The sequence below is a fragment of the Pleurodeles waltl genome, chromosome 6 (genome assembly GCF_031143425.1).
Source record: "Pleurodeles waltl isolate 20211129_DDA chromosome 6, aPleWal1.hap1.20221129, whole genome shotgun sequence".
NCBI lineage: Eukaryota > Metazoa > Chordata > Amphibia > Caudata > Salamandridae > Pleurodeles > Pleurodeles waltl.
Genome location: NC_090445.1, coordinates 194,455,232 through 194,527,320, shown reverse-complemented (window position 1 = coordinate 194,527,320; position 72,089 = coordinate 194,455,232).

The following is a 72,089-nucleotide window of genomic DNA, read 5'->3' as shown; positions in this document are numbered from 1 at the left end:
CTACAACTACCTAGTGGCGACTGCCACAGACTGCCTTTTCGTGTTGTACTACATGTAGACATAATATAGGCAGTATCTGTAACAATAGATATGGTTGTGTGGCTCTTTGGAATGCTTTGACATACATTCCTTTTATTATTAAACTTGTTATCAATATGTCTGGCGCACCCTGGATGTTAATTATTCTGAAAGCTGAATTGCTTCTTAAATATATATTTTTCATGAGGTTTGACTTTGTTCATTAAAATATGCAAAGCTTCCCCATTGGATCCCTATTCTCCTCTGAATCCCTATGTTGTAATTTTGTTTTGTCCACCCTGCCACAAGTCCTTGACAAGCTTTTGGCAATAACACCCCTCGCAAAGTGCTTCCTTTCTTCTTAGACATGGTTGCACTGTCGAAATCTAAGAACATATATTCTACAGTGAGACTTAAATCATTGAAAGCACAAAATGTGGTCTATGATAAAGACCTACATGTTAAATAAAACAAATTTTACTTTCAGACCAGGAGGTAGAGCATCCTACCACAAGGAGTCCACACAGATGAATTAAGCATCACTGAGCACAAAGATTAGACCAATGGGAAGCAAGTAGCGAGGAAAAAAACGGATGCGAAAACCAAGACAAGACTCCACCTCGGGCTTTGAAAGAGTAAATGGTGCAAAGCGTGGCTGGGGGGGGCGATGGTAGCATGGGCTTATCAATGCATATCACCTCAAGAGCATGGCTCCAGTCCTTAGCAGCCTCAGCATCTGTGAGCTGTAGTGAAGATTTATACCTAAACCTCTGTCTACCCACAATTAATAGGCTACAGTGTTTAATTAAACGAACTCTGGTAACTTGAAAACTGATGTTTTACTGCTATATAGTTGTGTGGTCACTCGAGGAAAGGCTAGAGCGTCACACACACTGACCTATCAACGCACCCATTGGTTTATAATGCCTTAACTGACTTAGCTGCCTACTTCAGCCAAATAAAATAATATGTAATTGAATATTTTCCCATGCTTTAATTTAAGAGACATGCCCCGGCGCCGCGGTGGCAGCGGGGCATATGACACTACAGCACGCTTTTAAGTAGTATCATGTCATTCAAAACCAGTCGCACATTTCAGACACAACTTACATCCTCTTTCCCATAGTTATATATGTAAATTGGTAAATGGCAACCATATGGCCTGTGAGATAAATCAGTGCTCTGAGCGCCTGGTGCAGGGATCAGTGTCTAGCCTAAAAGGTCAAATGCTGAATCCCAGGCAGTCCGACTCAGGTTTTCATCCTTCTCAATTTGTAAAAATGAGTACTATTTAATGGGTTAGTAATAACGCCTATTATTTAATCACCAAGAGATGTGTTCAGTGTAATGCGTAATATTATAAATGATAACATTTACAATTATGATATAATGTTATGGTTTGTCATGTCACGTCATGTTATGCAATGTGATGTTACGGGAAGGATGTGATATAGCATATACCATTGTCAAGGCCTTGGTGGAGTTCTATCTGTACCAGTCTCCTGTTGGATTAGGAAGGTGGTTTGTATTTGTGATCAGGTGTTTGTTGTTGGAGGGAGTTAAGCAGAGTAGAATGGAATTACAGAGGGCCTCTATGTACGAGGTGCAAAATGCAAAAAATGCGACGGCATTGACATTGTCCAGCAGTGACTTTCATGGCGAGTTGGCTAATACTGGGAGTGTGTTTAATGATCAGACAATGGACTGCACAGTATACAATACACAAATATGAGAGAAAATAAGGGTCTGACTGAGAGTACACGGGATGGACTTTACTCTGTCAGGGTGATGGAACAGACTATTTTTTTTACCTTGACGGAGAACACGCTGACCATATTTAGGGATATTTGCAGGCCTAGCAGGCCTACCAGACATTTTTTATATTAGTACGAACCGCTGTCACAGTGGCTCCTGTCAATACATTGAAAGTCTGATGTATAATTCCATCGAATTCTTTCCTTGTTTTCCCCAAAATCCCACTGTGTGATATATTTTTTTTAATATAAAAAAAAAACAGTGATCTCTTCACCAGGGGAGTTTTCTCCTGTCACGGGGGTCATTTAGAACGGCTTGATTTAGAGTGTGGTGGAGAGGGTACTCTGTTGCAACTGTTCACCTCGTTTAGAGTCGGGCGGACCTTCAGTATGTCAGCAGCAGAGATTACTCCATCTGCACCGCTGACATACACCTCCAATGTCCCGATGGAGTAAGGGCTATCAGAGGTTTGGCCATTTGATTGCACAAGCGATTTAGAGTAGTTGGTCAAATGGCCGGTTTTCACTGTCCGTCACTGCCAGCTAAAACCTGGAGGTAAGGGGCAGTGAAAAGAAAACTTAGGGCCTCTGGTTTGCAGATGTCGGTCGGACCGCTGACAATGCAGCGGTCCGAACACCATATTACGACCATGGCATTCGTGCTGCGGTCGGACCACGGGCACCGCCAGGATTAGAGATCCCGACGGTCTTGCGGTTGTGGCGATCCTAATCCGCCAGGATTACAACCATGTTCTCCGCCAGCAATTTCATGGCGGTAGCACCGACATGAAAAGGCTGGCAGAGAACGGGTGCAGGGGGCCCCACTGCCCATGCACTTGTCTGCAATGACAGTGAACATTGCGAGGGTGCTAGTGCACCCTGCAACTTACAGCACTGCCGCTGGCTCAATTACGAACTGGAGACAATGCTGTAGGCAGTTTCCCGCTAGGCAAGCGGGCGGAAACTCAGGTTTCCACCTGCTGACCTAGCAGGAAACTTGTAATGGGCCCGGCGGGGAGGTGGCTACAATGGCTGCAACGTCCCTGTCGGAACTCATAATGAGGCCCTTTGTGTCTGATTTAAAGTACACGGGACGGACTTTGCTGCATCAAGGTGATGAAATAAAGTATTCCTTCATCCTGGCGTGCAAGTGCACGGTAACAATGGTAACGACCAGAACACAAGCACCTGCTGTCTGCACCCTTGTGTTTTTATGCTGTTTTTTAGAGCAAACTGCATCCTCGCGTTCAAAAATATGCACAAAGATACATTTTATGTTACAATATAGCACTAAGTGGCAGTTTTGCATTTCGCAATAAAGAGTAATTTTGCTTCATTTTTCTGAAATTTTGAGTAATAACTTAAAAACTGATTGTATGAATTTTGCACACTACATAAAAGGAATAACTAGCAAACGGCCAGACAAATCAAAAGAATTTCAGAAGCGCTCCATCTATAATTTGATCACAGGTCTTCTTTCACAGAAGAATACCACAGGAGCTACAGTTCTGAGGGCACTGGTCGCGCGACTGGAATCAGGGAGGTAGCTTTTTCCGAAAGCCCTGACTCTTGGGATACCAGCTCACAAGCAATTCAAGTCCAAATGCTAGCACCAAGGTCAGAAGGCATTACTTTCACAAAAGCTACTCATAGCTTTTTCGGTTGGGATGCCCTGGACTTCACCTGGAAGTGTGCTAACTTCCAACATGTAAAGGAAGCATCGCCAGGATATTAACATTAATTAGGATTTGGATACTGGGTTGCAATAAGAAAAAGTTACTGCCACTAACATTTACAAAGTGACACGCCAGTAAATTATATACTGGGCCAGATGAGAAAAACTGCATATCTTTCCTACTGCAGACAGTCTTTGAAGACTGTTGCAGTACACATCATTTATTTAAACCAAAGGTCAGCACTCCCCGAAGTACAGTAGACACAAAACGAAAAAGATTTTGAAGGAACACAGTTGAGGATCAAAACCCTTCAGTTTCATGTCATGTTTGTGTATACATGTATATTGTTGTTGGCTGCTTAATGATCTCTGTAGTTATAGGTAAGTCAGAGTTTCCATAAGAAGACTTTTTTTGTTTTGCTAATACCTTTGGCGCCGTTTGAATCTTCACAAAAGTTTCCAAACAAAAAGTTAATCCAACTCAGCTCCTTCCTGGAACATTTCAGGGTGATCTATCAAGCGGTGCTGAGAAAAAGGGGTTGTCCCAAAACACTGCAATTTCCATAGGGAATTTTAGACAACGATATATTGTAAACGGTTGAATAGAATTACATCAAATTTGGCAGAAAGATAGATCTGTACCCAGAAAGTGTGCTTTTTGTGATTTGCTGTAAATCTGTTCAGCTGTTTTTTGAGAAAATAAGGTTAAATAAAATAAAGATATCTGGATGATTGGTCCAGTGGGACCCCTGCTAGCCACAAAATATTTTTTTTGGTGCACCAGTCCAGCAGTACTCTTCCAGGAATCTTTGACACTTCCCCCTCTCCATGTGGCCTACAGTTAAAAAAAAAAAAACTGAAATTCACCAGTTATATGTAACCAACCTAAGTATAACTTACACTGCTATGATGCATGTTTATGACCTCAGATATTACTTCAAAGATGACATTTGAAATCTATGGCAGTGCTATTTTTTTGTTTTTAAACATTAGTGTTTTTTATTATTAGAAGATCAACTTATAACTTCCCTTAACACTTGAATCTTTGTTTTTTTCAGTGAATTTGTAAGGTTTCTTAACACAATTAAATTCTTGCAACCTTACTATATTTAACTCTACTTTAACCTTCGTTTTCATTTTTTCAGTGGAAAAACTATATATATATATATAGTTCTAGTTAGGTCGCTCCTTTTCCATTGGAAGAGCGTTTTTTTGGTTTGCTAGTAACTTTGCCGCCATTTGACGAAACTTCACAAAACTTTTTAAAAAAAAGTGAATCCACGTCAACTCCTTCCTGGAAAGTTTTGGGCGGGGTCAAGAAAAAACACATTTCCCCATGCATTTTCACTAGAATTGTTTAAGCACCACTACCGCAAAAACTGATGAACAGAATTATACCACATTTGGTTGGAAGGTGTATTTTGGTCCAGAAAGTGTGTTTTTGTGATATGGTGCAAATTGGTTCAGTAATTTAGAGATAATAAAGAGCATAAATATTACTGTATCTGGATTGTTGCGTTCAAGGGACTCTCGCAAGAGTCCCTCAATTAAAAAAAATAGAGTGTTCTGATTTGCCCAAGGGGCTTTTTTCCTCTTGGGCCAATTCACTCTCATGTGAGTCAGGCTCCGGCGGAGCAGGAGCTCTGATTGGCTGCCTGAAACATCAAGATAAATGTTGCATGGAGCCGTTAAAGGACAATGTGGCAAAGTCCCCTGACCTGAACTTAAAAACAAAAAAATAGAAGAGGGCAGGGTTAGGATACTCTGCCCCTCTAGCCCGTATGGTGTGGTCCTATAGGAACCCTTCCCGGGACCAAATTATTATTATTATTATTTTTTTAAAGTTGCGATCCCAGGGGACTCCCACAAGATCGTGACTTTTAAAGTTTAAGAAAAAAAAAACAACAACCGGCTTTTCTCATAAATCATTTATTAAGTATGGAGAGGGGGTGTGGTGAGGCCTTTCACCCCAAGCCGCGCTGGCCCCCGCAACCCCATCACGGAGGCCAACTATAAATATAAAGGGAGGGGGCATGCGCCCCCCTCCATGAGCCACTTATGGGCCCAGGGAAAACATCCCCCAGAGCCAACTACACTACGATCAGGAGGGAGCATGTGCCCTCCCCCTTCCCGGGCCTCAGCTGTGCCCCGGAGACACTATTCCCAAGGACCAAAACAACTAGAAAATGGTGGTACTGCCCTGGGGACTACAGTCCCCGGAGCGTGATACAACACTGTGGGTCCCTGTCAGGGTAAGTGTGTAAGTAAGTCACGCTTCCAGACAGGGAACTCCATTTTGCTCTTGCCCAGTGAGAACAGTTAAAAAATGTTGCTCCAGTCTGGGTGGGAGCCAAGCAAAGGTGCCAGCACCTGCCAGCACATAATATGGTGCTAGCTGAAGAGCTAGCTTGGGCTTTTCAGGTACTGGGGCTCCCCCTGCAGCCTCTAACATTCTGCTTTTTGGGTGCCCCAATTGGGCACAGGGGTACCCACGAGAGGCCCCAGGGGATGGGGTGCCCTGTGCTCTGTGTCCCTAAGGCTTAGGGAGGAGGGCTATGTGCACCCTTCCCTTAATTTAAAAGCAGTGTCCTGGAGGAAGGAGTCCCTTGCTGGCTCGAGGAGGGGTGCGGTCCCTGTAGCCACTAGTGGCTCAGGGAGACCAGCCTTTCCCCTCCTCCCCTTATTAAAAAAATATACGGCCCCCGGGGATGCAGTACCCGGGCCCTGGAAAGGTTTTCGATGGAGGCCTCATGCCCCTCCTCTCTTTTAAAAATAATATATGAGCGCCCAAGGTGGGCACCAGGACCCCAACAGCAAATTCCTTTTTTAAAGAAAAGTGAATAATAAACGAGTGGCAGTAGCTGCTCATTTATTATTAATTTCTCCTTTAAAAGAGCGCCTCATGATTCCCAGCAAGAGCTTTCTTTTTTATATTTATTTTAGCTTCGTGGTGTCCTGACAATAGTGAGGGACACCAACAAGCCTTTATATTTAATGTTGTTGGGGGGCTGCAGGGAGTCCAGAAGCCTCCAGCACCACTAACCAGGGGCCCACCATGCACAATCACTGATGTCATTATAAATATTGAAGTGATGTTATCAATAGTGTTATAGAGCATGTCATGAGTGATGTAATATGTGGGTTAATTAGCTGTGTATGGCGAGGATGTGAGTTATAGTTACATTAGAGCACAAGTTATAGTTACTAGAGATAACTATAAATGGTGAATTGCAATGGTTTTCAAAGTTTAAAACATTATATTGTCAGTGAACTTTAGCCTGTGTGTTTTTTCAGAACCTTTCTAGGGTTTTAAATGTAAAATACATGAAGCGGGGGTGATAAAGGAACATGCATTGGCAAAGCCAATAGGTTTGGTCATAGCAAGCCTGCAACAAGTTTTATTTTTGCTTTCAATTGTAGACAATGGGCTCATAAGTAAGAAAAAGTAAAAACACTGGCATGCATGTTTGAACAAAAAAAGTGAAAAATTACCCATTAAATGTTTTTTTAAAAAGCCATAAATTTAACACAGAAATGAACTATGCATACAACTTTTTAGGAGAATGTGTACATGTGCTCAAGAAAAGTGCTGTCCCTCACAATGAAGACAGCCAGTGACTGAAGTGGGTTACTTCACTGCTGTAGGTTGTGATGGGCAGAAGCAAAATAGTCACTGTGTCTATTTTTATTTCCTCTAACCTTAGTATCTTTCAACCAACAAAAATATCTGTCATATCGCTTTTCACCTGTACTACTCATTGTCTTCACCTCTATTGATTTAAACACTAGTGACTTTTCATCTCTTTACCACTCAGCACTACTTACAGCCGACTTCTCTTCCTGACACCAAGCACTCCTTACGGTTGCATGACGAAACCCCACATGCCTTTGCCATGCATTCATTTACCCTGCAGTCATTACAGCAAGTGCAACATTACCACACATTTATGTACATCGAAAATGTTTACCACAAATATGCCTTTACCATGCATGCCTTTACAATGAAAATTTCATTGTAAAGGCATGATTGGTAAAGGAACATGCATGGTAAAACTTTAAGTCGTAAGTATAATGTGTATATATATTCATTGAAAAAAACAAAGGTTACAGGGACGTTATAGTTAGGAGATAGAGTTAGAAAAACCATAGAAATTCACTTAAAAAAATAATTGTTACAGGGACGTCACAGTTAGGCTCATGTTTTAAATGTACAAAACCATAGAAATTCACCTGTTATAGTTAGAGTTTTTTCAAGTAATTGTAAACTTGTGCCATAAGGTAACTATAACTCGCACCGCTGTCATGCACAGTTTTTTCGTCAAACATTTTATTGTAAATATTTCATTGCTATTATCAATGATTTTATCAAAGATGCCTTGAGTGTCATGAGACCCTTACTCACCCACTGAGACACTCATGCACCCACTCACAGACCCACTCAGACCCTCCTGCAACCGCTCACAGCTCCACTCAGACCCTCACACCTACTCACAGACCCACCGAGACACTCACACACCCACTGAAATCCTCACGGGCCCAATCACAGACCCACACAGACACGGGTACAACCTCTAAGCCACTGATGCACCCACTCTCACACCCAGAAAGACACTCTCCAAGCCACTCTCACCCTCAGATACACCCTCTCACACCCAGAGAGACAGGCCGCAGCCAACTCCTGACACGCTCTGCCAAAGGGCCGTGTGCAGGGTGGGGTGGATGGTTAGGGGGATGGTCTCAGGGTCTGGCCCCAGGCCAGGCTTTGCTGGCAACGTCCACCGGGCACATCCGAATGCTGTGCCTGGCGCAAGGTTGGGTGCTTATAGGGGCTTGTCCTCAGGGCCTGGCTGCATGGCCAAAGGGTGGTTGGATTAACGTATAGTAATAAGAATTACTATACGTTACACAAACCATAGAAATTCACTGAAAAACACAAAGGTTACAGGGATGTTGTAGTTTGGTTCACGTTTTAAATGTACAAATTCACCAGTCATAGTTTGTGTTATCTCAAGTAAATACAACTCATGCCCTAAGGTAACTATAACTCGCGCCCTTGCCATGCACTGCTAATTACTCCACAAATTACGGCACTCATGACATCTTTGATAACATCATTGATAATATCAGTGTAATAATTGCAGTAACATTTTTATTTAAAAAAACTGTGCATGGTGGGAGCGCGAGTTATAGTTACTTAAGGGCACGAGTTATTGTTACTTGCGATAACAATAACTATAACTGGCGAATTTCTATGGTTTTGTACATTTAAAAGGTGAGCCTAATCATATACCTAACACATACCTGTAAAACATTTACGACGAATATACCTTTACCATTCATGCCTTTACAACTAAATGTGTTGTAATGTCATACGTGGTAAAGGCACATTAGTTGTAAATGCATGCGTAGTAATGTTGCATGTGTTGTTAAGCCTTCGCTGTAAAGGCATGCAGGGTTTGCACTTTGTTGTAATGGCTGTTTCCCACTCCTCACTGTCTGTTTCTTCCACCTATCACTACTCATTCTATCCCTCTCTCGTTTCCATCAAGCACTGTTCAGCACTGTTCACTGACTCATCTATCCGGACCACTCACCACCTAAATCTCCTACATTCATCCAGCCCGTCAATCTGCCTATAGACCTCTCTTCCTACCAGCACTATCAACAGTTCCATCTGCATTTGCACTCAGAAGCATTAGTTATCTACATTTTCACTTCCTACCAGCACTACTGATATGTTCTTATTCCTTTCTCCCTTCCAACTCTGTTCACAGTCTGTTTCCTTTTCTACTCTACTGTATATTACCCATAGTCTCTGTCAATTCTTCCCACCATTGTCTCAATTTCTTCCAGCCTACATTATTAACTGTCCACATCTCTCACACACCCAGTACCACTTCCATTCCCCACCTCCCATTTCACCCAAGACTAGTCACTGTTTCTATCATTCACTGTCTTCCAGCACAGCTCATGTCACTATCTCTTCTACCTAGCACTACTTGTTGTCTCTTCTTCTCATTTCCAAGTACCACTCACTGTCTCCATTTCTTTCCTCCAGCATTACTCACCATCCCCATCTTTTACTACGACCCAGCATTTTTCACTGTACCCATCTCTCACTTCCAGTCAGCATTCTCTACATCTTTGACTTCACCCAGCACTTTCACTTTCTCAATCCCTCATGACTCCCCAGCATTCCTCACTGTTGCTTTGCTTACTTCTTCACCACCATTACTGTCACCACCTTTAATTTGCATCCAATATTACTCATTCTCTCCAGCTACATTTCAACTCGGAATAATAAACTCTTTAATTGCTTTCTAACTAAGATTTCTCACTCTTGCAATCTCTCTTATTGAGATGTTCATGCAGCACACGTCTGCAGACTCCTTTCTCCTTTTCTACTCTGTTTGTTTCCTGGAATGCACTCACTCTCTAATTCTGTGGTCTCTGTGCTCCCTGTAACTTACAGCACCCAGACCCCTGATCTCTTTCATCCAGAGGTTGAAGTTTAGGGATCGGTCTCTGGACGTTATTGATTTATGGAAAACCATTTCCCTACATTTCCTTAAAAGACAACTGTCCCGAGATGGTTAATTCTTATAGTTTAAATGCTTCAGCTGAAGTGTCATTCAATGAGTCTCCTGTGCCTTGCAACTGAAGCTGGGCAGACAGCTAAACAAGTTTTCCTGCCAGGGTGCCTGCTTGCCTGAAAGAAATGCAAATGTGCATGCCGTGATCTGCAAACGTAAAGGGTAATCTGCAAATGTAAAGGATGCTTGGCAGACTCTACCGGCTTTAATTGATCGAATCGCTCAGAGCTTTGAGATAACAAAAATTTATTCTTTTTGGGTGGTAGTGCAAAGAGTTTACAACTGAGCTGTGGAGAGAGTGCTTTTAATTGTAATTGTATTAATATAGTGCTTACTACCCCTGGAGGTGTTGAAGGGACTGTAATCTAAAACAATTGCATTACCTACAGTTTGGGTATTACTGCAATTTATATTTTGGAAGCATAATTTATCTTTTTGCGCATTTTGTAACAGTCTATCTTTTATTCTGGGTAATGTAAGCTTAAAATATTGACGTACATATTCACAACGCTTTCTGTCACAGGCTGTGACCTCGCAGCACAAAAAATATACGTCAGTACTCCCCACTGCACCAACCAAGATTTAATTCCGTGGTTTTCTGGTTACATATAATCCTCTGTGGTGCATTAACTAAGAGAGATTTCATAATGTACTACAGTGCATTTCTCACTGAGTAACAACTTTTGTATTTATTTCCATTTAAGCTGTGAGCTATTTTAAAGCTAGCTACCTGACGGTAAAAGACAAAAACAACGTACAGAATAATTTGTTATTTTTAGCCACACCTTTAATCCAGCCCTCACCCTCATTGACCTGCCCCCACGCTCACTGACCCGCCCCCACTGCATGCAGCATCACGGTTCCCACACTTTCTTTAATTAAATAATTTATTTATAGTATTTGTGGAGCGTAACTATCACTAAACTGGTACCCTGGCGCTAGCGGACATGTAAAGCTGACCTATTGAGAAAGATGCACAGTATGCAGTCATGGCCAGGTTACTTCCGGAAGAGTCAGGTCTTCAAAGCCTTTCTAAATTGTAGTAACTCTGTTGATGCCCTAAGTGAGTGGGGTAGTTCATGCCACATCTGAGCTGCCTTAACTGAGAAGCCCTGTCCCTATTGTCTAGACCTCAGGTAAGAATAGATTCAGACAAGGTTTGACGTACTAAAGTGAAGGTGTCTGCTGCAAGACCTTAAATCAATGCACATAGCTTTGAACGTGATCCTCTGCTTTATAGGTAGCCAGTGCAATTCCTTCAAGGCGTCCTGTGCTGAGGACCTACGGAATCTGTGTAGTGCTAGCTTTGCCGCTGCAATTTGTACTCTGTACAGTCGCTTAATCAGATAGGCAGTTGATCTGACTATTACCGCATTATATGAGTCTAGCCTACTAAGTATGACTCTCCACACCACTAGAGATTAGGAGTGGGAAGGTAGTATTGGGAGCACTTTCCTTAGCCCACAAAGTAGTGCAAAGCATGTGCCTGCTACTTTTGTCACGTGGCTTTCCAGAGCCAATTTATTGTCGGCTATAACTCTGAGATTATGAACAGTATCTAGTGGCTGTGGCACCTCAATTGAGAGGGGCCAAAAACTTTGAGGAAGAGCCATGGTGATCCTGCCTGTTGAACAGCATAAGAACTCAATTTTGTCTTTGTTTAGTTTAGAGTTAAAATTCATCCACTCACGGATTTCTAACATAGCTCTCTGAAAAGCTGTGAGTGTCTTATCCTGGTTGTTAGCAAGGGACAGTATAAGTTGTGTGCTGTCCACATAATTAACCAACTTCAGGCCATGTTCCTTTATGAGTGTGCGGGACTCCCTGACGCAGGTGCTTATATTCAGATCTGTAAGGCAATTAAAGCAATGGCCTGACTCTGTTCCTCCAGGTATGACTCGATCCATTTCAGCACTAAGGCCCCTACTCCAGTTGCCACTAATCTATCCAGGAGGACTGAATGGCTGACTGTATTAAAAGCAGTTGACAAGTCTAGCATAATCAAGACTGTCGACTGACCTCCGTCCACCTCATTCGCAGCTCAACCAGTGCACTGACTAGGTCTGACTCTGTGCGGAGTCCTGGTCAGAACCCAAACTGTATGTCCTCCACGTGAGAGTGGGTCTCTAGGTAGTGAGATTGTCACAGGCTACTTGCTGTTTATGTCTCCGGCCAACTGGAACTGAAGAGTGGTCTTGATCTTTGTAGGTTCTGTCTTGACCAAGGTAAGGGCGGCCCTTTCTGGTAGCTACAGTGCTGCTGATGATGGAACGCCAAAAGGCTGTCCTCACCCTCCAGAAGAGTCCAAGAGGAAAAAAAAACCAAGGGGAAAAACCTCTATAGCAGGAACTCCCTGGAACAAAAATAAGCAAAAAGGTAAGTCTTCCAACAAGAAAACAGCAATGGACGAAACTGGAACAAGCGAGGGAAAAAATTTGAGAAAAACTAACAGGAGTGAAGATCACCACCAAAGGAAGTGTTGTAGCGCAAGGAGAACAAGAATCACACTCCTTATATACCCTAAAACAGGAAGAAGAAAGAAACCATATTGGATTAGGAAAAAATCAGAGGAGAATATAGAGAAAGGCACAATTTTGGAAAAGGGTCCTAAGGCATGCAGGAAAAAAGAAAGGCATGCGGGGATAAAGAAGAACATGGCAGCTGAGTGTAAAAAATAAGGAAAGAAGAAAAGGAGAAAGAAGAGAAAAAGAAGAAAGGAACATGCTGCACCAGGTAAGTGAGGGGCCTAGGTGCCCATGCCTAATATCGAGGGCACGCCAGAAGTCTCAAAGGCCACATGCCCAATTTGGGCTCTCGTGTGAGGAAATATAGAACAGAAGGGGCGCGGCACGCCCGGCTGCCAGAAACAGGAACCGCGGCTGCACCCTGAGCTGAATGCTTAGCTTGTGCTGCAGCGCGACAGAGATAGCTTTCTGCTCACGTATCGCTCTAAGATTTTCACCGGGAAAAGAAGGAGCGATATGGGTCTATAACTACTCAGGATCAAAGGATCTGCTGAAGGTTTCTGTAACAGAGGAGTAACTATTGCCTTCTTCCAGAGAGATGGTACAATCCCTGACTCCAAGGACTGATTGCACAGTTGCACAGTAGGAGGATCCAACTCATCTTCTAGCATTTTCTATACCCTGGGAGGGAGGGGATCTAGTGGAGATCAAGGGTATGATATCTTTCAATAGATCGAAGATGCTCCATTGGGATAGGTAAAAAACTAAATCAAACATGTTAGCAGGGCCTTCCGCTACCACGGAGCTGTTAAGGGCCATGTTGGAAGTGGTTTGAATGCGGTTACCAATATTTCCCAGTGGGAGTACCAATATCTTCCAATATCCAATATCTTATTAATCTTCTTAATGAAGAAATCCGAAAGACTATCAAGCAACTCCTATGAAGGAGTGACTGTCTTTTTATTGCAGTCGGGATTTGATGATTCCCGAATAATCTCAAAAAACTTTATCGGCCATTTGAGGCAACCAGAATTTGGTTAGCAAAATAATCTGCTTTTATTTTACTGACCTCTCTTTTGTAATTGTCTGAGGCGGTCTTTCAGCATTTCTTGTCAACTTCAAGGTAATTTCTCTACAATTTCTTTCCAGCTTCTTGCATGATAGCTTAAGCTTTTTTAAGGACTCGTTATACCAGGGTGTTAAACCTGACAGCCTTAGGGTGGTCCTCCCCCAAACCTTTTGCCTACCTCCCTATATTTTTCTAACCCTGTTTTTGCTGGTTTTAGGACACTGCACACTTTACCACTGCTGATCAGTGCTAAAGTGCATTTGCTCTCTTCCCTAAACATGGTAACATTGGTTCCCACCCAATTGGCATATTTAAAGTGTGCTACCTGTGCCCAGGGTCTGCAAATTAAATGCTACTAGTGGGCATGCACCACTGATTGTGCCACCCACATAAGTAGCCCCTTACCCATATCTCAGGCCTGCAATTGCAAGGCCTGTGTGTGCAGTTTCTTTGCCATTTCGACTTGCCATGTAAAACTACTTGCCAAGCCTTAAACTTCCCTTTTTCTACATATGTCACCCATAATTTAAGCCCTAGGTAACCCACAGGGCAGGGTGCTATGTAAGCAAAAGGTAGGACATGTACTTATGTGTTTTACATGTCCTGATAGTGAATAACTCACCAATTCATTTTTCACTACTGTGAGGCCTGATCCTCTCATAGAATAGCATCAGAACTGCTGTCTTATACTTTTAAGGGGTAGATTCTGATCTAGAAGGAATAGCCCTGTCATGTTTAGTATGGCCAGAATGGTAATAGAAAATCCTGCTTACTGGTGAAGCTGGATTCAATATTACTATTTTAGAAATGCCACTTTTTGAAAGTGGGCATTTCTCTGCTCTTACTGCCATCTGTGCCTTACCGCCTGTCTCCAATCCACGTCTGGTCTGTGCTGGTTGACAGCTCCCCATGTGCATTCCACCCAGACAGCCATCAACACAGGACACTCAGTCACATCTGCATTAATCTGCATACTGAATGGGTCTTCCTGGGCAGGAAGGGTAGGGGGCGCTCTCTTACACTTCAAAGGTCAGTGGCCTGCCCTCACACAAAGGACTGATAACCCCCACAGGGAACCTGGCAGACAGAACTGAGCTGAAAGGGGAACTTGTGCACTTCAAAACCACTCTTTGAGGTTTCCCCCACTTCAAAGGCACTTTTGGGTATTTATTGGGTCTCTGACCCCACCAAATCAGACACTTCTGGATCTACACCTGGACTCTGTCAGGGGGACTGCCTGGTTGCCCAAAGGACTCATATGGACTGCTTTGCTGAGAAGGACGGCTGCCCTGCTTGTTGCCCTGCTGCCTGCTGGCCTCTGACTCTGCTGGAAGGACTCTGCCTTCCCCACAAGTGCTCTCCAAGCACTTGGGTTGAGCTTGCCTCCTCTTCTGAAATCTCAGGGCCACAAAGACTTCACCAGAAAGAAGAAAATCTCCGTGTGTCAGAAAAGCAACGCAACGCCTGCAGAAATCAACACACCGGCTACCTCGCAGCTGAAATTTCACCTCGTCACCTACCGGATCGACGCAGCACCTGTTCCTTCGACCATCGCGTCAAGGATTTTAAACGCATCATCCCTGGGGGTCAAAATATCCCCGCATTGCAGTGAGGAACCAAGACTGCGCTCTTGAAAATCGACGTATCACCTTGCAGTGTGGAAAGAAACAATGCATTGTCTGTGCAGCACCAGAAAATCTGATGCAGCACCTCATTTTTCAACGCATCTCCTCCACTGCTGCCCCCGTGCATTGTTATTTTTGATGCATCCCAGGTACTGTGTTTTACAAGGATATAACCACTGATTCTTAAAGAGTGAGACTCATTTAAACCTTTAAAAAGTGACATCTCGACTTGTGCCTATTGGATTTATGTTGTTTTGATCTTATTTTATTCTGATAAATATCTATTTTTCTAAGCCTGTGTGGTGTATTTTTGTGGTGTATTTTGTGGTGTTTTCACTGTGTTACTGTATGAGTTATTGCACAAATACTTTACATATTGCCTTCTAAGTTAAGCCTGCCTGCTCTGTGCCAAACAACCAGAGGGTGAGCAAAGGATAAATTGGGTTGTGTTGTGATTTACCCTCACTAGGACTGTGGTCCTGACTTGGACAGGGTGCATACCTTTGCCAACTAGAGTCCCAATTCCTAAAACTGGCGATCAGCATTGAGGATAGGACTTGTGTTTGTGCAGTGCCATACAATAGCTATGTGTACACTACCCACCCACAGTCAAAGGTCAATTTGATTTGTTTTCTTTTTCTGCAATTTTCCTTGCTTCACATCTTTTAAATCCTATACATCATGTCTCTGGTTGGGTCCACAAGTGGAGCCGGGGAGTTTTGATCTGGCTAAGCTGGAAGAGTACACAGCTACGCAGCAGATGGGTTTTTGCAAGCGAATGGGGGTATCTAACTGTGGAGCGTCTAAGAAGAAGGAGTACCAAAAGGCGCTGAGGGCCTGGACAGAATCCCGCTCCCAAGAGCATGATGAGTTGGGGGAGCAAAAGAATGGCTTTCCTGAGGAGCTGCCAACAGCAGTGGGGATTGTTTCCCTACTATACAAGAGGGCAGTGTCTCAAGTCACTGCCTAATCATAGAGGAAAGGAGAGAGGAGAGAGAATTCAGGCTGCAGTTGGCCAGATTAAAAATGGAGGTAGAGGAGAGAAAGGCTGAGAGAGAAGCTGAGAAAGCCTTGGCAGAAAAGAAATTATTTCTGGCTCATGAACTGAGACTAAAAGAGCTGGACCTCAAAGATAGGCAGTCTGAGTCCAGCAGTGATGGTGGCAGCATACACGCAGGACCTGCTGGAGACAAGAAGGTTCGTATACCCAAGGATATGGTGCCCAGTTATGTGGGGGGAGATGACACTGACAAGTGGTTTTCTGGTTATGAAGTTGCACTGAGGGCACATGGGGTTCCTGAAGGGCACTGGGGGGTCTGTGGAAAAGCATACCTGCACTTGGGAGGGACACACTTCTGACACTGGAGATTAGGGACTAGAAGAAGTACACTCCAATGAAAACCATTTTGATTGCCATATTTGGACTGACCCCTGAGAAGTATCGCCAAAGATTCAGGGACAGTAACACGCTCCCCAACCAATCCCTGGTAGACTTCCTTGATTACTCCAGTAAGGCACTGAATGGCTGGGTGCTGGTAAGCAAAGTCAGTGATTATGTTGGGTTGTACAATTTAATCCTGACAGAACACATGCTCAGTATTTGTTTTGTAGAGTAGCGCCACCACCTAGCTGATAGTAAGCTGACTGATCCTAGGAAGCTTGCTGAGGAGGCAGGCATTGGGCTAGCACAAGTGTCCAAAAAGGTATCAGGGGGGACACCTATGAAGGTAGTCAGGGTTCCCAACAGAAGAAAGAGAAGGGAGAAAAACCTAAAAATAAGGAGTTTTCTCAAGGTCCCCAAAATAGTTCCCAAGGCAGTAGTGGTAACTAGTCCCAGTCTGATCCTAAGAAGAAAGGGTTCTTTGATCACAAGGCAGGAAATTGGGTTCCCCAATGTGCAGAGTGCTCAAAGTGTGGTGACTCTAACGGCAACTCCAAATGTCCAAGGAGGGCACAGTCCCCCACTGGTGGGGAAAAACCTGGGTTGGCTAGTGCAGCACTCGGGGAGGAAGTAGTCCCAGATAGCTTTGGGGAACAGACAGAGGTAACCCTAGTGTCCCTGGGCGATGCAGATGTAGTGCTTAAAGCCAGCATGCCTGCCAATACTTCTAAGTACAGACAGTGGGTCACCATTAATGGGCAACTAGTGAAGATTCTGTGTGACACAGGAGCCAGCATGACTACTGTCAAGGGTCGGCTGGTGTCAGCAGAGGATGTCCTACCGAACACATTCCACCAAGTCATAGTGACTGACAATAGCAAGTGCCATCTACCAGTGGCTCTGGTTCCCTTTGAGTGGGGGGGGGCTCTGGTACTCTGGAAGTAGCTGTGAGTCTTGCCATGGCTGTAGATTGTCTGTTAGACAATGACTTTGAGCACAAAACCTGGAAGGAAGTAGCACTCAGGTCTCACTTGGAGATGATCTGTATGACCACACGGCCCATGACTGACTGTGAGGGGAGTCAAGGGCGTGTGGAGCCTGGAAGAATGGTCCAGACAGCTGCCAAGGAGAGGGGCAAGGGGCGCTGGGAACCAGTCCCAAAAGTTCCCACGGTGAAGATTGACGGGGTCCCTGAGGAGGAGGCCCCTGAGCCAATGGGGGATGACTTTGACACCCTAAGTGATCTACCTGAGTTTACTGGCTGCCAAGTTGATGGTGGGTCCACCAGGGAGGAATTCTGCAAAGTGCAAAAAGAGTGTCCCACTCTTGAGGGCATGAGGGCATGAGGGCTTGAGGCAACAGTCATAAGCTCATGCAGCAGGTGAATCCTCTGGGGATCACCTGATTTACTGGGAGAATGATCTCCTATATAGTGAGTATAAGGGTACTGGGGCAGCATGTGTGCTGGTGGACCCTCAGTGTTACCGGGCCTGTCTGCAGGGGTTCGCTCATGACATACCCCTGAAGGACATTTAGGGTAAGACAAGACCTTTGCCAGGCTTGCCACCCCCTTTTATTGGGCCTGAAAAAGGACAGCCTCAGATACATTCTGCAGGTCCTGTCCCATCTGCCAGGCCAGTGGGAAGTCAGGGAAAAAGCTAAGGGCTCCCGTGATCCCACTTCCCTTTGCTGGCACCCCCTTTGAAACGGTGGGCATCGACATCATTGGTCCATTGGACCCCAAGACAGCCCTAGGCAACAGGTTTATCCTGGTCTTGGTGGACCATGCCACATGCTACCCAGAGACAATCCCTCCGAGGATGGTGACTGTACCTGTGGTGACAGAACTTTGATGGGGATCTTTACCCTTGTCAGGTTCCCCAAAAAGATAGTGTCTGACAGAGACACTAACTTTATGTCAGCATACATGAATTCCATGTGGGATGCGTGTGGTGTCACCTACAAGTTCACCACACCATATCACCCTCAATCCAGCAGTAGAGTTGAGAGATTCAATAAGACCTTTAAGGGCATTGTTGCAGATACCTGAGGTCATGAGGCGTAAGTGGACATCCTCTTGCCATGCCTTCTCTTTGCTTACAGAGAAGTGCCACAGAAAGGGGTAAGGTGTAGTCCCTTTGCGCTTCTCTACGGTTAACCTGTAAGGGGGCCTCTAAGCATTGTCAGGGAGGGGTGAGAGAAAACTCCCAAGAACCCCCCTGCACCCTCCAGGATGTGGTCAGCTACATGTTGGCCAAAAGGGCCAAAAGCAACCTTGAGGCCAGTCAAGAGGTAATGAAACACTGGTATGACCAGAAGGCTACTCTGGTGGTGTTTCAACCTGGTGACAAAGTATGGGTCAAGGAACCAGCAGAGCCCTGAGCTCTCCAGGACCACTGGACTGGCCCCTACGAAGTAAAGGAGCGCATGGGAGAGGCCACTTATTTAGTGAACCTCCAGACCCCCAAGGAACCCCCAAAGAGTGCTTCATGTGAACAGACCCAAGCTTCACTTTGAGAGCTCTGAAGTGAGCATGCTCCTTGTGACAGATGAGGGTGTGGAAGAGGAGAGTGAACTTCTCCGGACCTCCTCTGTGCACAGAAAAGTGATGGGTCAGTGGAGGTTGTCAACCTCTCTGACTCTCTGGCCCTAGACCAGTAAGGTGACTGTTACCGAGGTGACTTACCAGTTACAGGGACAGTTTTCCTCCCAGTTTTCCCTCACCACTGGACTCACACATCTGTGCATCCATGACGTTGATATGGGAGACAGTCCCCCTTTAAAGAACAAAATTTACAGGCTGTCAGACAGGGTGAAGGGCAGCATCAAGGAGGAAGTGACCAAGATGCTAGCTTTAGGGGTGACTGAAACCTCAGTCCCTGGTCCAGCCCAGTAGTATTGGTACCAAAGGCTGCTCCACTTCGGTTCTGTGTGGACTACCACGGTCTCAATTCCATCACGAAGACTGCCGCACATCCCATCCCCAGAGCTGATGAGCTCATTGACAGGCTAGACACTGCCAAATTCTTCAGTACCTCTGATTTGACATCAGGGTACTGGCAGATCGCCTTGACTGAGGAGGCAAAAGAGAGGTCAGCATTCTCAACCCCTGAGGGACATTACCAGTCTGGGTGATGCCCATTGGCTTGAGGTATGCCCCTGCTACCTTCCAACGGTTGGTTAACAGAGTCCTGGCTGGCAAAGAGGTATTCTGTGCCTGCTACTTAGACAACATTGCAATCTACAATGCCAACTGGGAGGAACACCTGCTTCACCTCCAAGAGGTGCTCCAGGCCCTGCAACAGGCAGTACTGACAACCAAGGCCAGTAAGTGTCAGATTGGGCAGGGCTCCATGGTGTATCTGGGACACCTGGTAGTTGGTGGCAAGGTGCAGCCCCTCCAGGCCAAGATTGAAACAATCATGTCTTGGCAACCACCTAGGACACAAACTGAAGTGAGAGCCTTCCTAGGCGTCACTGGCTACTACAGGAGATTTGTTAAGGGATATGGCACCATGGTTGCCCCCTTAACTGAGCTGACGTCTAAGAAGAAGCCCAGATTGCTGAACTGGACAGAAGCTTGCCAGAAAGCCTTTGATTTCCTCATGGAAGCCATGTGCACAGCGCTTGTGCTCAGCGACCCTGATTACTCAAAGGAATTCATAGTGCAGACAGACGATTCAGAGCATGGCCTAGGGACAGTCTTAGCACAGGTGAACGAGGAGGGCCTAGACCAACCGGTAGCCTTCATTAGCAGGAGGTTACTTCCATGGGAACAGAAGTGGAGTGCCACATTTGCTGTGGTCTGAGCACTGAAGAAGCTGAGACCATACCTGTTTGGGACTCACTTCCAGGTTCAGACAGACCACAGGCCCCTCTGATGGCTCATGAAGATGAGGGGTGAACATCTTAAACTCTTGAGGTGGTCCATGTCCCTACAGGGAATGGACTTAACGGTGGAGCATCGCCTGGGGACTGACCACGCCAATGCTGATGGTCTCTCCAGATTCTTCCGTCTTAGTGATGAGAGCTCCCAATGAGTTGGGTGGCTCCCCCACTTTCAGCTGGGGGACACACGTTAGACTTGACAGCTTTAGGGTGGTCATCCCCCAACTTTGCCTGCCTCCCTTCATTTTTCTGACCCTGTTTTTGCTGGTTTTAGGACTCTGCGCAATTTACCACTGCTGACCAGTGCTAAAGTGCACATGCTCTCTCCCCTAAACATGGTAACATTGGTCCCAACCCAATTGGCATATTTAATTTACCTGTAAGTTCCTAGTAAAGTGCACTACCTGTGTCCAGGGCCTGTAAATTAAATGCTAGTAATGGGCCTGCAATATTGATTGTGCCACCCACTCAAAAAGCCCCTTAACCATGTCTCAGGCTTGCCATTGCAAAGCCTGTGTGTGCAGTTTCACTGCCACTTCGACTTGGCATTTAAAACTACTTGCCAAGCCGTAAACTCCCCTTTTTCTACATATAGGTCACCCCTAAGGTAGGCCCTAGGCCATAAGCCATAGGGCAGGCTGCTATGTAAGTAAAAGGCAGGACATGTACTTATGTGCTTTACATGTGCTGGTAGTGAACAACTCACCAATTTGTTTTCTATTACTGTGAGGCTTACTCCTCTCACGGACTATCATTAGAATTGGTCTCTTATACTATTAACGTGTAGGTTCTGATCTGGAAGGAGTAGCCCTGTCAAGTTTAGTATGGCCAGAAGGGCAATAGAAAATCCTGCTTTCAGGTGACGTTGGATTTAATATTACTATTTTAGAAATGTCACTTTTACAAAGTGGGTATTTCTCTACACTTACTGCCATCTGTGCCGTACAGCCTATCTCCAATCCACGTCTGGTCTGTGCTGATTGAAAGCTCCCCTTGTGCATTCCACCCAGACAGCCATAAACACAGGACACTCAGTCCGATCTGCATACTGAATGGGTCTCCCTGGGCAGGAACAGTGGAGGGCTCTCTCTTACACTTCAAAGGCCTGTGCACTTCAAAACCACTCTTTGAATTTTCCCCCACTTGGGTATATATATGCTGGGTCTCTGGCCCCACCAAATCAGACACTTCTTGAACTACACCTGAACTCTGTCAGAGGGTCTGCCTGGCTGCCCCAACGACTCATCTAGACTGCTTTGCTGAGAAGGACTGCTGCCCTGCTTGTTGCTCTGCTGTGTGCTTGCCTCTGACTCTGCTGGAAGGACTCCACCTTCCCCACAAGTGTTCTCTAAGGGCTTGGATGGAGCTTTCCTCCTGTTCTTAAGTCTCAGGACCACAGAGAGTTCACCAGAAAGAAGAAAATCCCTGTGCATTGGAAAATCACTGCACTGCCTCCAGAAATCGACGCAGCGCCTTCCCCGCAGTGAAATTTTGCTGCATCGCCTACCGGATTGATGCAGCACCTGCTCCTTCTACCAGCACGCCAAGGATTTTCAATGCATCACCCCGGGCATCAAAATATCCCTGCATTGCAGTGAGCAACTAAGGCTGTGCTCCTGAAAATTGACACATCACCTTGCAGCGTGGAAAGAAACAACAACACAGATCCTTATTTTTCTATGCATCTTTTCCTCTGTGGCCCTTATGTGTCGTTATTTTTTACGCATCCCAAGTACTGTGTGTTATAAGGATATAACCACTGATTCTTAAGGATTGAGACTCATTTAAACCTTTAAAAAGTGATATCTTGACTTTCGCATCTTGGATTTATGTCATTTTGATCTTATTTTATGCAGATAAATATTATCTATTGTTCCAAGCCTGTGTGGTGTATCGTTGCGGTGTTTTCACTGTGTTACTGTATGAGTTATTGCACAAATACTTAAGCTACCAGAGGGTGAGCACGGGATAATTTGGGTTGCGTTGTAACTTACCCTGACTAGGATCATGGTTCCTACTTGGACAGGGTGCATACCTCTGCCAACTACAGACCCAATTTCTAACCCAGGGCATGGAGGGACTGCGCTGAGTTTTAAAGCTTACGACCAGGATTATTTTATCTAAGGTTTCGAGAATACCTACTCATACATATTGTAGTTAAACTCTACAGATTTATCGAGGTTGAGAGTGAGGTGAGGATCAAAAAGGGGCATCCCATCTATCATCCTCAGTTTGTGTCATGCCCTCCTTGTCCTTATTGGCAAAGGGGCTGGTTTGGGGAGACATGGTTCCTTCCCCCTTATCTGGAAAGAGATAGAGACATGATCTGAACCACATAGTGGCAGGAACGCATTTACTGAGTTCAGACTATCTGGGGCAAAAATAAGATTGATGTGTGCCCTGCCAGATGAGTAGGGCCACACACCTGTTGTTGGTGGCCTAATACCTCGTATGATCTCAGCAGTTCCTTAAGAGGGGTACTCGTCAGCCCATATATTAAAATCCCCTAAAATAAAAAAATTGGATTGGGCCAATGCCATGTTGGAAAATACCACTATCAGGGGGTTCAGAAGAGAGCCTAATAGTCACTTTGGCCACTGTTTTCTCTCCTCCTCGCAGCATCTAAAACTGATTTCTTCTGTAGAAGTGTAATCCATTACACAACTCCGGACCAGAATTTCCACTCAGATGCCCCTTTAATATGCTCAGTACTGAGGTAGTGGCTGTCATTTTAGCCATGGTGCCTAGAAGGAAATAGGTTCCACAGTGAGAGCTGTACAAATGTAAGAGAGTACATAATGTAAGAGAGTACATAAATGCACAGTGCCTGTCTGCTAGGTAGAAAAGTGCCACTGTAGCCACATGCAACTCTACCTACCACCCCGTGGTGTTGATGCCCATTGCCTATGGCCAGACCCACAGATTTATATTTTTAATGGGAAAAGAAAAACTACAATTTCCTGAATGCCAAGTAGGAAGGAAACTGGGCTGCCTTAAAACAAGTTGCACATCACATGCCCTTTCCTATCGTTATATGTTGTTGTGTTTGTTCTTTTATTGTCATTTTATTTGTCACTGCCTGATCGAGCAGGGGGGTGACTCTGCTCCGCTATTTCAGAGGAGCTGCTCTTGGTGACAGCCACCACCTGATGATAGCATGTGGTGCTCCATTGTATGTTGCACATTTTCCATTTGTTTAGAAATATGTTTTTCTGTCTTATTCGTCCCTGTTCCACGTGGGCGGTGTTTAAGTTTCATCTATGTAATGTCCATGTCGTTTCCTTGCCATTTAGGAGTGAGCTGAGAAGATTTTCACTCTAATCCTACATGTGGTGGCTAGTATCTCTGATCAAGTCTCGCTTATTGTTGAGACATAGTTGTTTGTTGAGTCTCATTTGTGTTCTTGGTGGGGGTATGTTCTATGTTTGTAAAGTGACAATGCATGGTAATGGCTTGTTATTGTTGAGTAAATAGTGACTTGGATGGTTGAGAGGACTTTTCTGTTGTTCATGTTATGATATTTGCAGGCATGTTATGTCCTGTTACCTGTGGCCCAGTGTACAACCCTGTGGTGGTGATGTAAGCGTTTGTGGTGGACATGATGTTGGTGGAGAATGCGTCTGCGTTGAGATTCAACCTTCGAATGCTACTGAGCTCCCATGAAGATGAACTGAGCTGATGACAACACAGATCCTAATGGTCTGCTGTGCTATGGAATGACCTTGTAACTCATTGAGCCTTGCTTGAAAAAGTCCTCTTAAAGTGTCGCTACAGGGTGGACAATCACAGCTTTGTGAATTAGGTTCTCACAACCGAAAGAGCTGACAACCGAACTACAATGAGCATGTCCAGACCGGATGTTTGGGACTAGGAAGTGGGTGGCTAGAACATGTTTAGATCGATGTGAAGCTGCCCTATCCCATTCTAAGAAAAACACTTCAGCAGCCTAGTGACAGGCAGCTACACCCCAGCTCCAGCGTGAAACACAACACCTACCTGTCAGAACCAAATCAAACTCGGTGGCAAAACCCGCCTTCCGAACAGAGATGTAAACTTTTAGGGCAGTTAGGATGTTTATTTATCGAGCGTTTCGAGGCACTGATAAGGCAGGGTTACAACTAAAGTGCTTTTGGAAATTTAAGGCAAGACAGGAACTAAACACTTGTCTCAACAAAAATAATACACGCGTTAACATTTTGACGAGGCCTGTCCCAAACAATTATGTGTATCTCTTCAGTCTCAAGTTTTGCTTCCAGTCCTGGTGGTGTTAATAGCACTTTTTGTTTGTTAAAATATCCATCTACCCAAATTCCGTCATGATGGCATGCCCTGGTCCCATTCATTTGCTTTCCGTTAGCACCCCAGTGCATTCAGAGGGTTGTAGCTTTTTCATTCATTCCACTGAACCAATTTAACTGATGTACCTGATTACAATGTTTTATAACAGAAAATCTCAGGAATGTAAACATGGTGTGCTGACAACATGGAGTTTTTGGCAACTCTAGCTGTAACTGGGTCTCAAGTTAACAGATTGCTCCATGTCATTGGGGCACCAGTGTCTAGTCCTGTTTTTTTCATTTTACAAATCATTCTTGTCACCTGCGCTGCTCCACTTAGCTCAGTTGACATGAACCATGACGAGAACTCCCAGAATCCATTAGGTTGGTGAATGAATGCCTAGGGCTGGACAATGGTGTCCCTGAAGCCATGGAATCTTCTGATAACCTTACTCGGGTGACTAGCTGGTCTCCAGGATAGTAAAAGACATAGGAAATTGTTTATAACGTATGCATGGCTTTAAGGGTGTTCCAGGTTTGATATGATTAGTATTTCTAGTCCTGTTTTAACTTTTGCTATTCTGGGCTTGCAGTTTTTCATGTCATAAAAAATCATCACTGTTGGACCTGGCTAAATTAGATAACGCAAAATTGTAGATGGGTGATTTCTATTGGAAATGTAAGGCCCGAAATTGCGACTTCGTGTACATTTTATGGCCTTGTCCCAATCTGACACGAGACCGGAGGGAAGGTTTGTATACATTACTTCCCAGTGCTACATATGCATTTAACCCATCAGTCAAACTAGTCTCCTCCATCATACAACAGATTGATGACCTTCCAGGCCCGCTGCTTCACATTAGCAGGGAGATGGATGGCCACGGCATTATCCACAGCTATCAAATGTACCCTCCACCATTGCACTGTGACTACAGTGCCATGTCAGACTGAATGGTACTTAGAACTTGTTAGACAAGCCTCTCATTTTAGCACCGCCCACAGGGGAACTGAGTTAGTTATGTGTTCGTTGCTTCTTGCCATCTCTGCACACGGGCGTAACACAAGTCCATGTGGTGCAGGAGGGCCCTCAAACCTTCAGGGGCCCCTAAAGTTTGGGGCCCCCTCTCAGGCCAAGGTCAGTGAATATGAGATGTGGTGACACAGGGGCCCCTTATCACATTCTGTAAGGGGAGCATTATTTTGTTACAACACTGTCTGTGTAATAGAGCCTCTCCTCTTCTTTTCAAAGGCTGAGCATGGTTTCCTGTGGTTGAACTCGGGTACTTCTACGCTTGAAAAGTACTTAATTTCACTGTTCCCTGTATTTATGACCCTTCAAAATCCGAATAAAAACGTTTTAGTAATATATGACTACACGTCTCAAAAATCCAAGTGAAACGTTCTGGATGAAGTACTCACAACTGACATAGAACCTCTCGAGGTCTCTTCTAGGGCAAAGACAGGGTCGTATATCGTCACGTGAAAATTAAATACGCTGGCAGGGATGTCTGCAAACTCTCAATAAAGAAATTTGCAGCTGAGAAAAAAATCAGCCAGATGAAAGCGGGCGACACGAGGCGAGGGGGCGACGTTGTTATTCCTTCTGGAATCGCTGCGAGTTGCTGCTGCTTTTACTGGGGTCGCCCTGGCGGCTGCAGGTCATGTGCACTAATGGCTCGTTGAGGGAAGGGGGGCTGTGGGTGCGCGAGGCTCTGCTATCGATTTTCGAACACATGGAAGTTGGCCGTTAATTTCCCCGCCATGTTCCTCATTTGTCCTCTCAAGGGCGAGGCCTGCTGAGCTGGGCGAAACGTGCCACCGCCGGCGCAGGCCTGACGGATGTGGGCAGAGTGGGAGGCAGGCAGGGTCGTTTCACGCCAGGGCGGGCACAAAGGGCTGCGCTCATTTGTCAAAAGCTCCAGAAGGCAGCGAGGCGCCCAGGATAAGTGACAGTTTAGCGCCCCTGCGACGTTTGCCTAGTGGGCACGTGTTATATCACAATTTATAGCGCCGTTTAATTCGATTGTAGCGCTTTCTTAATACATTTCAAAATTTGGTAACAGAGGAGGTCGATTTAGAATAACATAGGGGAGTTTGAATTCTCCATTAACTTGCATTGAGCTGGAGGAGGTTTAAAGGTGGAGTAAACAAAATTGAGCTATTTTTGGCTTATGAAATCGTGAGTCTAAACGTTCAACCTACATTTGGGTCCTTGGTCTATATGCATAACCGAGGTGACATTTTCGATTGGCTCTCGGATGTGCATGTATCGTTTATGTATGAACGCGCATCAGGAGTGGCTAAAGGTCCCACCATATGACTGCTGTCAAGACAAATTAACTCATGCCACACGTGCACTCCTTTCGCCAAAGAAGTACTTTAAGCCCTGCTATCCAAGTGTTTTCATCTATTGAAGCTTGGTGAAGCATGGCCTGGAAACATATTCTGACCACTCTTATCCCTAAAGCACCCTACACGTAGATGCCAACATTTTGAAACTTGGAGAATTTTAAAATACGCGGGAGGTGGCCTTCATTTTCCCCATTGACTTACTTTGAAGCAAAGGCAATTTCAGGTGGGCAACAGCTAAAATTATGCAATTTTTCGCTTCAAAACAATGAATCTGTTGGCATGTATGTTTACAAAAAGAATCGTCTGTTGACTAAGATGATTGCGGAATCCATGTCACCAAGTGGACATGTTTCCTGACGGAAGTTCTAGTTGGCCAGTTACACATGGTTTCTACATGGTCTAGTTGCCTGCACGTTTTGGACAAAGAACGAACCACTACAATCTGGAAACTATTCAACTTCAGCCTTGTCACGGTTTCAAACTGATTATTGATACCTAGTTGTGTTTCTTGGTTTCAGTTAACATTTTAGTTTAACCAGTATTATTTATCTTCTTTTTTCCCACTAGTCCAGACATGAAAAATCCGAAATCTGGATAGTGTAGAGACCATTTGGAACTAGACAGCTGGAATTGCCCCCTTGCCCCCTCGGGACATACATACGTGACACTCTTGTTGGTGTAAAAGGTCATTTATTAGAACAGGATTTAACACAACAATATTTCAAAACATTAACTGTATATCTTTTAAAGCAAACTTTAACTTTTTAGAACTCCCTCTCCTTCATTTTCTCCACAAATGTCTCCCTTCAATTTTCCTGCCGTATATGCTCCCCTATTCCGCCCATGCCTTCCTTGCCTGTAGCCTACCCCTCCCTGCTCGGATGCTTCACCTCCTTGTTTTCCCCTTGGAAGGGTGGACAAACCCGCACCTGGCTCTCCACCCTCCCCCATCTCCTGCTACCTCTTCACAACTCACCTGTCCTAAATGACTGTTGACCCCAAACCTACCTGACCTATCTACCCTACCTGAATAAACCTTTCCTCCCCCTTTCTTCCTAAGCTGGGTGGGTGGGTGGTCCTAAAATAAATCCTTCCCTCTCCTAAGTCGGCGCGCAAAGAGGCCCGACCCCACCCTCCACCCCCCTTATAAACTACTCTAACCCCCACCCCCACTTATCCTTAACCAATCAGGCGCCTAGTGCGCCACTTCCCCTGTCCCGAATCCCCCCGCGGAGAGACTAGACTGTGTCTCTCTCTCCGCGGGTCCCTTCATTCCCCAGAGTTAGGATAGCTCCATGTCAACCGAGCACATTTCCGTCCTGGACTTTGCTTTTGCAAAACATTTTTATTAGGAGCATTGGTGCACTTGAAGTGAGCAAAGACAACAACTCTCAGGGGGCACGTTGTTACACAGACTTCCAGAACTGGAAACACGGCGTTCTGTCGAAACAGAATGGTTGCCTGTCTTGAGATCCTGTTTCAACTTAGGAACAGTTGTTTTCTCTTACAACGCTTAATTGTGCAGAACTCTGATGTTCTCCAGGTCTGTTCGTGAATAGCTCACCCGGTCCGTTTTAATACTGTCCAATTAATTCTTGATTTTTTAACTGGATCAATAGAACTACAGATCTCAGAATTCACAGAAAAATCACTGAAAGTGGAAGAGCTATTCATGCATGGCCCTGAGAGCTTCATTTTGGCAGAAGGCATAGATTTGTGGAAATAAATCCCACAATTGGAAATATGCTTCCCTGTTCATACGCCCCATGGTAAAAATCCACACAATTCAAAGCATAGCTCCGCAGTAGGCGCTGAGCCCAGTGACTTGTCTTGCCGGTGCCTCCGCGCCTAGATTCTCTCAGCCCCCAGGGTCGCTCTTGTTTTCTGTTAAGCAGGAAATGGGGCTTTTAACCTTTCCTCTCTGCCGCCTGAGTCTGAGGCGCCCTGCTCCCTTTCTGTTCTTTCATTTCAAATTGCCAGCAGTTTCAAGTCTCCCTTTTTTCATCCCTCGCATCAGCATTAGGAACCTTCAACTGTATTATTGATTAAATCTTACAGTTAGAAACTGAAGCTCTCTGATTTGACATAGCTGCCAGCAGGCGCAGACGGTGTGGAGTGTAGGAGAGTGGGGGAGGGGGTTGTTAGCAGAGAGGACCCGGGAGAAGGATGAGGCAAGGCCGCAGAAAATAGTGTGAAATGAGTCTAATAAAATGTAAAAACAATAATTTGCTGGCAAAACAGAGATTATCTCGGGTTTGGTAAAATCCTATCTGTTCCTCTCTGTTAGAGTTTCTAGAGTAGGGGCAGCTGGCATCTAGGAACATCCTAAACATGACCACTGAGCAATCACTCATCCGTCCACCCTCACAAGCACTCCACAAACACCTGATGACGCAGAAAAAGAAGGTCCGACATATATTCATGAATACTGTGTAATCAATGCATATAATGAAGTGTGATTTTAGTAAAGAAATAATGTACGAGGGAAATTGTGCCCTCGGGGTAGTTCGCCATCATTGTAAACGAGCTTTATTAAATCATGAAGTATTGAAAATGTAGTAATCCGTCATAATCGCAAATGTATGCCATGATTTCTTGTTTGAAAACTGTTTTGCTTAGCTTAAATTTAGTATAGGCTTTGGCCTAGTTGCCTGGCTTCAAATTCTAACTGCTTGATTCTTTTTTTCCTTGAACTAATGAAACATATATTCTTGCTTGAAGTTGTATTTTTCCAGTAGAAACTGCCTGGTACACTTATCTCCAAGGTTTCGTGCTAGGCGGTTACATCCCCTTTGATACAAGGTCAGTGTCTGCAGGTGTGGACAATGAAGGTACAGATACCAAAAATAATTGGCAAACCATGATACAATTTGTGTTCCAAGGCTCCAAGGCTAATGTATGCACAAATAAGTTCTAGTAAAAGGCAATTTTTCATTGGACAATTTGAAGCCAACCTATGAACCCTCCAATGGAAGACCCTGCAAGATTTGGAATGTTTATTACTTAAACCCACCGAACAAAGAGAAGTCAGCCATTTTCCTCGATGCCAGTTTGAAGCCTGATGCCAGACTCCATTTTGGACGACACCCTGATACCCTTTTCTCTATTCGAGAGAAAGAGACTTAAGAATTCTCACCCTAGAGACTTTAACTTTGATTTGCCCCGTCTTGCCTATGCAGTAACTTTGCCCCATTCTCCTTGCCGCTGCAAGGAAACTTGCCCTTAACTTTGCCCCTTCGAAACTTGCCCCATGCTGATCAACCGGTACCTGAAGGACGAAGACTTTTCTTGAATGCTGATTGTATTGGGTAAATATGAAAGGATAAATGTATTATGCATTGTGTTTTTCCTTTTAGATACCAACTGCTATTTTGACAGGGCCCTAGCTAGAAGTTTTCCAAATTTGTGTTGACTAAATTCGTTTCGCATGAAGCCCCACATGCCAATGCTAATTAGAGGTTAGTCAAGGTATTCATTCAATGTATCATGAAGAATTGAAATCTTGTTATGCTGACCGAATGTATGCAATTAGTCAAATACAGTTAGTCACATTGGTGATTTGCATTGCTATAACAGAGTGTATCATCATCCAGATTTTGCGTAGATTGCGTTTCTTCCACCGTTATGGACAGCTAGTAATGTTCATATACATATATCAATTGGTGTTGAGACATATATATATCGTGCTAGCTTTGTTAATATAGGGAAATAAATTCACTAACTTTTAATAAACTGGTGTGGTTATTCATGACTGAAAGGTCATGGTGCGCCGAAATACCAACTGTTATTGATTTCTGATGTGCTATATTGACCTATTAACTGGGTATTGGTTACCGATTACAGTAGTTATTGATTATTGATCTGAGTGACTCGACTATTTTAGGATGAGGAGAGCCCGACTCGGTTAAAAGATTCACCGACCTCCAACGTGTCCAGGTACAGGTAATCTATAAGGGCTGGACGCGTTACCAGTAGATGGTAGCAGAGATTGATGGTTTTGCCCTTTGGGACCCCATCCGAACAATAGACAGAGTCAAGTTAGAATTTTCTTTGATAAAAGAAGTTGGAGGGATGATGATGCCCTAAGTCCCCAATGACTTTCCCGGGATCTCGGAGCTTGCGAATGGAGGACATAGAGGTATGAGAATGGTCTCAGCATTTCTAGTGACGGTATGAGTGAAGTTAGGGTTTCGCACTTGCACAGCTTATCGCCGCAGATTAATTGAGAAGTTTGTGAGGATTTAAGGGGTTAAAAGATATTAGAGGACTGTTCCTCCAAAGGTGTGAGAGTAGGGAAGTCGTCGAACTTCACGTGTGTGTAGCGCTTTGAGCAGAAAAAATTTGTCCACGTGGTTGTTGATGTTGAGACGGGCCCTGCGAGGTCAAGAGACTCCGGAGTATGTTGAAAAGTGTATGTGACACTTGTTTGATGTTGTGATCTGGTCGGTTTAATAGGTTGATCGGGCGTGGTCAACAAGTCGGTATGAATGTTGCAGAGTGAAAGAAAATTTCGACTTTGAGATTTGACGAATTCTAAAGTGCACTAGAATAGTTCATTGATCAGTTGAGAGTAAAGTTTGCGGGTCAAATTTTGCTTGCGAAAGTGGGAAACCGAGAAAGATGGAATAACTGCCGAGGCTAGTGAAAAATCCCTAAGGTTTCTGAAGCGATTGTGTTACCCTTCCTGTAGTAAACCGACAGATCTGTTTTATTCTTTTGGTTAAGTGCTCGCATTATATTGCAGAAATTAGTTTATGAGTGAAGCTGAATGAAAAGAGGACAAGCCGCAGGACTTTGTCAGCCGCAGTGTGTGAGTGTGACGTCACTAGGAGCCGCGCTGGGATAGGTCGGTTGGTGGGAAGGGTCGCGCACGGATTGGACGCAGTCCGTGAAGCGCAATTGGAAGGGGAAAGGCAAGCGAAGAGTATTCCGGGAATTAAAGTCACTTATTGATTACATATTTTTTTAGAAAAACAAAAGACGGAAAGATGAAATTTTTCAAAGCGTTTAAGAGTGCCATGAGGGGAGATGTTTATATTAAAGCAAATGTAGGAGAAGAAACACCGCCTGAGGGTACGCCAGCTTACATTGTCATTGAAGAAAAGGGTGTAGCGCCATGTCTTTGGCTAAAGCAATGGTGCAAATTAACAGAAAAACATGGAAGTGTAGCGTTCCCTATCCACGGGTATTTTAACCTAAGGGTTTTAGAAAATCTGAGGTTTGCGCTATACGACATGAAAGTACCCCCAAGGCCAGCACAGTTTGAGGCATTGGCAATTTGGGAGCTAATAGCTAGAAACCAACAACAAAAGAAATTTGAGACAAGAATAAGAAAAGTAGAAAAGACACTAGCGGATGCTAGATGGGACAGCACACAAAAGGTTTGGAGATCAGACGTATTGCAGGGAATTAAATTGTTTCCAGCGATTGCCGAGGAAGCGGAGATGGAAGGAAGTAAAGCCACCTGTAAGACAAACAAGAGTCAGTCCAGAGAGGGAGAGAGCAATAGAAACTCGAAAAGGGGAGACGAGTCAGATGATGAGGTGTTCATTATACAATTGCTGAATGATCGCCCACCGCCATATGTGGAAAGCGAAAAAGGCTCAAGCATTAGTACTGCCCCTCCAGAACCAATACAGGGTAATGTAACGCCAAATTTGAGAAGATCTCAGAGGCCGAACAGTTCTGACATGCCTTTCTCACCACGAATATCACGGGTCCAGAGGATGTACCCAGACGTGCCAGCATTGAAACCTGCTGATAACTATCAGCCACAGGTTCAAAGGCACTGTTGTGATGAGCATAACATGGGAATGACTTCCGATTCAATGGCGCAGGGAGGACAAAACTATCAGAGACCGACATTGATTCAAGCTGAATCAACACAGTTCTCGATGCCCCAAAAGCAGACACAAGAAGTGCGAGTAATAGAAAGCCAGTTAGGTATGCCAGCAATGATGAACCATAATGTGGGGATTAACATGCCACAGAATTCGGGGAACAGACAGAATCCAGACGCAATATCTCTACCTATCACTGTAGGTCCACCAGTACCACTGTACATACAGGCAAATTCAAGCACAAGCGACCAAGGGTCAATGATACAGAATGGGACAGGGAGGAGATGCATAGAAACCACTCCAGAGACAACTCCGATAGCGGCGCTGCCAAATGGATCTGGGTCCTTGTCGGAATTTAGCCCAATTCCAATTTGTGCTCCGTCAACCGTGGTAAGGTCACATCCACCACTATTAGTACCGTTAAGCTCACAGACTGAAACATTGCAGAAACCGTCAGTGGCAGTTGATGTAACTGCTACACTGATGGGACTGAACGCGCAACAGCTAACACAATGGTTCAACAGTCTGAACTCCCCACAGAGTGTATCCAGCGGGAAGGGAGAAGAATACCTGAATAAAATAAGGTTGGGTATGGAGGCAGATGAACTGGTTGAGGGAACAATGGGTTTGAACAGATTAGAATCATACACGGAGGAAGAACTAAGATACATGTGCCCTAGGATTACAAGAGAAGTGAGCAGCATACATAAGAAATTACAAGAAATTGCAGACAGACACGAGATTGATATAGGTAAGACTAAACACCTGAGTAGAAGTTACAGGTTAGATTTCGACACAAAAGACTTTGAACACATGAGATCCGCAGGGATGAAAACACACCTTAAAGAGATACTGCAGAGTGCACAGGTCTGGAGATGTTTAGACAAGTGGGAAAGCAGGTGGGTCAAGAAAAAGGATAAAAAGAAGGAAAATACTTCGGAACGAAGTGAGAAAAAACAACAGAATGACGATCTGATAACCATGTTACCAATGAGAGAGACAGCAGGGGGAAAACTTGTGCATGTACCATGGCACAGGTGCGATATTCAATCCTTTACGGACGACTTTCCCAAATTGAGAGAAAAACCGATCGAGTGGTATCAACAAACAGATAGATTTGTGAAACTCGCGAAGTGTCTCTGGGAAGACCTGAATACCTTATTTGAGATTGTGGTTCCGGCTGATTTGTGGGAAGATTGTAAAAGGGCTGTAGGTTGGCCGACGAGTGAACCAGAGAGAGATAGGGACACAGGTGCGCCATCACCTACGGTAATGAGTTTGTACCACAAGGTGATCGAGCACTTGAAAACCAAGGTTGCGTCGAAAAATGTGGATTGGCAAAGGATTGACAGGACCGCCCAAGAGATTAAAGAATCTATACACGCATATTATGAGAGGTTGTTGAAAGCGTTTAAAAATTACAGTGGCACGGAAACGATTGAGCCAAAGGACATGCTTCATTTTGTGTTCAGGTTTGTGGAAGGGCTGAGACCTGAAATTAGCCAGATGATTAAATCGCATTTGATTTGTTGGCAGTCAAAGTCGATCGATGAAGTGTTGAATTATGCAAAATACTGCAGTGATGAGATTGAGACAAAGCAGAAAAGATTGAAGGAAAAAGTGATGGTGATGCAGCTCAGAGCAGCTCAGACAGGTTTACAAGGTTTGCAAGGTTTTCAACAACAGATGCCGCAGCAGCAGCAACAGGGAAATGCTATGTTTCAGCCGCAGATGAGAGGCAGAGGCCGAGGAGGTTTTGTGAATACTGGTCCTGATTTGAATACCGTTATGATTCCAAATGGTATACAGGCAATGAAGAAGGTGATGCCATGTCACACGTGCGGAATTGTCGGGCATTGGAAACGGGAGTGCCCAATGATGGTGCAGGAAGGTGTAGGTCAGCAAAACAATGATGTCAATGCATTTCAAACTATGAGAGGACCGAAACTGAGAGGTCCGAACCCGAATTTTCAAAACAATATGAACCAGATGCAGGGTCTACAACCCATGCAACCGCAGCAGGTGCAAATGCCCCGTGTGCAAATGACACAATTGCAGCCAATGCAACAGCAGTTTCCCATGGTACCTAATCAGCAAATGCAAATACCCTTAGCACCAATGAATCAGCAGCAAGCAATGCTTCCTCAACAGGTCACAGGTCAGGGAATGAGTCAAAATGACACAGTACACCAATTCCCACTACACAGCGAGAACGGAATAAACAATGTATGGGAGAGTGGAAGTTCAGATGAGGAGGGAAATTGTGTGCTTGCAGCATCTTTGGAAGTTGATCAAAAGGGTCCGTATGTGGAGGGAAGAGTTATGGGTCATCGCGTTTCATTCTTGGTTGACACAGGAGCTACACGTTCCACTGTTAGGAGCATTAAAGTGCCAAATCTGCCACTTTCAGGGAGAACAGTTCAAGTAGTGGGAGTAGCAAACAGGTACCTGACAAACCCAATCACAGATCCAGTACAAGTCAGAATTGGCAACTATCAAGGGTCACATAATTTTGTGGTATGTGACTCGAGCCCGATATCACTGTTAGGGAGAGACCTATTGTGCAAATTGGGATGTTCGATTATGTGTTCGAACGATGGAATTAGAATTCAGACGAGCAGTGATGGGGAAGAGGAGGACAGTGTAGAAGGGGATGAGATGGAGACTGTCGATGAAGAGTATCCTCTGATTACCTTTTTTCCGATGATCACTGAAGCAGATATTCCAGCTGAGTTACAGGAAACAGTCGGAAAAGAAGTGTGGGATATGACAGGAAAAGAGGTAGGATTGGTGAAAGGAGTGGAACCAGTGAAAGTGACTGTAAAACCCAATGTAACCTTTCCCCAGACCCCACAGTACCATATGGCACAAGACACCCTCATGAAAGTCGCCCAACTCATTGATGAGTTTGTGAAACAGGGAGTACTGAAGGAAGTGTTAAGCAGTCCATGTAATTCACCAATTATGGGACTAATAAAGCCAAGTGGAAAGGTCCGAATTGTGCAGGACTTGAGGAAAATAAATGACATAATAATAAAATGTTGCCCTGTAGTACCAAATCCAGCTGTGATAATGTTTCAAGTCCCTTGTGATGCCGAGTGGTTCTCAGTCATCGACTTGTCACAAGCATTCTTTTCGGTGCCTCTTCATGAGGACAGCCAATTTCTCTTTTGTTTCAAATTCTTAGACAGAGTTTACAGCTGGTGTCGAATTCCTCAAGGGTTTTCGGAGTCACCGTCAATTTTCAATCAGATTCTAAAGAAAGATTTGGAAGCGTTGGAATTGCCATTTGGGTCAACCCTAGTACAGTACATTGACGACTTACTGATTGCATCCAGGACAGAAAGTGACTGCACAGCTGACACCATTGTCCTATTGAACCATTTGGGAAGAAATGGACACAAGGTGTCTCCTTCAAAATTACAATTCTGCCGGAAGAAAGTGAAATATTTGGGTCACCAAATAGAGAAAGGGTCACGGAGAATAATGAAAGAAAGAATAACAAGTGTACTTCAAATGAGTCCCCCAAAGACGAGGAGGGAGGTGAGGAAGTTTTTTGGAATGGTGAGTTATTGTCGCCAATGGATTCCCAACTTCTCAACCCTAGCAAAACCTTTACTGAAACTGACCCAGAAGGATGCATTGGATGAAATTGAACTGAAAGGAGAGGAGATGGATGCTTTTATTGAATTGAAAGAATGCATGTGCAGGGCTCCAGCTTTAGGTATGCCTGACTACACAAAACCTTTCACATTGTTTTGTCATGAACGTGATGCATGTTCCATGTCTGTCTTGACCCAAGCCCATGGTGGCGTAAACAGACCAGTAGCATATTTTTCAGCTACTTTGGATCCGGTCGCAGCAGCACTGCCAGGGTGCTTGCGTGCCGTAGCAGCAGTTGGTATCAGCCTCACTCAGAGTGAAGGAATAGTGATGGGACACCCTTTAACAGTCATGGTCCCTCACTCAGTCGAGATACTTTTGACACGTTCCCGAACACAGCACATGACTGGTGCTAGACTCACAAGGTATGAAACAATAATTCTGGGATCACCTAATGTGCAGCTGAAAAGGTGCACTACGTTGAATCCAGCAACCTTGTTTCCCAGTGAAAATGCTGAAATTGAGAACGCTGAAGACATCGAGCACGACTGTCTTCAGGTGACTGAATTTTGCACCAAACCAAGGCCTGATATCAAAGATACCAGATTAGAAGAAAATGATCAAATCATTTTTGTTGATGGTTCATGTTTAAGAGATGCACTGGGTGTATTGAAAGCAGGGTACGCTGTATGTACTGTAACAGGTGTCTTGGAAGCATCTTGGCTTCAAGGGGTTTACTCTGCACAGGTAGCAGAATTGGTAGCCCTTACTAGAGCTTGCCAACTTTCTGCATTGATGAAAGTTACTATTTACACTGACAGCCAATACGGGTTTGGAATAGTGCATGATTTTGGACAATTGTGGTCACAGAGAGGCTTCATGACCTCTTCAGGATCACCAGTGAAAAATGGTGAAAGAATAAGAGAATTGTTACATGCCATTCAGTTACCGGGGGAAGTAGCAGTGGTGAAATGCAGTGCACACTCGAAGGGACAAGACTATGTTTCCCTGGGAAATGGATATGCGGATCAAGTCGCAAGGTTTTGCGCATTGAACTGTATATTGCTCAGGGATGAATGGAATTTGATAAGCGAACCAGAACTTGAACAAAGCGAAATCTTTGCTCTAAAGGTTATAGATACAATGGACGAATTGAAATCCTTACAGAATGATGTCAGTGAGGATGAGAAACTCTCGTGGACCAAATCACAATGTGTAAAGAGACTAGATGAATTATGGGTTTCAAGTGAAGGGAAATTCGTTCTTCCAAATAGCCTTTTGACACAGATAGCCAGATTTTACCATGGACAAGCTCATCTTGGGAGGGATGCCATGATTAGGTTGTTTAAAACTGATTGGTTTAACCCCAAATTCCGTCAAGTTGCTGAAGCAGTTTGCCACCGTTGCGTCATTTGCCAACAGATGAACGCAGGGAAGGGAACTGTAGTAAATTTGAGCCACATTGGAAGAGCAGGGGGTCCATTCAGCAGGATGCAAATGGACTTCATTGAGATGCCTGTGCATGGAGGCTTGAAGTATGTGTTGGTGATTGTGTGCATTTTTAGTCACTGGATTGAAGCATACCCTACACGCAGAAATGATAGTCTCACAGTTGCAAAACTACTCTTGAGAGAGCTAATACCACGTTTTGGATTCCCGATCTCTTTAGAATCAGATAGGGGAAGTCACTTCAATAATGAAGTAATAAAATTGCTTTGTGCAGCACTGAACATTGAGCAAAAGCTGCATTGTAGCTACCGCCCTGAAGCATCAGGTCTAGTGGAGCAAATGAATGGCACATTGAAATCAAGAATGGCGAAAATATGCGCATCAACAAACTTGAAATGGCCCGACGCATTGCCTTTGGTGTTAATGTCAATGAGAAACACCCCTGACCGAAAGACTGGACTGTCTCCACACGAGATTCTCATGGGCAGAGCTATGAGACTTCCAGTAGTTCCTGCAAATGCACTTTTGAATATTACAGATGATATGGTGTTAGACTACTGCAAAGGTCTAGCTGATGTGGTTCGCTCTTTCTCTCACCAGGTGGAGGCAACCACCTTGCCACCGATCCAAGGTCCAGGACACACCCTGAAAGCAGGTGACTGGGTTGTGATAAAGAAGCACGTGAGGAAGTCGTGTTTGGAGCCCCGTTGGAAAGGACCTTTCCAAGTGATTTTGACGACTACCACCGCTGTGAAGTGTGCGGGAGTTCCCAATTGGATTCACGCCAGTCACACAAAGAGGGTATTGTGTCCCACTGACGAGGAAGTTGAAGCGCTGAAGTTACCAGTACCGGATAACAAAGTGCCAAGCGCTGAGACAGAGCGAAAAAGAACTAAAAGCGAACAGGCAGAAATAGAGGAGGGAGAAATATTCTCTGAGGACGAAGCAACTGATTCACTTGGGGAAGACCAAGGAGGAGCCTCAGAAAGCGACGAAGCAGCTGAAGGTAACAAAGAGCCTGAAGCAGCTGAAAGTGACAAAGAGCCTGAAGAAAGTAACGGTGACAAAGGGCTCGAAACAGGTGAAGAAGCAGGAGAGCCTGATCAGAGGAGGGCTTTCCCAGAAGCAGACGATACAGAAAAAGAAAAGGAAAACCTGATTGACTCCCCAGAAGGAGGGGACAAGGCAGAACAGAACGAAACTGCTCAAAATCCTTCAGAAGAGATTGCAGGTCCATCAAGTGGACCCAGTGCGAAAAGAAGACCAAGCATATCGCCAGTAAAATTAAGAACTAGAGAAGCGTTGAACGACAGTAAAGGGCCAAGAGTGAAAGAGAAAAGAAAGGAAGTGTCTGTCGTAGTACCAACACCAAGTGAAGAAAAGGACTTGGCCAAAGAGGAAAGTACCAGTGAGAAAGAATCAAAGAGAGATGCAAAATTGAAAAGAAAAAGGATACCGAGCAGGAGGTATTCCGGTCCGGAGCGGGCATACGTAGCCAATAACGATTGGTCAGACGAATTCGTATCCCTCAGTCTCGAGAACGAAGAAGCAGAGCTACACTTTGGAAACAAAAGTTCTATGGACTCTGTTGATTGAAAACATTGATCACCTGATTGACTTTTCAACCGGCTAAGACATTGTTAACCTGATTGACTTTGAAACCGATTTTGAGACAACGCTGCTAACCGATAAGAGACTAAGCTGCTAAAGAAAACTGTGTGAACATTGAAGTCGTTCAGCTTTGTAAATATCTGCGAAACCGCTTTGATAGAGTGCCTTCAACTTTCTGATTCTATACAGATCATGACTAGTTTCACTACACAGGGGCGTAAAATGAAGTATTGTAAATACATGTGTATAGGTTTATTAATTGCATGCGTACTAATCATCGTAGTAATAGTTCTTGGAATGCATGGGAAGAATGAGAAAGAGACGAATGATGCTACTACTTCTAAACCTACTATTGTTACTGAACTAACCGCTCTGAAAAGACTTGAACAAGACGAGAGACACTTGCATGATAAAAAGGAACTTTCATCTAACGTTTTCTATCGCTTGCTGAGTGAGTATGTTGAGACCATGGATGCGAAAGATTGTTATGTGTGTACGCAAATACCTACCTCAGTAGTGGAAGGGGTAACATATCACAGCATGCCTCTTACATATGGAATTACATGTAGTATTATAGCTTCCAGATTTTATGGTCAAAAGGATATTCATTATTTCTACACTAATTATGATGTTACTTTTGCATATGTCCCCATAATAGGGCATTTGAGTAAAATAGCTAGAGATTGGTATGCCAAATTAATGAGGGAATTCTTTGAACCAATGTCACCTTTTCACACAGCTCACGCACATAGAGAGAACCTTACATGCTTGCTTTCACCAGTAGAAATAGAATTTTTAGACCGCTCTGATGACCGGAAGAATGAAATGAAGGAGAAATTAGAAAGGGAATTACATGAAAGAACATCTGTAGATAATTATGCTTTTGCTGCAATAAAGACACAAGGGAAAATAGCTTTAGATACATTGCATGTGGGAAGATTTTGTACACATAGATTTCAATCATATTATGACACAGTTTTTGTGGGAAAGAGTGAATGCAAACATACGTACGCATTTCAATCTAAGTGGACGTTCATGCTGAATGGACAAGATCCAGTTATTCCTGGAGTATATTATATTTGTGGACTCAACGCCTATTATCGTCTTCCTAAAGGATGGTATGGGAGGTGTTATTTGGGAATAGTGTTCCCAAAAGTTTACCAACTAGACGACTTAAAGAAATTTCCAAAGCTGTCTGAATCACATCGTGTTCAGAAAAGAGAGACAGCTTCTGGTGTGGTAGGAGATATATTTGGAGCATTGATTCCTTCAGTAGGAGTCATATTGAATTCAATCAAAATACGAAAGTTGTCTACTATTGTGGATAACATGCTGACAAAGTTTTCAGGAGCTATAATCCTGATGGATGCTGAACTTGCTGCAGAAAGAGCTATGACTCTTCAAAATCGGCTTGCCTTAGACATTCTTTTAGCAAAGGATGGCGGCGTTTGCAAAATGCTTGGTACACGTCACTGCTGTACCTATATACCAGACAGTAGTGGAAAAATTAGAACAATGCTTACGAACTTAACCAAAGAAAGCGTAGATTTGAAGGAATTGAAAGAGCCTGGAGTTTGGGAGAAGGTTGGAAAGGGATTTGCTTCTGTGGGAAATTGGCTCAGCAACGTTTGGAACGGATTGTTATTAAAGATAGTAAAGGGAATATTAATAGTATTAATTTGTTTATTAGGTCCTTGGGGAATATGGAAAGTTATTAAAATATTAAAAGCAAGGAACAAAAGGAAAAGAGAGGAGAAAATAGAGAACAAAATGGTGGAAATTTATAGAGAAAAATCAAAAGGGACTAAAAGAAAAAGGGAATTGACCGAAGTGCCAAATTACTATACAGAATTTAATGGAATAAAATTTGTGGGTAGACTTGATGTGATGACATAATTAGTCATCAGAGGAGGGATTGATGACGCAGAAAAAGAAGGTCCGACATATATTCATGTATACTGTGTAATCAATGCATATAATGAAGTGTGATTTTAGTAAAGAAATAATGTACGAGGGAAATTGTGCCCTCGGGGTAGTTCGCCATCATTGTAAACGAGCTTTATTAAATCATGAAGTATTGAAAATGTAGTAATCCGTCATAATCGCAAATGTATGCCATGATTTCTTGTTTGAAAACTGTTTTGCTTAGCTTAAATTTAGTATAGGCTTTGGCCTAGTTGCCTGGCTTCAAATTCTAACTGCGTGATTCTTTTTTTCCTTGAACTAATGAAACATATATTCTTGCTTGAAGTTGTATTTTTCCAGTAGAAACTGGCTGGTACACTTATCTCCAAGGTTTCGTGCTAGGCCGGTTACATCCCCTTTGATACAAGGTCAGTGTCTGCAGGTGTGGACAATGAAGGTACAGATACCAAAAATAATTGGCAAACCATGATACAATTTGTGTTCCAAGGCTCCAAGGCTAATGTATGCACAAATAAGTTCTAGTAAAAGGCAATTTTTCATTGGACAATTTGAAGCCAACCTATGAACCCTCCAATGGAAGAACCTGCAAGATTTGGAATGTTTATTACTTAAACCCACCGAACAAAGAGAAGTCAGCCATTTTCCTCGATGCCAGTTTGAAGCCTGATGCCAGACTCCATTTTGGACGACACCCTGATACCCTTTTCTCTATTCGAGAGAAAGAGACTTAAGAATTCTCACCCTAGAGACTTTAACTTTGATTTGCCCCGTCTTGCCTATGCAGTAACTTTGCCCCATTCTCCTTGCCGCTGCAAGGAAACTTGCCCTTAACTTTGCCCCTTCGAAACTTGCCCCATGCTGATCAACCGGTACCTGAAGGACGAAGACTTTTCTTGAATGCTGATTGTATTGGGTAAATATGAAAGGATAAATGTATTATGCATTGTGTTTTTCCTTTTAGGTACCAACTGCTATTTTGACAGGGCCCTAGCTAGAAGTTTTCCAAATTTGTGTTGACTAAATTCGTTTCGCATGAAGCCCCACATGCCAATGCTAATTAGAGGTTAGTCGAGGTATTCATTCAATGTATCATGAAGAATTGAAATCTTGTTATGCTGACCGAATGTATGCAATTAGTCAAATACAGTTAGTCACATTGGTGATTTGCATTGCTATAACAGAGTGTATCATCATCCAGATTTTGCGTAGATTGCGTTTCTTCCACCGTTATGGACAGCTAGTAATGTTCATATACATATATCAATTGGTGTTGAGACATATATATATCGTGCTAGCTTTGTTAATATAGGGAAATAAATTCACTAACTTTTAATAAACTGGTGTGGTTATTCATGACTGAAAGGTCATGGTGCGCCGAAATACCAACTGTTATTGATTTCTGATGTGCTATATTGACCTATTAATTGGGTATTGGTTACCGATTACAGTAGTTATTGATTATTGATCTGAGTGACTCGACTATTTTAGGATGAGGAGAGCCCGACTCGGTTAAAAGATTCACCGATCTCCAACGTGTCCAGGTACAGGTAATCTATAAGAGCTGGACGCGTTACCACACCTATAAAATTGGGGGCAGTAACAAGACACATAGCCCACGAGCATCACAGTTCAGCAAAAAAGTGGGTGAACATTGTGCATCCCCTTTATTTAGGGCCTCCCAAACTCTCTGTCGTCCATAGCCAATTTATGGTGGGTTCGAAAGTCCACCAATAAATATCGAGCATTTGCAATGCAATGGGTCTCGCATTTGCTGGACTTAGAGCTGTTAACGTTGTAATTTCCTAACTAGACTTTTCTTGCCACTTAAATTAAAAATGAAAAGTAAAACAGATAACATAAGCGAGCCGATTCAACGCACCACCGCCACCATGAGCATGAGCGCGAAGGACACAAAAGGAAAAATAAGTTTGCTTGCAGTCAAACGGATCAGCAGACTTGCAATTGTCCATATAACGGGGTCAATGTCCAAAGCAGTAACCAAACCGCCCCAAGGAGGGACAAACACAAAACATTTACCAATGATGACAAAGGATTTTTGAATGGGAAGCCCGTGAACAAGTGATAGTGATGGGCACAAGGTGGGCGTGGTTAAAAGCCCACAGATAGATTACAACAGGTCAGAGCACTTGTACGGTCAACCTAAAAATGCGTTTAAAGTATGTATTTACCTTGTCACATTTGTGCTGCTTCAAAGAGGTTAAATGTCAGGCTATGTCTCCTGACAAATTGCTATTTAGTTGTTTTTTACATGGTTATTGGCGTTTACAAACTCTTCTCACTTTTCAGTCAGAGAGAAAAGTAAAGTGAATGATGTGACAATCTTGCCGAGGCTCTATGGGGTGTGAAAGGAAAAGCAATAGGATGTAATTTTCTTTCTAACATGCTGTAAAATGTACATACCTGTAAATGAACTTTACACATTTGGCATTTAGGAAAGCAAAAAATACAAACTTTTTTGGTAATTCTGAAGTGTGATGGAAACAAAGATTTGATTAGGATTAGGCAAATGTAACGCCCATTTTTAATGGAAAATGTGATGTCTGTAAATGACAGTGTGCTACCACTCAATGCTTTAGTTACATTAAAAATTGCCCGCCTCATGCCCCTTGAAGCTAGGAAGGTCGTAAAAGTTTATTGTTCTAAGAATTGGGTTGTGGTTCCATAAAAGTTTGGGAAGCACTGCCCTAATTGGTAGAGGTGTGGAGTGCCACCCAATTTCAAGTTTGCAACTCAGAATGGCCAATAAAACACCAATCGCATGTTACTGCCCATTGTGTGGTGCACAAACACCAAATGTGTGCCACATCATATTTGCAGCTTTCACCTAAGCAAACGCCTGCAGTTTGTGCCAGTATTGTGATCTCGTTTTATGCACAGTTGAGAATTTGCATTCAAAACAGTATTACCAGTTCCATACTGAGCATTGTAACATAATATAATTAATTGGTTACATCAAACTGTACCAGGGCTGTAACGTCCAGACTCCATTATAAATGGCTTCGGTAAATGATATCCCAGGACAGGAAATTTACAGTCTTAATGATGAAGAGACATTAGATGTAGGGTGAGACTGGAAAGCAAAAAGCCCTGGCAAAAAAAATGGAAACAATGTAGGAGGCCATGCTGTGAGTGGGACAATGGGCGCTTTCATGTCTGTGTCTTAGCAGCCCAGAGGCTAAAAACAGGCTCCAACCCTACAGCTCATCAGGTAAATGCCAAAACAATAGCATAGCAAGTCTGGCCCTGATTGGACTCAGATGATTCCCCTAAAGTCCGCTGTATGATTTTGCCTCTGTCTCAAGCTACCTTTAACCATCCTTCCAAAACCTATTTTTCTTCTAAATGTCAATTTGGCTCTACTACCTTGGTCTGTTCTCACGAATCCCTTGGATCTCTTTTACTAGCTTTCTCTGTGAGGGCTTTCTGCTTTCCTGCACCTGTGAGGCCACTCTTCCCAGTTGCCCAAAAGAGGCCTCTCTTCTTGAGTGTCGACTGTGATGCTTTTTACTTTAATGTTCAACTGAGGCCTCTGTTCCATTCTCAAATTTCACCTGAGTCCTACCCCATCAATTTTCACCTGAAGACAATGGCCCTCATTTTAACAAGTGGCGAAAGTACCTCCAACAGGCTGGCGGTACTTCCAGCCATATCATGACCGTGGCGGAAGCGCCACAGTAATACCGCCGGGACCGGCGGTATACCGCCATGGTGGCCCCGGCGGTCGCAATCCGCCAGGGCAGCGCTGCAAGAAGCGCTGACCTGGGGATTTTGACTCCCCTTACCACCAGCCTGTCTGTGGTGGTAAACACGATCAAGGAAAGGGGACTCGGGGGCCCCCCAGACACATCCCCATCGCAATTTCCATTGTCTGCTTGGCAGACAGTGGAAAGCGCGACAGGTGCTGCTGCACCCGCAGCACCGCCACATTGCCACCGGCTCCATTAGGAGCAGGCTGCAATGTTACGGCCCTGCTTCCCGCTGGCCCAGCGGGGATGTCCAAATGTGGCCAGCGGGTTTCTGGCCGCATAGGCGGCCGCCTGTCAGTCCAGTATTGGTGGTCGGCCTCGGCAGACCGCCAATGTTGAAATGAGGGCCAAAGTCTTCAGTTCCATATAAAATCTTGATCCTTTAACCTTTTCTAGTAAGGCCCCACTCCCAATCTCTTTCAGGGGAGTCTCTTTCCCACACCATCCATTGTTAGGTCTCTCTACTCAATTTTTCATCAGTGAGGCCTCAGTTGCCAACTGTACTCCACCTAATCGTATTTGGCCTCACGTAAATGCTTCCTTCCCAGTAGGTTCCTTGACCTCATTTTGAACTCCATCCCTGAGATTCATCTCCTGACCTGCCACTGACACATCTTTTAAATCTTTCTTCTGTGAAGCCTCATCCCTGCGGTCAGCCACTGTTTTTAAGAATTCCCTGAAAGGACTCTTTTCCAAAATGTTCCCTGGAATACCACATCTCTAACACCATCATGAGCTGCTTTCTTCTCTTTACATCTCATCAAATAATCATTCTCGCACCACATATGCTTTATGAGCCATCTCTCTTTGACCACTCATCGGTAATGTCTACTGCATATACCTCAAACCTCCCGTCTGCAAAACCTCATATTACCCCATATGTAGTAATCTCAGCCACTACTTCCAAAATCTTTTGTTAAAGAAGTGTCTTTGTGATTTCTGTCTTTTGTCCTACGCTGTTAGTCATCTTTACTCAAAATATTCTTTATTGTTTTTTTTTAATCACTCTTGAATGCGACTATGCTGAGCAAGTCGTTTGCTGGAAATATTGCTCAAATGTTAATCTCTCCTTACATCAGAACTCTTCAGGTATGTGATAAAATCCTGACAAGGTGAATACACCCTGCCTTCAGTCAGAGGTACTGTACAGTGACACTTTTTATTATAGTTGTTAGAAGTTGTAGAAACATTGATCAAGTGATATATAAGTAAAAAGGGGCTGATTCACAATACCATTTAAGCATATGGAAAGCAATACTTCATGAACGTTGTTTTACATATGCTTGCATGTCTTTCTGTATAGGCCCTGAATGTCCAGCTCCCTATTAGTAAAAGTGCAAAGAGGGCAAAGTCATTTCTATTTGTGGTAATTGTATAATAATATTCAAAGTGTGTTACCATTTTAGATGTTTTGGGGCCAAATGACAAAGGCAAGACAAAGTATGTAAAAAGAATACCTCACAAAACTACTTTATGTACTGTAGAACACCTTTGTAACTAGGTCTAATTTTTTTTTTTTTTAATTGATGTGGCTCCTTTTGGCATTGTATGTAATACCGCTTATTGCTGTGCCCATGGCTTTGCTTGTTATCCACTCCAGTTGTTTTCTACCTCTTACAATAGGTGGTTTTTCCATCAGTGAAATATTTAGTTTTCCATGACCTACCCCACCTACTTATTTCTATTTCTCTTTGTTGTCCAAAGTCCTCTCTCTCCTTATCCCTCTTATTTTTTCTCTCCACTTACCTCTCTTTAACAATCATCTTAAAAGGGCCATCCTGTAAGCGGCATCACAGTACATCTCCGAACCCAAGAATATCATCAAACATTCAACATCCTAAAATGCCAGTTGGTGGTGGTTGTTTACAGATGCAGGACTGGGTAACCCCTTTACTTCAGCTAGAGCCAGCTTAACACATGTTGAGGTCCGAGGCATAACACATTTGTGACCCCCTTTTCAGAGAAATTTGAAATTATCGCTCATTTCACCTATCTCAGGCCCTCATGATGCTAAACAATAACGATTTACATACTAAAAAATTATAAATGGTAAAAGAATGAAGAGAGATGTTACATCTCCCATTGCAATCATGCACATTTTGAGGCCCGAGGCATAATACACTTTGTGACCCACTTTTCAGAGAATTTTGAAATTATTGCTCATTTTACCTATCTCAAGCCCTCATGATGCTAAACAAGAATGATTTACATACTAAAAATGTATAAATGGTAAAAGAATGAAGAGAGATGTTACATCTGCCATTGTAATCATAGACGTTTTGAGGACCCCTACTTTGTGTTTCTCATTTTAAGCAAAGTTCCAAGGCAGGTAGTCACTTCTGCTTTCTTTCATCCAAGGTCTGAAAAGGAATACTGAGGAAACTCAGAGTTGCCTGATCACTACATCTTTTTGAGAAATACACTCAACATGCACCTGTTCTTTTAAGGGCCCTTTTCTTCTTTTTTTTACGCACTTAACTGTTTTCCACCCTTTCTCTTCTCACCTATCTATGCTTAATTTGTGTATTGCTTACCACAAAGCCGCTTTGTGCAAATTTCGGTTACATATAATAAGGCCCTAAAGGTCCTTGGAGATTAGTTACTTAATACATGTAGTTAGCAAAGAAGTGGAAAACCGGAGCCACCAACAACACTGAAACACACACACTCAAACAATTTGGTTGTAAAAAACAAGCACTAGCTTTATGGTTCAATCATGTAAAAGGGATGTTTACGAATAAAGAAAGTGCACACATTTAAAAGGGACAGATATGTGTCTAGGTTATCATTGAAGATTTCATGAAGGAATGAGTATGCAAAGCAAAGTAAATTTAAGCCTTGGGCCAAGGGAACGTTTATTGCCATGTAATGGGGGCGCAGAATACCTCCATGATTTATATTATTGGTGAGGTGCCATGATATTAACAGGGATTGACAAGCCATGGGGATCTCAAGAGGAACCCGCACTCCTGAAAGGCATAAAGGCCGTCTTTCTAAAACATCTCCCCTTGACAACACAGGAAGTGTATACATAGTATACATAGTACCGAACTGTTAGCAGGCAATCCAGTGCTGTATTACTCTCCCCATACGTATGTTGCCTGCATACCAAAAATTTTAAAAAATCAACAGTGGGTTTGTGCATCAAGTAGAGTTTGCCATCGACTTGTTGTAAAAAGTATTGTCATGCATATTGGTACATACCTGTTGATGTTGGTACAAAAGCTTAACTCCCATTTTGTTTCACTTTAATAATTAACATTTTGATGGGTGGTTTAATTTCAACGTGTAAGAATTTATATTAAAGGCTATTTAGCATACACCATAAACTAAATAGTGTAATAAAAATGTGCTCCATTTTTTATTACACTAATAGTGAATAATCAAATTGTATTCAGTGTTAGGATAATAAAAATAACGGACTGACAGTAATGAATGCAGAGCCACCCCTGAGTTCTGTCACTGATTTTGCCACGTTCCCATACAGTTCTTCATTGAAGTTGTTTGCACTTGACAGCCACCCGTGTTTCATCACAAAGTGACTTTGTCAAGGCTGTAAGGTATACAAATGAACAAATGTACATTAATCTAGTGTACATAATATGCACTGGCCTTAAGCAAAAAAAATGTGGCATGCCTGCACCCAGTGTGATATAAAAATGTAAACAGGTAGTTCAATGTGTGCACCCAGCAAATGTGTAGATATCCCCTTTAGAAAATATAGCTTGTGTGGACACAGATGCGGATAGATAGATATCAGGACAGAAAACACATTCAGGGCCTGATTACAACTTTGGAGGAGGTGTTAATCCGTCCTAAATGTGACGGGTATACCACCAGCCGTATTACGAGTTCCATAGGATATAATGGACTCGTAATACGGCTGGTGGTATATCCGTCACTTTACCGTCACTTTTAGGACGGATTAACACCTCCTCCAAAGTTGTAATCAGGCCCTCAGTGTCTATTTTAAGGAAATGAAAAAGAGAAGAAGGTCATGATGTCCACCGATATTGTCCTTGGTGTGCTTAGTCCCCTTGGTATATAGCAGAAGAATGTCAAAGTTTAAAAATATTACTAAACAACAAGTGTTCCATCTGTCAAAAAAACATATGGTCGCATCTATAATTTAGCTTCACTATAGTTCAATATCGTAGGTTGAGGGCAGTATATTCCAAAACACAGGTTTCAGTAGATTGATCTGTATTACTAATAATACTCGAAAAATTTCATCTCCAGAGGTGTTCTCAGAAATTATCTGGTACAGGCCATGATAAGCCCAGTGAACTGTTGGTGAAAAACTGTGAAGGATAAGCTACCAAAAAGGAGCCCCTGTCAAGTCAACCGTAATTCGTTAGGTAGTGCCCATGATTAATACCCAGCGAATTTCCTAGTCTGCGAAAATTATATGTGGGTTAAATTGAGGGTACATAGTGCCTGACCTCCCTGTGAGTTACATATCAAAGTCACTGAATAGAAGAACACACAAAAAGTTTGTGGAGCGCTCGTAACCAAAAAGTATTATCGCTGTCAAGTAACAATATGTGACTGTGGACACGAGTCCTGGAGTATGTTTTATAATATGTATAAAGCCCACCAAAAGTACAAACGTAAGTTACTAATAGAGCAAGTGTGTCAAGTATGTTTCGTATGTTATTAGTGAGAGTCCACAGTCCATGCCCATTGATGACGCAGAAATGAAGGTTTTACATTTATTAGCGCATAAACGTAGTACTGCAATAATCAAGTGTGACTTTAACTGAAATAATAAAGATTGTACGGGGACAAATGTGCCCTCAGAGTAGTTTGCCAACATTTATAAGCGTGCTTTATATAACGTGATGTATTAGAATTGTAGTAATTTGACATAATCGTAAACGTGTGTCATGATTTGCTTGTTAGAAATGTCTTAGCTTAGCATAACTTTAGTGGAGGCTTTGGCCTAGTTGCCTTGTCTCACGATTTCCATGCTCGTGTTTTTCCAATGTGTTAGTAAAACGTGTATTCTTGCTTGAAGCTGTACTTTTCCAGTGAGATCGGTTCACATGCTTATCTTTAAGGTTTCGTGCCAGCCTGGCATCTTCTTCTTTGCTCCAAGGTCAATCAGCAGGTGCAGACAATGGACGCTCTGAAAGTGAGTTAATTGGTAAAATATGTTGCAACTTACGTTCCCGACTCCAAGGATAATGTATGCTTAGGTAGAAGCTTGTGAACTGTAGTTTTTGATTGGACAATTTGAAGCCAACCTATGAACCCTCCAATGGAAGACCCTACTGGACTTGAACTGTTGTCTATTTAAACCAGGTGCACAAGAAGAAAGCAGCCATTAGCCATTGAGCCATTCGCCATTACCCATTGCACCCATTGAGGACATTATTGCCCATTGCAGCTATTATGGCCCATCTTGCTGCGACGCCATTTTGAAAGAGACTTTGATGCTTTCTCTAATCGAGAGAAAGAGACTTTAAGAAATTCTCGCCCTAGAGACTTTAACTTTGATTCGTCCCTTTGCATGAAGTAGTAGTTTTGTCCTTTTATCTTGCCGCTGTGAGGCAATTGCCCCGTCCACCCTGCCCCTTTGCCCCGTCCCATGCTGATCGAAACCGGTATCCATGCTGATCGAAACCGGTACCTGTGAGACAAAGACTTCCTTGAATGCTGATTGAATTTGGTAAATATGAAAGGAAATGTACAATTGCATTGTGTTTCTTTTTAGGTAACCAACTGCTGATTTTTGATAAGAGCCCTAGTTAGGAGTTTTCCAAATTAATGTTGCTAAATTGTTTTCGCATGAAGTCCCACATGCAGATGCTAATTTGAGGTTAGATGAGGATTCATTTGTTGCACGATGCAATTTGAGACCTTGCTATGCTGACCAATGTATGCAATTAGCTCATTACAGATTATAGTTTTCGTGATTTGCATTGCTATTATCGAATGCCTCGTTATTCAAATGCTGCATAGATTGCATCTTTTCCGCCGTTATGGACAGCTATTAATGTTCATTTACATATATCATTTGGTGTTGAGACACATTTATATCGTGCTAGCTTTGTTAATATAGGGAAATAAATTCATTAACTTTGAATAAACTGGTGTGGTTATTTATGGCCGAAAGGTCATAGTTCGCCGAAATGTTTTCTGGATTAATTGTGAAGTGTTATGTTGATCAGGGCATTGCTTATGTTCGTTATTGATTATTGATTTGATTAAATTGACTGATCTTGGGTGAGGAGAGCCCCACTTGGTCAAAAGATTCATCGGCCTAAGAGCGTCCACATACAGGTAATTTATTAGGTCGGAACGCTCTATCAGAGGCGACAGGCAAGAAAGCTACCTGTAAGACAAACAGGAGGTGTTCCAAAGATAGAGAAGAAGACGAGTCAGAGGATGAGGAGTTCATCATGCAATTGCTGAATGACCGTCCACCACCTTATGTAGAGAGTGAACAAGGTGCAAGTACCAGTTCTGCCCCTCCGGCACCGGTACAGAATAATGAAGCTCCGAATTCAGAAATGCCATCGGGATCTAAGGACCCGAGTTTATTGTTCACCCCGCAGATACTGCAGGTTAGGAGAATATATCCAGATGTGCCTATATTGAAAACAGCAGAAAATTATCAGCCGCAGGTCCCAAGGTACTACAGCAGTGACAACAGTACGGGAATGATTCTAGATCCAACCGTAATGGGAGTACAGAATGGTCGCAACCCAACATTGGCACAAGCTGAATCAACCCAGTTTTTGATGCCTCAAAAGCAGATGCAGGGGGGAAATGCACATGCTCAGATGACGGGGAGTCAGACGGGCATGCCGGCAATGATGACCCATAGTGTGGGAATGAACATGCCTCAGAACCTGGGGAATGGACAGAACCCAGATGCGATATCCCTACCCATTACTGTAGGTCCACCGGTACCTTTGTACGTTCAGCCTAACTCAGGTATGAGCGGTCAAGGATTAATGGTGCAGAATGGGACGGAAAGGAGGTGCATAGAAAACACTCCAGAGACAACTCCGATAGTGGCTCAGCCAACTGGATCTGGGTCCCTGATGGAGTTTAGTCCCATATGTGCTCAGTCAACAATGGTGAGGTCGAGTCCCCCACTGATGATACCGCTATCATCGAACACTGAGAAGTTGCCGCAACCATCAATGGCAGTCGATGTGAATGCTACACTGATGGGGTTGAATGCGCAACAGCTAACACAGTGGTTCAACAGTCTGAATTCCACACAAAGCTCAGCCAGTGGGAAGGGAGAAGACTATTTGAATAGGGTAAGGTTGAACATGGAAGCAGAAGAATTGGTGGAAGGGACTATGGGTTTGAATAGGTTAGAGTCCTACTCGGAAGAAGAGCTGAGGTATCTATGTCCCAGGATTACGAGAGAAGTGAACAAGGTACATAGAAGGTTGCAAGAAATAGCTGACAAAAACGGGGTTGAGATAGACAAGACAAAACACTTGAGCAGGAGCTATAGATTGGATTTCGGGACCACAGACTTTGAACACATGAGGTCAGCAGGCATGAAAACACACCTTAGAGAATTGCTGCAGAGTGCACAAGTGTGGAGGTGCTTAGACAAATGGGAAAGCAGGTGGGCAAAGAAAAAGGAAAAGAAGAAAGACAGTGTCCCAGAGCACAACGAGAAAAGACCACAGAGTAGTGATGCAATAACCATGTTACCAATGAGGGAGACAGCAGGGGGAAAATTAGTACATGTACCGTGGCACAGAAGTGACATTCAGTCTTTTACGGATGATTTTCCCAAACTGAGAGAGAAACCGATTGAATGGTATCAACAGACTGATAGGTTTGTGAAGCTTGCAAAATGTCTTTGGGAAGACCTGAACACCCTCTTTGAGATTGAGGTTCCGGCAGATTTGTGGGAAGACTGCAAAAGGGCTGTAGGTTGGCCGACAAGTGAACCAGAGAGAGACAGGGACACGGGTGCACCATCACCTATGGTAATGAGCTTGTACTATAAGGTGATTGAGCATTTGAAGACGAAGGTTGCCGCGAAAAATGTGGATTGGCAGAAGATTGATCGAACTGCCCAAGAGGCTAAAGAGTCGATTCATGGTTACTATGAGAGGTTGTTGAAGGCGTTCAAGAACTACAGTGGCACGGAAACAATAGAGGCGAAGGACATGCTTCATTTTGTGTTTAGATTCGTGGAAGGGCTGAGACCAGAGATAAGTCAGATGATAAAGACGCATTTGATTTGTTGGCAGTCGAAACCTATTGATGAGGTGTTGAATTATGCGAAATACTGTAGCGACGAAATTGAAGTGAAACAGAAAAGGTTGAAAGAGAAAGTGATGATGATGCAACTTAAAGCAGCTCAGACAGGTTTGCAAGGGTTGCAAGGGTTCCAACAGCAGATACCGCAGCCGCAGCCGCAGGGAAATATGATGTTTCAGCCACAGGCGAGAGGCAGAGGAGGCTTTGGGAGTAATGGTCCGGATTTGAACACTGTTGTGATTCCGAATGGTGTGCAGGCAATGAAAAGGGTGATGCCGTGTCACGTGTGCGGAATCGTCGGACATTGGAAACGCGAGTGCCCGATGATGGTGCAGGAAGGTGCAGGTGTTGGTCAGCAAAACAATGATGTCAATGCATTCCAGACAATGAGGGGACCGAAAATGAGAGGTCCAAACCCAAATTTTCAGACCATAAATCAGCTGCAGGGATTACAGCCCATGCAGCCGCAGCAGATGCAGATGCCCCGTATGCAGATGACGCAAATGCAGCCAATGCAACAGCAGTTTCCTATGGTACCTAATCAGCAAATGCAAATACCCTTGGCACCAGTGAGTCAGCAGCAAGTGATGGTTCCTCCACAGGTCTCGGGTCAGGTGATGAGTACAAATGGCACAGTACAACAGTTCCCATTACACAGTGAGAATGGAATAAACAATGTATGGGAGAGTGAAAGTTCAGATGAGGAGGGAAATTGTGTGCTTGCAGCATCCTTGGAAGTTGATCAAAAGGGTCCGTATGTGGAGGGAAGAGTTATGGGTCATCGTGTTTCATTCTTGGTTGACACAGGAGCCACACGTTCAACTGTTAGGAGCATTGAAGTACCAAATTTGCCACTCTCAGGGAGAACAGTTCAAGTAGTGGGAGTAGCAAACAGGCACCTGACGAACCCAATCACAGATTCAGTACCAGTCAGAATTGGTAACTATCAAGGGTTACACAATTTTGTGGTATGTGACTCAAGCCCGATAGCATTGTTAGGGAGAGACCTATTGTGCAAATTGGGATGTTCGATTATGTGTTCGAACAATGGAATCAGAATTCAGACGAGCAGTGATGGGGAAGATGAGGACAGTGTAGAAGGGGATGAGATGGAAACTGTCGATGAAGAATATCCTTTGATTAACCTTTTTCCGATGATAACTGAAGCAGATATTCCAGCTGAATTACGGGAAACAGTCGGAAAGGAAGTGTGGGATATGACAGGAAAAGAAGTGGGATTGGTGAAAGGAGTGGAACCAGTGAAAGTGACAGTAAAACCCAATGTAACATTTGCCCAGACCCCACAATACCACATGGCACAAGACACCCTCATGAAAGTCGCCCAACTCATTGACGAGTTTGTAAAACAGGGAGTACTGAAAGAAGTGTTAAGCAGTCCATGTAATTCACCAATCATGGGACTGATAAAGCCGAGTGGAAAGGTCCGAATTGTGCAGGACTTGAGGAAAATAAATGACATTGTAATTAAATGCTGCCCTGTAGTACCGAATCCAGCTGTGATAATGTTTCAAATACCTTGTGATGCCGAGTGGTTCTCAGTCATCGACTTGTCACAAGCATTCTTTTCGGTGCCTCTTCATGAGGACAGCCAATTTCTCTTTTGTTTCAAATTCTTAGACAGAGTTTACAGTTGGTGTCGAATTCCCCAAGGGTTTTCGGAGTCACCGTCAATTTTCAATCAGATTCTAAAGGAGGACTTGGAAGCGTTAGAATTGCCATTCGAGTCAACCCTAGTACAGTACATCGATGACTTACTGATTGCGTCTAAGACAGAAAGTGGCTGCACAGCCCACACCATTGCTCTGTTGAACCATTTGGGAAGGAATGGACACAAGGTGTCTCCTTCAAAGTTGCAGTTCTGTCAGAAGAAAGTGAAATATTTGGGTCATCAAATAGAGAAAGGGTCACGGAGAATAATGAAGGAAAGAATAACAAGTGTACTTCAAATGAGTCCACCAAAGACAAGGAGGGAGGTGAGGAAGTTTTTGGGGATGGTGAGCTACTGTCGCCAGTGGATTCCCAACTTCTCAACTCTAGCAAAGCCCTTACTGAAACTGACCCAGAAGGATGCTTTGGATGAAATTGAGCTGAAAGGAGATGAGATGGATGCTTTTATTGAATTGAAAGAATGCATGTGCAGGGCTCCAGCTTTAGGTATGCCTGATTACACAAAGCCTTTCACATTGTTTTGTCATGAACGTGATGCATGTTCTTTGTCTGTCTTGACCCAAGCCCATGGTGGCATAAACAGACCAGTAGCGTATTTTTCAGCTACTTTGGATCCGGTCGCAGCAGCACTGCCTGGGTGTTTGCGCGCCATAGCAGCAGTTGGTATCAGCCTCACTCAGAGTGAAGGAATAGTGATGGGACACCCATTAACAGTCATGGTCCCTCACTCAGTTGAGATACTTTTGACCCGCTCCCGAACGCAACACATGACTGGAGCAAGACTCACAAGGTATGAAACAATAATTCTGGGCTCACCGAATGTGCAGCTGAAAAGGTGCACTACGTTGAATCCAGCAACCTTGCTTCCCGGTGAAAATGCTGAAATTGAGAACGCTGAAGACGTCGAGCATGACTGCCTTCAGGTGACTGAATTTTGCACAAAACCCCGACCTGACATTAAGGATACTAAGCTTGATGAAAATGACCAAATTGTTTTTGTTGATGGGTCATGTTTAAGAGATGCATTGGGAATATTGAAAGCAGGATATGCTGTATGTACTGTAACAGGTGTCTTGGAAGCGTCCTGGCTTCAAGGAGTTTATTCCGCACAAGTAGCAGAGCTTGTAGCCCTTACAAGAGCATGCCAACTGTCTACATTGATGAAGGTTACCATTTACACTGATAGTCAGTACGGGTTTGGAATTGTGCACGACTTTGGGCAACTATGGTCACAGAGAGGTTTCCTGACCTCTTCAGGGTCCCCAGTGAAAAACGGGGAGAGAATAAGGGAATTGTTACACGCCATTCAAATGTCAGCCGAAATTGCAGTGGTAAAGTGTAGTGCTCATACAAAAGGACAGGACTATGTTTCCCTGGGAAATGCATATGCGGATCAAGTCGCAAGATTTTGTGCCTTGAACTGTATATTGCTCAGGGATGAATGGAATTTGATAAGTGAGCCAGAGCTCAAACCAGCTGAAGCATTTGCCTTGAAGGTCGTGGATACAATGGATGAACTAAAAGCATTACAGAATAGCGTCAGGGAGGATGAAAAAGCTTCCTGGATTAAATCACAATGTACAAAGAGACCAGATGAGTTATGGGTTTCAAATGAGGGAAAATTTGTTTTACCAAATTGTCTCTTATCGCAGCTAGCGCGGTTCTATCATGGGCAGGCTCACCTAGGGAGAGATGCCATGATAAGATTGTTCAAAACTGATTGGTTTAACCCCAGATTCCGTCAAGTTGCAGAAGCAGTCTGCCATCGATGTGTCATTTGTCAACAGATGAACCCAGGAAAGGGAACGGTTGTGAACGTGAGCCACATCGGTAGGGCAGGCGGCCCTTTCAGCAGAATGCAGATGGACTTTATTGAAATGCCTGTGCATGGAGGTCTGAAGTATGTGTTGGTGATTGTGTGCATTTTTAGTCACTGGATTGAAGCATACCCCACACGTAGAAATGACAGCCTTACAGTTGCAAAACTATTGTTGAGGGAGTTGATACCACGTTTCGGATTCCCGATCTCTTTAGAATCAGATAGAGGAAGTCACTTCAATAACGAGGTGATAAAGTTACTTTGCGCAGCGCTGAACATTGAGCAAAAACTGCATTGTAGCTATCGCCCAGAAGCCTCAGGACTGGTGGAACAAATGAATGGTACACTGAAATCAAGAATGGCGAAAATATGTGCATCGACAAATTTGAAATGGCCTGACGCATTGCCTTTGGTGTTAATGTCAATGAGAAACACCCCTGACAGAAAGACTGGATTGTCCCCGCACGAGATTCTCATGGGCAGGGCCATGAGACTTCCTGCAGTTCCCGCAAACGTGCTTTTGAATATTACAGATGATATGGTGTTAGACTACTGCAAAGGTCTGGCTGACGTGGTTCGCTCTTTTTCTCACCAGGTGGAAGCAACCACCTTGCCACCGATCCAAGGTCCAGGACACACACTGAGAGCAGGTGACTGGGTCGTGGTAAAGAAGCATGTGAGGAAGTCGTGTCTGGAACCCCGTTGGAAAGGCCCTTTCCAAGTGATCCTGACGACAACTACCGCTGTGAAGTGTGCGGGAGTTCCCAACTGGATCCACGCCAGTCATACAAAGAAAGTGTTGTGTCCCACAGATGAGGAAGTTGAAGCGCTGAAACTGCCAGTTCCTGATAACAAAGTGTCAAGCGCTGAGACAGAGCAAAACAGAACTAGAAGCGAACAAGCAGAAATAGAGGAGAGAGAAATATTCTCTGAGGACGAAACAACCGATTCACTTGGGGAAGACCAAGGAGAAGCCTCAGACAGCGACAAAGCAGCTGAAGGCAACAAAGAGCCTGAAGCAGCTGAAGGTAGCAAAAAGCCTGAAGCAGCTGAAGGTGACAAAGAGCCTGAAGCAGCTGAAAGTGACAAAGAGCCTGAAGAAAGTAACGGTGACAAAGGGCTCGAAAGAGGTGAAGAAGCAGGAAAGCCTGATCAGAGGAGGGCTTTCCGAGAAGCAGACGGTACCGAAAAAGAAAAGAAAAACCTGATTGACTCCCCAGAAGGAGGGGACAAGGCAGAACAGAACGAAACTGCTCAAACTTCTTCAGAAGAGATCGCAGGTCCATCAAATGGACACAGTGCAAAGAAAAGACCAAATATATCACCAGTAAAAGTAAAAACTAGAGAAAAGTTGAATGACGGTGAAGGGCCAAAAGTGAAAGAGAAAAGAAAGGAAGTGTCTGTCGTGGTACCGACACCAAGTGAAGAAAAAGACTTTGCCAAAGAGGAAAGTACCAGTGAGGCAGAATCAAGGAGAGAGGCAAAATTGAAAAGAATACCAAACAGGAGATATTCCGGTCCAGAATGGGCATATGTAGTCAATGACGATTGGACTGACGAATTTGTATCGCTTAGCCTCGAGAACGAAGAAGAAGAGATACCAATAGAAAAGAAAAGTTTTATGGACACTATTGACTGAAAAAAAAAAAAGGGGTGATAAATGACATTGCTTGCTATAATCTAACGTGATACAACCAGCTGAAACATTGCTAAACCGGATGAGACATTTGCTAACCTGATAAGACTTTGATAACCTGATTGACTCTTAAACCCGATTTGAGACAACGTTGCTAACTGAAAAAAAAAAAAAAAAAAAAAAGATTGAGTTATTGCCGAATTGAGACAAATGCTGCTAACCGATAAGTGACTGGGCTCCTGAAGAGAACTGTGTGAACATTGCGCTCGTTCAGCTTTGTAACTGAATTACTAAATAGTTTCTTTTTTTTAGGTGCTTCTAGCTCTCTGATTCTATACAGATCATGACACAAAACAGTAGAGTGAAATATTGTAAATATGCGTGTATAGGCTTGATAGCTGCATGTGTACTAATAATAATGGCAATAGTGCTTGCAACGCGTGGTAAGGGTGAGAATGAGAAAATTGATGCTTCTACTCCTGTTCCTATTGCTGTCACTGAACTAACCGCTTTGAAAAGACTAGAATTAGATGAGAGACACTTGCATGAAAAGAAGGAACTTTCGTATAACGTTTTCTATCGCTTGCTAACAGAATATGTTGAGACTATGGATGCGAAAGATTGTTATGTGTGTACACAGATACCGACATCGGTAAAGGAAGGGGTGACTTATCACCACATGCCTCTTACATATGGGATTACATGTAGTATAGTAACTTCTAGATTTTATGGTCAGACAAACATACAGTATTTTTACTCGAATTATGATGTTACCTTTGCATATGTTCCTATAATCACGCAGCTAAGCCAGATTGCTAAAGATTGGGATGCTAAAATAATGAGGGAATTTTTCGAGCCAATGCAACCTTTTGAAACGGCTCACGCACATAGGGAAAATCTTACCTGCTCGCTCTCTGCAGTAGAAATAAGCTTTTTAGATCGCACAGATGATAGAAGGGCACAAATGAATGCGAAATTAGAAAAAGAGCTAAGTAAGAGGACTTCAGTAGATCATTATGCTTTTGCCGCAATAAGACCACAAGGGAGAATAGCTTTAGATGCTTGGCATGTAGGGAAATTTTGTATATATCGAGGTGAATCTTATTATGACAACATTTTTGTGGGAGCGAGTGAATGTAAACATACGTTTATCTTTAAGGCCAAATGGACATTCATGCTGAACGGACTTGACCCTGTCATACCAGGTGTATATTACATTTGTGGGCATAATGCCTATTATCGTCTTCCAAAGGGATGGTGGGGGAGATGTTATTTGGGTATAGTGTTCCCAAAGGTTTATCAACTGGATGACCCATCGGTGATTTCAAAGACGCCTGGATCTCATCGTATCCAGAAAAGAGAGACCGCAGCTGCTGTGGTAGGAGATATATTTGGAGCCATGATTCCTTCATTGGGAGTTGTGTTGAATTCCATCAAAATAAGAAAGTTGTCTACTATAGTGGATAACATGTTGACAAAGTTTTCAGGTGCTATAATCCTGATGGATGCTGAACTTGCAGCAGAAAGAGCTATGACTCTTCAAAACAGGCTTGCCCTAGACATTCTTTTAGCAAAGGATGGCGGCGTTTGCAAAATGCTTGGTGCGCGTCACTGTTGCACGTATATACCAGACAACAGTGTGAAAATTAAAACAATGCTTGCAAATTTAACGAAAGAGAGTGCAGACTTGAAGGAATTGAAAGAACCAGGAGTTTGGGAGAAGGTTGGAAAGGGAATTGCTTCAGTGGGAAATTGGCTTGGTGGCATTTGGAATGGAATATTGCTAAAAATAATACAGGGAATATTAATAGTACTGATTTGCATTTTTGGGATTTGGGGAATAAAAAGGGGAATATTAATGATCATGGCAAGAATTAAAAGAAGGAAGGAAGAGAAAATGATGAAAAGAATGGCAGAAGAATACAAGGCAAGAACAAGGGGAACTAAAAGGCAGAGAGAACTGACAGAATTTTAATGGAATAAAATTTGTGGGAATAGTTTTGTGTGATGACAAGTAGTCATCAGAGGAAGGATTGATGACGCAGAAATGAAGGTTTTACATTTATTAGCGCATAAACGTAGTACTGCAATAATCAAGTGTGACTTTAACTGAAATAATAAAGATTGTACGGGGACAAATGTGCCCTCAGAGTAGTTTGCCAACATTTATAAGCGTGCTTTATATAACGTGATGTATTAGAATTGTAGTAATTTGACATAATCGTAAACGTGTGCCATGATTTGCTTGTTAGAAATGTCTTAGCTTAGCATAACTTTAGTGGAGGCTTTGGCCTAGTTGCCTTGTCTCACGATTTCGATGCTCGTGTTTTTCCAATGTGTTAGTAAAACGTGTATTCTTGCTTGAAGCTGTACTTTTCCAGTGAGATCGGTTCACATGCTTATCTTTAAGGTTTCGTGCCAGCCTGGCATCTTCTTCTTTGCTCCAAGGTCAATCTGCAGGTGCAGACAATGGACGCTCTGAAAGTGAGTTAATTGGTAAAATATGTTGCAACTTACGTTCCCGACTCCAAGGATAATGTATGCTTAGGTAGAAGCTTGTGAACTGTAGTTTTTGATTGGACAATTTGAAGCCAACCTATGAACCCTCCAATGGAAGACCCTACTGGACTTGAACTGTTGTCTATTTAAACCAGGTGCACAAGAAGAAAGCAGCCATTAGCCATTGAGCCACTCGCCATTACCCATTGCACCCATTGAGGACATTATTGCCCATTGCAGCTATTATGGCCCATCTTGCTGCGACGCCATTTTGAAAGAGACTTTGATGCTTTCTCTAATCGAGAGAAAGAGACTTTAAGAAATTCTCGCCCTAGAGACTTTAACTTTGATTCGTCCCTTTGCATGAAGTAGTAGTTTTGTCCTTTTATCTTGCCGCTGTGAGGCAATTGCCCCGTCCACCCTGCCCCTTTGCCCCGTCCCATGCTGATCGAAACCGGTATCCATGCTGATCGAAACCGGTACCTGTGAGACGAAGACTTCCTTGAATGCTGATTGAATTTGGTAAATATGAAAGGAAATGTACAATTGCATTGTGTTTCTTTTTAGGTAACCAACTGCTGATTTTTGATAAGAGCCCTAGTTAGGAGTTTTCCAAATTAATGTTGCTAAATTGTTTTCGCATGAAGTCCCACATGCAGATGCTAATTTGAGGATAGATGAGGATTCATTTGTTGCACGATGCAATTTGAGACCTTGCTATGCTGACCAATGTATGCAATTAGCTCATTACAGATTATAGTTTTAGTGATTTGCATTGCTATTATCGAATGCCTTGTTATTCAAATGCTGCATAGATTGCATCTTTTCCACCGTTATGGACAGCTATTAATGTTCATTTACATATATCATTTGGTGTTGAGACACATTTATATCGTGCTAGCTTTGTTAATATAGGGAAATAAATTCATTAACTTTGAATAAACTGGTGTGGTTATTTATGGCCGAAAGGTCATAGTTCGCCGAAATGTTTTCTGGATTAATTGTGAAGTGTTATGTTGATCAGGGCATTGCTTATGTTCGTTATTGATTACTGATTTGATTAAATTGACTGATCTCAGGTGAGGAGAGCCCCACTTGGTCAAAAGATTCATCGACCTAAGAGCGTCTGATGAAGCAGAAATGAAGGTTTTACATTTATTAGCGCTTAAACGTAGTGTGAAATAATCATGTGTGACTTTAACCGAACTAATAAAGATTGTACTGGGACAAAATGTGCCCTCAGAGTAGTTTGCCAACATTTATAAGCGTGCTTTATATAACGTGATGTATTAGAATTGCACTAATCCGACATAATCATAAACGTGTGCTACGATTTGCTTGTTTGAAATGTTTTAGCTTAGCATAACTTTAGTGGAGGCTTCGGCCTAGTTGCCTGGTCTCACGATTTAGATGCTCGTATTTTTCCAATGTGCTATTAAACGTGTATTTTTGCTTGACGCTGTACTTTTCCACTGAGATCGTTCACATGCTTATCTTAAGGTTTCGTGCCAGCCTGGCATATTTTTCTCTTTGCTCCAAGGTCGATCTGCAGGTGCGAACAATGGAAGCTCTGAAAGTGAGTTAATTGGTATAAAATGTTGCAACTTGCGTACCCGTCTCCAAGGATAATGTATGCTTAAGTAAAAGCTTGAGAACTGTCGTTTTTGATTGGACAATTTGAAGCTAACCTATGAACCCTCCAATGGAAGACCCTACTGGATTTGAACTGTTGTCTATTTAAACCAGGTGCACGAGAGGAAAGTAGCCATTATAGCCATTATTGCTATTACCAGCCATTACGAGCCATTATTGGACATCCCGCCATTTTGCAGGACTTTGCAGCTATTATGGCCCACCTTGCTGCGACGCCATTTTGAAAGAGACTTTGATGCTTTCTCTAATCGAGAGAAAGAGACTTAAATGATTCTTACCCTAGAGACTTTAACTTTGATCCCTTTGCATGAAGTAGTAGTTTTATTTTGCCGCCGTGAGGCAATTGCCCCGTCCACCCCTGCCCCTTTGCCCCGTCCCATGCTGATCGAGAAACGGTACCTGTGAGACGAAGACTTCCTTGAATGCTGATTGTAATTGGTAAATATGAAAGGAAATTGTACAATTGCATTGTGTTCCTTTTAGGTAACCAACTGCTGATTTTTGATAAGAGCCCTAGTTAGGAGTTTTTCTAAATTAATGTTGCTAAATTGTTTTTTTGCATGAAGTCCCACATGCCGATGCTAATTTGAGGTTAGGTGAGGGTTTCTTTTGTTGCACGATGCAATTTGAGACCTTGTTATGCTGACTAAATGTATGCAATTAGCTCATTACAGATTATACTATTAGTGATTTGCATTGCTATTATCGAATGCCTTGTTATTCAAATGCTGCATAGATTGCACTTGTTCCGCCGTTATGGACAGCTATTAATGTTCATTTATGTTTATCATTTGGTGTTGAGACACATATATATTGTGCTAGCTTTGCTAATATAGGGAAATAAATTCACTAACTTTGAATAAACTGGTGTGGTTATTCCTGACTGAAAGGTCAGGGTTCGCCGAAATGTATTCTGGATTAATTGTTAAGTGTTATGTTGATCAGGGTATTGCTTATGTTCGTTATTGATTATTGATTTGATTAAATTGACCGATCTCAGGTGAGGAGAGTCCCACTTAGCCAAAAGATACATCGGCCTAAAGAGCGTCCAAATACAGGTAAATTATTAGTAAGGAACGCTCTATCAGTAGATGGTAGCAGAGGACGGTTTCGCCTTTTGGGACCCCTCACTCTTAAAGTACATGGTGTTGAATTAACGATTACGCCCTTTGAGACCCCACTCAAGAAGTCGAATTAGATTTTTTCTTGGATAAAACTGATTGAGAAAATGATGATGGGCTAGGTCCACTGCGACTTTCCCGGGATCTCGGAGCTTGCGAATGGAGAGAATGGAGGTGTGGAATCAGCGTTGGCGGTACTAGTGATGGTATGAGTGAAGTTAGGGTTTTGCGCTTGCACAGCTTATTGCCGCAGATTGTGTGAAAAGGTTGCGAGGAATTTTAGAGGATAGCGGAGGTGCCACTCCGAGTGCAGGAGTAGGGAAGTCGTCGAACTTCATAGAAATAGCGGAGGTGCGACTCCGAGTGTGAGAGTAGGGAAGTCGTCGAACTTCATGTGCGTGTGGCGCTTTGTGCAGAAAAAGGTCCACGTGGTTGTTGTTGTTCAGACGGGCCCTGCGAGGTCAAGAGACTCCGGAGTATGTTGAAAAGTGTATGAGACACTTGGTTTATGTTGTGGTCTGGGCGGTTTAGTAGGTTGATCGGGCGTGGTCAACGAGTCGGTACGTGTGTTAAGGGAGTGAAAGGAACTTCGACTTCGGGCTTTGACAAAATTCTAAGTGCACTAGAATAGATCACTGACAAGTTGAGAGCAGTCTGCGGGTCAGATTTGCTTGTGAAAGTGGGGACCGAGAAAGATGGAATAACTGCCGAGGCTAGTGAAAAATCCCTAAGGTCCTGAAGCGATTGTGTTACCCTTCCTGTAGTAAACCGACAGATCTGTTTTATTATTATTTTTTTGGTAGCTCGCGATACATGCAAGAAGTTGTTACGAGAGGAGCTGAGTGAAGGAGGACTAGCCGCAAGGCTTTGTCGGCCGCAGTGTGTGAGTGTGACGTCACTAGGAGCCGCGCTGGGATAGGTTGGTTGTAGAGAAGGGTCGCGCACGGATTGGACGCAGTCCGTGGGGCTCGATTGGAAGGGGAAAGGCAAGCGAAGAGTATTCCGGGAATTAAAGTCACCTATTGATTACAAACTTTGTGAAATAAAAGACGAGAAAATGAAATTTTTTAAAGCATTAAGGAGTGCGATGAAGGGGGAGTCTTACATTAAAGCGAGCGTAGGAGAAGAGACGCCACCCGAAGGTACACCAGCTTACATTGTAATGGAGGAAAAAGGGGTAGCTCCGTGCCTTTGGCTAAAGCAATGGCACAAGCTGACAGAGAAACATGGGAGCGTAGCGTTCCCGATCCATGGGACATTCAATATAAGGATCCTAGAGAATTTGAGATTCGCGATGTACGACATGAAGGTACCTCCAAGGCCAGCACAGTTTAAGGCTCTAGCGATTTGGGAACTGATGGCTAGACAGCAACAGCAAAATAAGTTCGAGACTAGGATAAGGAAGGTAGAGAAGACACTAGCGGACGCTAGGTGGGATAATGCACAGAAGGTGTGGAGGTCAGATGTATTGCAGGGGATAAAATTGTTTCCCGCAATTACTAAGGAAGAAGAGGAGACAGGTAAGAAAGCTACCTGTAAGACAAACAGGAGGTGTTCCAAGGACAGAGAGGACGAGGAAAAGTTGAGAAGAGAAGAGAAGAGGAGTTAGAGGATGAGGAGTTAATCATGCAATTGCTGAATGATCGTCCACCACCTTATGCAGAGAGTGGACAAGGTCCAAGTACCAGTTCTGCCCGTCCGGCATCGGTACAGAACGGTGAAACTCAGAGTTCAGGAGCATCATCGGGATCTAAGGACCCGAGTTTACTGTTCACCCCGCAGATACCGCAGGTTAGGAGAATATATCCAGATGTGCCCATGTTGAAACCAACAGAAAATTATCAGCGGCAGGTCCCAAGGTACTATAGCAGTGACAACAGTACGGGAATGATTCTAGATCCAACCGTAATGGGAGGACAGAATGGTCACAACCCAACATTGGCACAAGCTGAATCAACTCAGTTTTTGATGCCTCAAAAGCAGATGCAAGGGGGAAACGCACATGCTCAGATGACGGGGAGTCAAATGGGCATGCCGGCAATGATGACCCATAGTGTGGGAATGAACATGTCTCAGAACATGGGAAATGGACAGAACCCAGATGCGATATCACTACCCATTACTGTAGGTCCACCGGTACCTTTGTACAGTCAGCCTAACTTGGGTATGAGCGGCCAGGGATCAATACTGCAGAATGGGACAGAAAGGAGGTGCATAGAAAACACTCCAGGGATAACTCCGATAGCGGCTCAGCCAACTGGATCTGGGTCCTTGATGGAGTTTAGTCCCATATGTGCTCAGTCAACAGTGGTGAGGTCGAGTCCCCCACTGGTGATACCGCTGTCATCGAATACTGAAAAGTTGCCGCAACCATCAATGGCAGTCGATGTGAATGCTACACTGATGGGGTTGAATGCGCAACAGCTGACACAGTGGTTCAACAGTCTGAATTCCACACAAAGCTCAGCCAGTGGGAAGGGAGAAGAATATCTGAATAGGGTCAGGTTGGGCATGGAAGCACAAGAATTGGTGGAAGGGACTATGGGTGTGAATAGGTTAGAGTCCTACTCGGAAGAAGAGCTGAGGTATCTATGTCCCAGGATTACAAGAGAAGTGGACAAGGTACATAGAAGGTTGCAAGAAATAGCAGATAAAAACGGGGTGGAGATAGACAAGATGAAACACTTGAGCAGGAGCTACAGGTTGGATTTTGGGACCACAGATTTTGAACACATGAGGTCAGCAGGCATGAAGGCGCACCTTAGAGAATTGCTGCAGAGTGCACAAGTGTGGAGGTGCTTAGACAAATGGGAAAGCAGATGGGTAAAGAAAAAGGAAAAGAGGAAAGACAGTGTCCCAGAGCTCAACGAGAAAAGACCGCAGAGTAGTGATGCAGTAACCATGTTACCAATGAGGGAGACAGCAGGGGGAAAATTAATACATGTACCATGGCACAGAAGCGACATTCAGTCTTTCACGGATGATTTTCCCAAACTGAGAGAGAAACCGATTGAATGGTATCAACAGACTGATAGGTTTGTGAAGCTTGCAAAATGTCTCTGGGAAGACCTGAACAGTCTCTTTGAGATTGTGGTTCCGGCAGACTTGTGGGAGGATTGCAAAAGAGCTGTAGGTTGGCCGACAAGTGAACCAGAGAGAGACAGGGATACGGGTGCACCATCACCTATGGTGATGAGCTTGTACTATAAGGTGATTGAGCATTTGAAGACGAAGGTTGCCGCGAAAAATGTGGATTGGCAGAAGATCGATCGAACTGCCCAAGAGGCTAAAGAGTCGATTCATAGTTACTATGAGAGATTGTTGAAGGCGTTCAAGAACTACAGTGGCACGGAAACAATAGAGGCGAAGGACATGCTTCATTTTGTGTTTAGATTTGTGGAAGGGCTGAGACCAGAGATAAGTCAGATGATAAAGTCGCATTTGATTTGTTGGCAGTCGAAACCTATTGATGAGGTGTTGAATTATGCGAAATACTGTAGCGACGAAATTGAAGTGAAACAGAAAAAGTTGAAAGAGAAAGTGATGATGATGCAACTTAAAGCAGCTCAGACAGGTCTGCAAGGTTTGCAAGGGTTACAAGGGTTCCAACAGCAGGTACCGCAACCGCAGTCGCAGTTGCAGGGAAATGTGATGTTTCAGCCACAGGCGAGAGGCAGAGGCAGAGGAGGTTTTGGGAATAATGGTCCGGATTTGAACACTGTTGTGACTCCGAATGGTGTGCAGGCATTGAAAAAGGTGATGCCGTGTCACGTGTGCGGAATTGTCGGACATTGGAAACGCGAGTGCCCGATGGTGGTGCAGGAAGGTGCAGGTGTTGGTCAGCAAAACAATGATGTCAATGCATTTCAGACAATGAGGGGACCGAAAATGAGAGGTCCAAACCCAAATTTCCAGACCATAAATCAGCTGCAGGGATTACAACCTATGCAGCCGCAGCAGATGCAGATGCCCCGTATGCAGATGACGCAAATGCAGCCAATGCAACAGCAGTTTCCCATGGTACCTAATCAGCAAATGCAAATACCTTTGGCACCAATGAGTCAGCAGCAAGTGATGGTTCCTCTACAGGTCTCGGGTCAGGTAATGAGTACAAATGGCACAGTACAACAGTTCCCATTACACAGTGAGAGTGGAATAAACAATGTATGGGAGAGTGAAAGTTCAGGAGAGGAAGGAGATTGTGTGCTTGCAGCATCCTTGGAAGTTGATCAAAAGGGTCCGTACGTGGAGGGAAGAGTAATGGGTCATCGTGTCTCATTCTTGGTTGACACAGGAGCCACACGTTCAACTGTTAAGAGCATTGAAGTACCAAATTTGCCACTCTCAGGGAGAACAGTTCAAGTGGTGGGAGTAGCAAACAGGCACCTGACAAACCCAATTACAGATCCGGTACCCGTCAGCATTGGTAACTATCAAGGGTTACATAAATTTGTGGTATGTGACTCAAGCCCGATAGCACTGTTAGGGAGAGACCTATTGTGCAAGTTGGCATGTTCGATTATGTGTTCGAACGAGGGAATTAAAATTCAGACGAGCAGTGATGGGGAAGAAGAGGACAGTGTAGAAGGGGATGAGATGGAAACTGTCGATGAAGAGTATCCTCTGATTTGCCTTTTCCCGATTGTAGGAAGTTGGCTCTGTATGTGCTATTTCAAAGTGAGGAATAGCATGCACAGAGTCCAAGGGTTCCCCTTAGAGGTAAAATAGTGGTAAAAATAGATAATACTAATGCTCTATTTTGTGGTAGTGTGGTCGAGCAGTAGGCTTATCCAAGGAGTAGTGTTAAGCATTTGTTGTACATACACATAGACAATAAATGAGGTACACACACTCAGAGACAAATCCAGCCAATAGGTTTTTATATAGAAAAATATCTTTTCTTAGTTTATTTTAAGAACCACAGGTTCAAATTCTACATGTAATATCTCATTCGAAAGGTATTGCAGGTAAGTACTTTAGGAACTTCAAATCATCAAAATTGCATGTATACTTTTCAAGTTATTGACAAATAGCTGTTTTAAAAGTGGACACTTAGTGCAATTTTCACAGTTCCTAGGGGAGGTAAGTATTTGTTAGTTTTACCAGGTAAGTAAGACACTTACAGGGTTCAGTTCTTGGTCCAAGGTAGCCCACCGTTGGGGGTTCAGAGCAACCCCAAAGTCACCACACCAGCAGCTCAGGGCCGGTCAGGTGCAGAGTTCAAAGTGGTGCCCAAAACACATAGGCTAGAATGGAGAGAAGGGGGGGCCCCGGTTCCGGTCTGCTTGCAGGTAAGTACCCGCGTCTTCGGAGGGCAGACCAGGGGGGTTTTGTAGGGCACCGGGGGGGACACAAGTCCACACAGAAATTTCACCCTCAGCGGCGCGGGGGCGGCCGGGTGCAGTGTAGAAACAAGCGTCGGGTTCGCAATGTTAGTCTATGAGAGATCTCGGGATCTCTTCAGCGCTGCAGGCAGGCAAGGGGGGGGTTCCTCGGGGAAACCTCCACTTGGGCAAGGGAGAGGGACTCCTGGGGGTCGCTTCTCCAGTGAAAGTCCGGTCCTTCAGGTCCTGGGGGCTGCGGGTGCAGGGTCTCTCCCAGGCGTCGGGACTTTAGATTCAAAGAGTCGCGGTCAGGGGAAGCCTCGGGATTCCCTCTGCAGGCGGCGCTGTGGGGGCTCAGGGGGGACAGGTTTTGGTACTCACAGTATCAGAGTAGTCCTGGGGTCCCTCCTGAGGCGTCGGATCTCCACCAGTCGAGTCGGGGTCGCCGGGTGCAGTGTTGCAAGTCTCACGCTTCTTGCGGGGAGCTTGCAGGGTTCTTTAAAGCTGCTGGAAACAAAGTTGCAGCTTTTCTTGGAGCAGGTCCGCTGTCCTCGGGAGTTTCTTGTCTTTTCGAAGCAGGGGCAGTCCTCAGAGGGTGTCGAGGTCGCTGGTCCCTTCGGAAGGCGTCGCTGGAGCAGGATCTTTGGAAGGCAGGAGACAGGCCGGTGAGTTTCTGGAGCCAAGGCAGTTGTCGTCTTCTGGTCTTCCGCTGCAGGGGTTTTCAGCTGGGCAGTCCTTCTTCTTGTTGCAGGAATCTGATTTTCTAGGGTTCAGGGTAGCCCTTAAATACTAAATTTAAGGGCGTGTTTTAGGTCTGGGGGGTTAGTAGCCAATGGCTACTAGCCCTGAGGGTGGGTACACCCTCTTTGTGCCTCCTCCCAAGGGGAGGGGGTCACAATCCTAACCCTATTGGGGGAATCCTCCATCTGCAAGATGGAGGATTTCTAAAAGTTAGAGTCACCTCAGCTCAGGACACCTTAGGGGCTGTCCTGACTGGCCAGTGACTCCTCCTTGTTATTCTCATTATTTTCTCCGGCCTTGCCGCCAAAAGTGGGGCCTGGCCGGAGGGGGCGGGCAACTCCACTAGCTGGAGTGTCCTGCTGGGTTGGCACAAAGGAGGTGAGCCTTTGAGGCTCACCGCCAGGTGTGACAATTCCTGCCTGGGAGAGGTGTTAGCATCTCCACCCAGTGCAGGCTTTGTTACTGGCCTCAGAGTGACAAAGGCACTCTCCCCATGGGGCCAGCAACATGTCTCGGTTTGTGGCAGGCTGCTAAAACTAGTCAGCCTACACAGATAGTCGGTTAAGTTTCAGGGGGCACCTCTAAGGTGCCCTCTGTGGTGTATTTTACAATAAAATGTACACTGGCATCAGTGTGCATTTATTGTGCTGAGAAGTTTGATACCAAACTTCCCAGTTTTCAGTGTAGCCATTATGGTGCTGTGGAGTTCGTGTTTGACAGACTCCCAGACCATATACTCTTATGGCTACCCTGCACTTACAATGTCTAAGGTTTTGTTTAGACACTGTAGGGGTACCATGCTCATGCACTGGTACCCTCACCTATGGTATAGTGCACCCTGCCTTAGGGCTGTAAGGCCTGCTAGAGGGGTGTCTTACCTATACTGCATAGGCAGTGAGAGGCTGGCATGGCACCCTGAGGGGAGTGCCATGTCGACTTACTCGTTTTGTCCTCACTAGCACACACAAGCTGGTAAGCAGTGTGTCTGTGCTGAGTGAGAGGTCTCCAGGGTGGCATAAGACATGCTGCAGCCCTTAGAGACCTTCCTTGGCATCAGGGCCCTTGGTACTAGAAGTACCAGTTACAAGGGACTTATCTGGATGCCAGGGTCTGCCAATTGTGGATACAAAAGTACAGGTTAGGGAAAGAACACTGGTGCTGGGGCCTGGTTAGCAGGCCTCAGCACACTTTCAATTGTAAACATAGCATCAGCAAAGGCAAAAAGTCAGGGGGCAACCATGCCAAGGAGGCATTTCCTTACACAACCCCCCCCCAAACGAAAGAGGATGAGACTAACCTTTCCCAAGAGAGTCTTCATTTTCTAAGTGGAAGAACCTGGAAAGGCCATCTGCATTGGCATGGGCAGTCCCAGGTCTGTGTTCCACTATAAAGTCCATTCCCTGTAGGGAGATGGACCACCTCAACAGTTTAGGATTTTCACCTTTCATTTGCATCAGCCATTTGAGAGGTCTGTGGTCAGTTTGAACTAGGAAGTGAGTCCCAAAGAGGTATGGTCTCAGCTTCTTCAGGGACCAGACCACAGCAAAGGCCTCCCTCTCAATGGCACTCCAACGCTGCTCCCTGGGGAGTAACCTCCTGCTAATGAAAGCAACAGGCTGGTCAAGGCCATCATCATTTGTTTGGGACAAAACTGCCCCTATCCCATGTTCAGAGGCATCAGTCTGCACAATGAACTGCTTAGAATAATCTGGAGCTTTGAGAACTGGTGCTGAGCACATTGCCTGCTTCAGGGTGTCAAAGGCCTGTTGGCAGTCCACAGTCCAGTTCACTTTCTTGGGCATTTTCTTGGAGGTGAGCTCAGTGAGGGCTGTCACAATGGATCCATATCCCTTCACAAACCTCCTGTAGTACCCAGTCAAGCCAAGGAATGCCCTGACTTGAGTCTGGGTTTTTGGAGCTACCCAGTCCAGAATAGTCTGGATCTTGGGTTGGAGTGGCTGAACTTGGCCTCCACCTACAAGGTGTCCCAAGTAAACCACAGTTCCCTGCCCTATCTGGCATTTGGATGCCTTGATAGAGAGGCCTGCAGATTGCAGAGCCTTCAAAACC